The sequence below is a fragment of the Lissotriton vulgaris genome, chromosome 8 (assembly GCF_964263255.1).
Source record: "Lissotriton vulgaris chromosome 8, aLisVul1.2, whole genome shotgun sequence".
NCBI lineage: Eukaryota > Metazoa > Chordata > Amphibia > Caudata > Salamandridae > Lissotriton > Lissotriton vulgaris.
In genome coordinates this window covers 237,050,355-237,122,443 of record NC_141696.1, presented here as the reverse complement: position 1 = coordinate 237,122,443, position 72,089 = coordinate 237,050,355, and positions in this window count along the sequence as shown.

Genomic DNA, 72,089 nt, shown 5'->3' with positions numbered 1-72,089 from the left:
AATCAAAATCCTGATTTGGTGGTTGTTTCATGCAGGACGATGCACATACATAGATGAGCCAAGGCCAGAATTAATTTCTCCTCTGATCACACTCTACAGTTGTCAGGGGCCGATTTACTACTTCTGGCGCATCTCTGCTAATCAGAAGAGGTGTGCCAGAAGAGTTGCGACGCATCTGCCCACCCGTGCGCCACCCCTGAAGCACAGCATTTACAATGCGGCACACCGTGGCGCTTGGGTGGGCAGATGAGTGATGCATCCCCGGTGGAATAGCGGCGCTTTGCTGGAGTGGCGTGGCAAGTGCGACCCCACTCCAGCAAGGCTCGGAGGTGCACGATCGCTGACATGCTGCATCAATCCTTACACCTGCTTCAAGCAGGCTCAGAGAACTGATGCAGCATGGCCCTAAAAGTGACTGAGTGAAATCTTGTAGATTTCACTCAGCCACTTTTAGGAGGCGTTCCAGCACCGGATGTGTCTCGTTGTAATTACCCCGCAGCATGGTGCTTTGTCAGCTCCGCTGCTGCGTCACAAAAGTGACCCAATGGTGGTGTAAAAGTGGCGCAAGTGCCTTGGAAATCTGCCCCTCTGTCGTTATGGACTTAATGGGGGTTGGGAGCACACTGCCTCACAGTCCCAGCACAGTTCGCCCCTTTGCATCCTGGTAAATGCAGTACACAGTACAAACTTACTTCAAAATCATCTGTGGTTGCTGCAAATGCTGCCAAGTTCCTCCCAGGTCACAGTACCACTCACAGGCACATAGCAAACCCAGATGATTTTTCTTTCCTCTCTAAAACAGCTGCTCTCTACTGATGAAGCGCTCAAAACAGAAACATGTGTCTAGAGATATACAGCAATGTCTGCACCAACTTTGGTGAATGATTCCAGATTAATTTGAAGTAAGTTTGAACTGTGTACTGCATTTACCAGGATGCAAATGGGCGAACTGTACTGGGACTGTGAGGCAGTGTGCTCCCAACCCCCATTCTGTTTATGAACTTACATTACATGTATGTTCACTGTCATATACAGAATTGAGTTTGACTTGGACATCTCATGTGTATTATTGTGCTTTACGCAACGTTATTGGCGAAACCTCAACCTTGGCATTCTTGTGATCTGTGTGTCCTGTCACTGCTACATGTGCATGTTCAAAAACCAGTCCACCAAATGGGAACATGAAGAGTCCAGATTTAATAGATTCTTGTCATTGGTATGGATTTTCATCTATTTAACGTCTGGACAAGTGTCATCTGCTTTGGAGCATTGCATGGGACAAGGCGAATGTGGGTCACACATCCACATTGGGTCTGGACTACTTCTATAGCTACATTGTGAGTTCAGCCTTTGGCCCTCCCCACACATCAACGGACAATCCAGTGCTTTGTTGACTTAAACTGTAGTGCAGTGCACTGGTGAACAGTGGTGGGTGGTTGTGACAGCTACCTGTACATGTGAAATGTCATACAGGCTACTAAGGGTGAGACGTCTGTCAGTGGACACACCTTGCTAATTTAGGAACACTTAAGAGTGGTGCAAGGATCTCAAAGTCTGTCTTGACTCCATGGCACATGATGATCTGTCTCAATTGGAACCCAACTCTACAGGTGCAATGGAAATCACAACATCCAATAATCTATGGCCTGCCATGTGTACACTGGACAGTCTCTGTACAATTGCTCATCCAATGCACACATCAGTCATGATTTACATGGTTCAATGTTAGTGGTGCAGGCAGAGCAGAATTCAATATGAATGCATGAGTGTGGCTCATTTACCCAGTTGTCATAAAGAGACTACAACTCCCAAAATGCACTCTGCCCTGTACAGTCCATATGCCATAGTGTGCTACTTCAATCTTGGTGACTGCTGCTTGGACACGGAATTGGTGAATGGAGGCATGGGACACACAATGGTACAGCACTGTTTCACTCACATCATACTCCCAGACACATATTGCATATGATGCACTTACTAGGTCTCTGCTGCTCATGGTCCTCCAGCTGAGCATGGAGGGTTGGCCAGGCTGCTTGCAGGACCCTCCTGTACAGTGGGGAGAGGTGAGGACGATGCACATGGTGCTGGGAAGACAGGCCAGCTAGCTCCGTAGCATTGTGACGGGCCCAGCGCTTTAGGTCCTCCGAGCGCTTGCATCACGCCCTAGCACTCCTGGTGTACACTCCCACTGTACTGCAGCGCTCTGCAATGTTGGCCCATAGCCTGCCCCGGGCTGCAGTGCTCAGCTGGTGCTCAGGGTCCCCATATAGCTGAGGAAATTTCTCCAGCACTCCCTCCACCAAGATGTTCAATTCCCTTTCTGAGAAAGGGGGTGCTCTCTCCTCATAATCCTCAGCCATTATGGGGAAATAAGTATTATGAGAGCAGCAGGATGCCTGAGGATCTGTTCAGTGATATAGGATGACTCAGAATGAACACAATATGGCTGCCAACTACTTCCTGTGATGTATTTCCTGTCTCCCACTTCCAATATTACACTGTCTGTATGAAATTATGTGTTCCAGTTTATTTTCTAAATTTGCGGCCCGAAATCGTAGTTTCCGGTTCCGGGTCGCAAATTATGCGTACGCGCATTATGACACGACACCGAAAGTTACGAGCTTGCGCCGTAACTTCCAAAAATGACCCAGAACACATTATATCATACAGGAGAGGTCATACAGACAGGAAATACATACATACAGAGGTCATACAGACAGGAAATACATCACAGGAAGTAATTGGCAGCCATTTTGAATTCATCATGGTCCATCCACAATCAATAATCAAATCCACTGCCATCCTGTTGTTCTGTTGTAGTAAAAAGTGAAATGACAGTGCAGGTGTGAATCATGAATATGTTTCTAAAGGGGGAACAGATCATTTAATGACATTTCTCCACAGGCAGGGGGGGCTGACACAACATCAGAGCCCAGTTTCATTTTCTCATACTTTGCATTACGGGACATGTAGTTCACATTGAGTGCTCAGTATCAGAGTTGTGTGATGTGTTAGGTAACATTAGTGTGGAGCAGTGTGGATATGTCACAGACACATGGGGGTAGATTTACGAGCCCTGTATACCACTTTTGCGCAACAGTTGTGTCAATTTTGTGACGCAGCGGCAGCGCAAGGCCAACGCCATGCTGTGGCTTATTTTCAATGTGAAGCATCTGTGAAATGTGTCATGTAAGGCCTTGCGCCACAGTTGAGCGTTCCTGCGCAGGGGGGTATCCAGCACAGGAACGCCTCCTAAAAGTGGCAGAGTGAAATCTAAAACATTTCACTCAGTCACTTTAATGGCCACGCTGCGTCAGAACCCTGCACCTGCTTGTTGGAGGCGTAAGGATTGATGCAGCATGTTAGGCATAGGCATAGGGTCACCGCTTGCTTTGCTGGAGCTGCATTGTGCTTGCAACGCAACTCCAGCAGTGCTTCACCTTCACGCTTCTGTTTATACTTGCTCCATGGCGCGCCACATTGTAAATGCAGCACATCCATGATGACACTGGGGGTGTCTGCTGTGAGGCACAATAACTGTGGCATCCCTGCTGATATGCTGGGATGCACCAGTTATTGTAGGTCTGGGACATGGGGCCTGATTCTCCCATGACATCATCACTCACATTCAAGGCCCATCGTTTGTGGTGGAGTCAAATCTGTGGAGGTCACAGGCCTAAGTATGCAACCTTTTGTGAATTGGTGACCCATCCTTATGTGGTCCAGGTATGTCTTTCAGGACATGTATTGTTTGTCAACAGCGTGAATAGTTGGTTTTAGGGATGTCCACTACACTGATCGCTGACATGGGCACATGACCTGAGGCACACTACACCTTTTGACTACTGTCAGCGGCTGTGATTTGCATGCAGTTCATGTGGCTTGCAAAGTCGTCTCAGGGTGGGATTTATTGACACTGTCATGTCTATCCAAGTGTCATCATTGACAACAGACAGCAAACCACATTTTGTCCGTGACACTACATGTTGCACATGTGAAAAACTTGGCAACGAGTTGATCACGGACTTGCACGCCCTGCCGTCGGTCATGTGCATTGACCCGGTTTCCCAGATTCAGAGCTAGTCGAGGTTCCAGAGGCATATGTAAGCCATGCGTTAGAGCAATGTTGTGCACAACACAACAGGCTAAAATAATCTTGCACACGACCTCGGGCGAGTACTGCAGCACACCCTCTGTACGGTGGAGACATCTGAATCGCGACTTCAAGAACCCAAAAGTGTGCTCTATGATGGCTCGAGTCCGTATGTGTGCCCTATTGTACCTACGCTGAGGTACAGTGTTTGCACACCTGTAAGTGGGGAGGAGATGTGGGGAGAGTGCATAGCCAGCATCACCTGAGGAGGGAAGAAAGGGCAGTTGTTAACATTTACCCTTTTTAACTTGCACAGAACATGATCTATACGTTCGTACATGCAATGTCTGTTGGGCCCTGATTCTCATTGTACAATGGTTAATATTGGGGGGCATTCAGATATTTCAATGGCACATATCACTCATTTTCAGTGCTTGGTTCTTACCCAGTAGCCACATGTTGCCAAATTCTCCTGCAGCCATGCGCCGGGAAAGAGGTGACATGCGGAATATGAAGCTGTCATGCGTACTGCCTGGGAACACTGCATGCACGTCGATGAACCTCCCACTGGCATCACAGACAGCTTGCACATTGATGAAATGCCATCTGTGTCTGTTGCAGAAGATGTGTGCAATGTGGCGGGGTGGCTGAGGGCCACATGGGTGCAGTCAATTGCACCCAGCACACGTGGGAATTGTGCAAGGAGATAACAATCTCTTGCTGCGGTTTGTCTCATGGCCAGTGTATGTGGCATTTGTATGTAGTTGGGGGCTCTAGCAGTGATGCATCTCAGTACCTGATGCAGGCACCGCGACTGGTTCGCCTGGGAAATGCCCACAAGGTCACTGGTGACCCTTTGGAATGAGCCAGTGGCAAAGAAGTGTAGGGCAGACAGGATCTTGAAATATGCTGGTATTGCATGTGAGCAGCAGGTCACAGAATCAAGTTCCTGCTCACACTCACAGACCATATCCAAGATGACTTCTGGTGGGAAACGGTACCTGGCTCTTACATCTTGGCTGGTCATTCCAAATAGGTTGATCCTCTGCCTGAAAATCCTTTCAGCTCTCCTCCTCCTCAAGTAGTTTTGCCGCATAGCAAGGGGCAGTGCTACAAGCACATTCAGTGACATCCTGATAAGGTTTGTTTGTGTCTGCTCTGCATTTATCTATGTTAGTGGGCTGGGATTGGCTGCAGTGTATCAGCTGATCCCTGGTGGGGGATGGTAGGCACTTGAACAGGTGTTTACCCTTGTATAACATGACCAACTGCCAAAATCCGTATCTTCCGGCCAGTAATCAGAATTTCCGGCCCGTAATCGTAAATTGCGGCACTATTTCGTAAATTGCGGGCCGTATTCGCAAATTCCGCCGGAGTGCCGTAAATTCCGGCCCGGAGGCGGAAAATACGGCCCGGCAGCGGACGTAAAGTTAGTAGTCTTAAATTCATTCTGTGAATACCGAAAGTAGTAAGTTCATTCTGTGAATCCCGAACGTAGTAATCGACACACCACCTCCACTCCGGTAAGGAACCGACGCATCACCTCCCCTGCGCAGCAGTAGGGAACTAACTCATCACCTCCCCCGAAGCAAGGAACCAATGCATCACCTTACCAGCGTGTAAGGAACTGACGCATCACCTTCCCTGCAACCCTTTTTGTTGTTTGTGTGCGCGACGCATCCAAGATACGTTGTGTGAAAAGTGTTGCATTTGCCATTTGCTTTGAACAAAACTATTTCTACCATTTGAAAGTTATATTTTTAATACTGTACTGTGAGTTTTTGCCGTTTTAGTCTTGTTTTGGTTTAGATAAAGATTACTTATTTTTCTAAACTGGTGTGGTGTCCATTTGTAGTGTTTTCACTGTATTACTATATGTGTTCACAAATGCTTAACACTGCCTCTGAGATAAGCCTGTCTTCTCGTGCCAAGCTACCAAGGGGGTGAGCAGGGGGTATTTTAGAAGTGTATCCCCCTTACCCTGACTAGGAAGAAGGGTCCTTACTTGGACAACGGTGCAAACCATTGCCAAACAGAGACCCCCATTGACAACAGCGGGGGTACTTTAACCTGTATATTACAGTTGAGATTTAATGTCTCTTGTCACTTTGAATAATAAAATGACAGACACAGCTGCACTAGTGTAATAAGTGGTTACTCTTGAGTTGAGACATCATAATGCTGCAAAAGGCAGGTCAAAGAAGACAGTTAAATTTGCAAGTTAAACAATAAAAACAAGAACTGACTTCTTCTTTTGATGTGTTTTTTTCTAAATAAACAGTGGAAGTCAGAAAGAAGTTATGTATGGCAACATGTTTATGTTTTTTGGATGCTCTAGGTCTTTCCTGGAAACATTTCTGTGCATCTTTCTGCACATTCTGAACAACAACATTTTATTTGTTCTGACTTATACTTCTAGCTGCTTATATCTTTTTTGCAACAAATTGTTAACTGTGTATAGTGTGTCCAATTTTGCCCTTCAGATTGTTCTTTTATTCTTTATGTCTGTAAACACCGTTGGGCATATTTGCTAAAAGTTCGTGCAAAGCAGGGGTGCCTGTAAAGTTGAACATCTATTCAACTGCTGGATAGCTACTAACATGTGGGACTCTTCAACTCTCTCTACACTTGTGACAAGCCTAGCGCTAATGCAGGCACATTTGTATCACAAGCTAAGTGTGCCTGTGATCAGAATCTAATGTTTTTTAGGACATATAGTCCTAGTTAACTTCCATTGGACAAAGTGAAGTAAAGCATCTTATTATCATAACTGTGAAAACGGGTCCAGGTGCAGGGGGCCAAAGGGGCAGAAACCACCCTTGGCATGTTTTTCTTTCTGGGTGCACCCCTACACCTGAATGGCTTGCCCCTGTGGTACAGAGGCTTTGCCCTTGAGTTTATATTTTTATCCTTTGTATCTGCACCTTCAATATGTCAGAACTGGCAGTCATTCTCCAAAGAAGTTGGAGGCCGGATTCACCCTCTCACTCCTGAGGTATTAGAAGAAAATAAGATAGTAAATTGTGCAGAAGGACTTTCAGACCATCTGTACCATTTTTGCAAGCTGCCTGTTCTCTTATTTGTTTTCAAGTGCAGCCGCGCATGTGAAAGCACCACAGCTCACTTATGCTCACGCGTTTCAGCAGGGACTTGAATCGGATGCCTTTAATTTTAAGCAGAATGGAGCCAGTCTGCAAATCACCCAGGTCGCAGGCAAAATTGCTTGTATGGTGCATGAAGAACTTTTCCTGAGATACATTTTTAGCTGCCGTGAGTTTTTCCGGTGTTGGCGAAAGGCAAAGGGCGCCGCGCCATGCTTCGCCTACTACCCCACTCAGCACCCGAGTTTTCAAATGCGCGGGCCCGACTAATGACATCATAATGACAACATTTTTTATCTTTCCATTCAATTTGGAACCAGGTGCCTGATGGCGACGTGTCCTCATATCATGGTTTGATTTAACATTTTGCTGCCTTTAGGCATATCACTTCACCCCCCCTGAGAACCTATCACCCTACTGAGAGAAAAATCCGCTTAGGCTCCCCCTTGAAGTCAAGCACAGGTGTGCTGTGTCTCTATGCCCCATCGCAGAACGGAAACTCAGTGTGGCACTCATAACCCATGAAAACATTTCACTGTGAAGATTGATGCATTTGGTGATCATGGGTGCTAATCCCCTAGTGACCCCTTTATTCAGGGCTAAAGTCCTAAAAAAAAGAAGTGGGGCGACTTAACAAGTTAGGCAGAATGGGTGTGACATAACCACGCATGGCATCACTGCGTGTGACATCACAGGAAGTGACATCACGGCACGCGGCCACGCATGTGGCATCACAGGAAGCAGTATCACAACTTATGACCTCACAGAAAGTGACATTACATATTAAGACCTCACATATGTTTACCAGGTCTATCATGAGTACATTTGAACGAATTACAATATTTAACACATTCGATTTTGCATTGGGGTTGTGCCAAAATATTGACACAACCAGGGAGAAAAATCTGTCCCTCACTTAAACTTATTTTTTAAACCCTGCCACAAAGAAACTCACCTTCTGCAGAGGTCTTTGTGTACAAGGTAAATCTCAGATTAAAATAATTGTAAGAAAACTCTGGAGGATAATGTTTTTGGTGAAGAGATCTGCGTTTTCCCTAGTCCTAGTTTTGAATCAAAGTAGCAGAGAGGGGTAATATGTCTCCCGCAAAGCACATTAAGTAGCACACAGATAGATTTTATTTCATGTAAATGGGCAAGTGGGTTACTGCTTTTAAGATAAGGATTCTTTTGTTACTTGCAGTTCTCACTCATCCTCCTGGACCTCTCAGCAGCCTTCGACACCGTATGCCACCGCACCCTGATACAGCGCCTCAGCAACACCGGAATCCGAGGAGCGGCCCTGGAGTGGATCATCTCGTTCCTCCGTGGAAGAACCCAGAGAGTCCGCCTCCCCCGTTCCGATCCACGGCCACCGAAGTCATCTGCGGCGTTCCGCAAGGTTCCTCACTCAGCCCCACCCTCTTCAACGTCTACATGAGCCCTCTCGCAGCCATCGCACGCCAAAACAACCTCAACAACATCTCTTACGCCGAGGACACCCAGCTGATCCTCTCCCTCACCAACGACCTCGCCACCGCCAAAGCCAACCTCCAGGAAGGAATGATAGACATCGCGGAATGGATGAAGATCAGCCGTCTGAAACTAAACTCAGACAAGACGGAAGTCCTCATCCTCGGACCTTCTCCCTCCACCTGGGAAGACTCCTGGTGGCCCCCTACCCTGGGCACCGCACCCAAGCCAACGGACCACGCACGCAACCTCAACAGACCACGCACGCAACCTGGGCTTCATCCTGTACTCCTCCCTCACGACGGCCAAGAAAGTCAACGCCGTCTCGTCATCCTGCTTCAACACCCTGCGCATGCTCCGAAAGATCTACCGTTGGATCCCCACCGAAACCAGGAAGATGGTCACCCAGGCCCTTGTCACCAGCCGTCTGGACTACGGGAACACCCTATACGCTGGAACCACAGCCAAACTCCAGAAAAGACTCCAGCGCATTCAGAACGCCTCAGCATGACTCATCCTGGACATCCCTCGCCACAGCCACATCTCTGCCCACCTGAAAAACCTTCACTGGCTCCCCGTCAGCAGGAGGATCATGTTCAGACTCCTCACCCACGCACACAAGGCTCTCCACGACACAGGCCCGAAGTACCTCAACAGCCGCCTCACATTCTACACACCCACCCGCTAGCTCCGATCCGCCAGCCTCACCCTCGCCTCCGTCCCACAAATCCGCAAATCCGCCGTCGGAGGAAGATCCTTCTCCTACCTGGCAGCCAAGACATGGAACTCCCTCCCCAATTACCTACGGCTGACCCTGGACCATCTCTCCTTCAGGAAACAACTCAAGACCTGGCTGTTCGAGCAGTAGCGACCCCCCCAGCACCTTGAGACCCTAACGGGTGAGTAGCGTGCTATACAAATTCTGATGATTGATTGATTCATTCATTCATAAATTGTAATCCCTCTAATATAGCACACTGGAGTATGAAGGACATGTGGCTCCTACACCTTGTAACCCTCACTGCCCTGTGTAACACATCCTTTATATTGATGTACATACATATGATCTATGATCAATGTATAATCTGCACATGTGGTGTAAAGTGCTCTGACACCCTGCATTGGGATGACTAGTGGCCCTACTCTTCCCAATGCAGGGTGTCGGAGGGCTTCATATCACAAGTATACAAATGACAATTCAAATACCACTATTTTGTTTTATTTCTTTTACAGCACCTACTGCAGTGCCAAAGCGCTATACACGAAATAAAACAAAAGAGTTGTATTTAAATTGTTACTTGTGTAAATACTGGGGCGACCAACACATTTCTGCTATTCCTAGAGTGCATGCATGGATATCTCTTATATAGAGGGACTGAACAAAGTCAGAAGCATTTCTCTTTTAAATACCTGTGAAGTGATAAGATGTGAGGCTTTGCTTCCCCTCCATTGCAGCTAGGTGTGAGGCTCTCCAAAGTTCCCACTCAGGACACTCCAGCAAAAAGAGGCCTAATGGCCTCTTAATTTCGACCTTTATTATGGGCCCAGCTTGCTTCAGATAAGCCCCTCCCCGCACGTTGCTGCTCTGAACAAAAGCAGACAACGTGCAGGCTCTCCGCGTGTCAGAAAATGACACTGTGATGAGTTCAGCATATTTCTGTGAATTCCAGAGGAATGCGGCACTCTGCAGAAAGCGGGCAGCTTTGCAGCAGGGTAGATGGCGTCTTACCTATGAAAATAGTGGGTAGACAATGTCTACCCGTGAGACGATGTCTACCTGTGACTCGAGCCCTGCCTTTATTGTGGCTCTTGGGAAACCTGGCGATTCTCAGGGGCATAGCTTCCATTGGTGCAGCAAGTACAGTGGGCTAGAGGCCCGAGGGGACCATTGAAACCTGATTATTGCTGTATTTTATAGTTCAAATAGAGGCCAGGGGGCCCAGTTCCTTCCTTGCACTAGGACCCATGGCACCCAGGCTGCGTCACTAATGGTTCTGCATCTGCTCCTGCCTACATCAGCTGAAGTATTTTCTTATAGGTACACAAATATGCGTAGTTCTACAAATACTTATTGCGTATGTCTGGGGGTGTCCAGGCAAAAGCAAAATGGTAGAAAAGTGAAGGTAAAATTAAATGACCCACTGGTTTTATCACCAAAGATGTCCTCTGTGCGGAAGCAGACGGCATACGCACCATCCCATAATGAAAAGAACTCTAGATAGGGTGTCTGTCACAGTGCATGAGGCAAGACTTGAGCAGGCATGGCGTTTTTTTCTTACTATTCTGATATTGTAACATTTCATGCAGGAGCCGCCCATGCATTGAACGCTCTGCCTCATCAAATGTCGCCTCCTCACCTCACACTAGACATTTCTGTGTTCTACAAGTGGTTCTAAATCTTGAGTATGCAAGTGCTGGCTGGCAAGCTGCCACACTGACGTTACATTCCCCACTGTAATCTGCACTAAAAGTCAATACTTAGGGCCTCATTTATGCGGCTGTGCGTCTCTTTTACGCCACTGGTGCGTAACTTTTTGTGACACACCAGCAGGGTAAAAAATGTGCCTTGTTGCACCATATTTACAAAGTGGCGCATCTAGGTAGATGCGTCACTTTGTAAACCCCTGCGCTACATTATACCTACGCCAGGTATAATGTATGCAGGGGGGGGGTTCTGACGCAAGAAGGGGTCATAGAAGTGACGCAGTGAAATCTATAAGATTTTACCGCGCCACTTCTAGGACACAGATGCGTCAATTTCTTACGCCTGCCACACAGCAGGTGTAAGACTGACGCAGGCCCTTTCACATGGGACTTGCCCCATGTGAAAAGACACATTGCTGGAGTTGCGTCACTTTTTTGACACACTCCAGAAATGCGTCACTTTTGCGCCATACAGATACATCAGAAATACTGACGTATCTGTAACTCCTTGCGCCATGATGCGTCATACTGTAAATATGACGCATCATTGGTGTCGCAAAGAGGGTGCCGTGAAAAGTGACGCATCGCTTTTTTCACGCAGCGATGCGTCATTTTTCATAAATGAGGTCCTTTGAATCCCTGCAAGTCCAACTCAGTCATCCATCCACCAAGGTTGATTAAGTACCTTTATAGTAAGTAGGAGTAACATTTGTTATTTACAGCACGTTCAAACTTCTGAAGTGTCGTATAAAGTGCTATGTAAAAATAAGTGCAAATGACAAGAGTTTGCTAATAGTGCTGTAAAATCCCAAATTGAAAACCAGATAGTGAAATGGTCATGCCGACCAAGGAGGGAAGCTGGAGTCAGCAGGACGTCTGGGACCAAAGATTGTCACAGAGATGGAAATCTGCAGAAGCATTAAACAAATAGCTGTACAAGGTGCAAACCCCTATGTGCTGTGAAAGCTCACACTGCTGGTGCTACAAGAAGGCGATCCGCTGACTGATGGGCTGGGGAAGTCAGATGGACTGGCCTGGGAGGCAAATCCAGAGGCCTCATTTATGAAAAGTGACGCATCACTGCGTGAAAACAGCGATGCGTCACTTTTCACTGCGCACTCCTTGCGACATTCCTGATGCGTCATATTTAATGTATGACGCATCAAGTCGCAAGGAGTTACAGATACGTCAGTATTTCTGACGTATCTGTAAGCGCAAAAGTGACGCATTGCTGGAATGTGTCACAAAAGTGACGCAACTCCAGCAATGCGTCCTTTCACATGGGGAAAGCCCCATGTGAAAGGGCTTGCGTCAGTCTTACGCCTGCTGTGAGGCAGGCGCAAGATTTTGACGCAACAGTGTCCTAAAAGTGACGCAGTGAAATCTCATCACTATTACGAGGCTTTTTGCGGGGGAACGCCCCCTCTGCATACATTATACCTGACGCAGGTATAATGTGGCGCAGGGGTTTAAAAAGTGACGCATCTACCTAGATGCGTCACTTTTTAAATATGGCGCAACAAGGCGCATTTATTACACCGCTGGTGCGTCACAAAAAGTGACGCACCGGCGGCGCAAAACTGGCGCAAGGCCTCATAAATAAGGGCCCAGGGCTCTAGCATTTGTCACTTTCAGATTACGCACTTTGACTTAAGGAAAAGGCACATCTTTATGAGGGCACTGAACACCATCCGACTGTGGGAGACAGTAATGCTGGAGACAGAGCTGAGTGTCACCGTTGTAGTCTCTTTTTCTGAACTGCAAATCCCACCTCGGGCCCATTGCCTTTTTACCCCATATATTTTATCGATACAGCCCTGACAACAAACAGGATCATTTCTCAAGGCTTGATATATGGGGGTTAGTTGTATTCAACTTGCAGTGCTATTTTCATCAACCTTGGAAGGTTGAAAGGCTAAGACTGCTGGAATTAAAATCTGTGACATGCAGGGGCAGATTTACTGTTCTTTCAAGTTGTATTTTTTTGGTGCGAAGCCCTCTCTACAAATGTTAGTAGATAAGGCTTTGTGTCAAAACCCATGGATGGCAGCCTTGGAACACCTGGATACCACTTATTGGACACCACCTTGATACAAAGTAACACAAAGCAGCACATAGCTACTTACAGCCTGATTCATCATACTCCCGTTTTGCGAGGCCCTAATAGCGATTCATAGCGAATCGCTATTAAGGACTCGCAAAACGGGATTCATTTAGGATTAGCAAAATGTTTTGCGATTCCTAATGATTCCTTATTTGTGATTAGCAAATTGCTAATCGCAAATAAGGAAAAACTCCCTATTCATTCCTATGGGCCAAAAGGCCCATAGGAGTGAATGGGGAGTATTCCTTATTTGCGATTAGCAATTTGCTAATCGCAAATAAGATTGCGATTTGAAGGGTGCCAGGGGTGTCCAAAGGACACCCTGCAGCACCCCTCAAATGACATTTGACACAGGTGTTACACACACACATGTCCAAAGGACATGTGTGTGTGTAACATGCAACTCAGAAAAATGCATTTACGCGCAATTTACCGCGAGGTTTGACCTCGCGGTAAATTGCGGCCAGGAATTGCGAATTCGCAATTTGAAAATGTATGATGAATTGCATTTAAGGAATCTCAAATAGAGATTCCTTAAATGTAATTCCCCGCACATTTGCGAAATCGCAATTAGCGATTTTTGCATTTGGGATGATGAATCCCAAATGCAAAAATCGCACTCGCAAAGGGCCGGATTCTCAGAATCCGTCCCTTTGCGAGCCGATTTTGCCTTCATGAATAAGGCTGTTACAGCCTGATTCATGTACGGGCCGTTTTGCGTGTCCCTAATAGCGAATAATAGCGACTCGCTATTGAGAAAACGCAAAACGGCATTCATGTATTTTTCTGGGAAAAAATAGCGACTCGCACGCGGGCGCAAAAGCCGTTAGCGACCTACAAAAAACGCAGAAAAATCGCAATTTCCGCCCACCAGCGATCGGGATTGCGACACGCAATCCCGATCGCACGGGATAGCGACTCGCAATCCCGTGCGATCGGGATTGCGTGTCGCATTATCGCGGGATCCGGAAATACGGGATTACGCATTCCGAGCACCGTGATGACATCACAACCAGGAAGCTGCCAAATCCCACCTGCAAACACCACAGTGACGCAAACATCCGACTCGACACGACGGAAAGCAGCCGCCAAACCGCCGATAGCGACTCCCGACCCGGCAGAAATTGCGCCCGCCATGGCTGAAGAACCACTGCCCGGCCCCAGCAACAGCGCTAGCCGAAAGCGCAAGCTGAAATTCTCCGAGTCGGAGTTGGAGAATCTCATTGAAGGGGTGGTGGCCCACCACGCCCAGCTGTTCGGTGCAAACTCAAGGAGGGTCCCCGAACAAGAGAAGAGGAGGATCTGGGTCGGGATTGCCTCCAGCGTGAACGCAGTTGGCGTTGCGGCAAGGTCGGTGGAAGAGATAAAGAAGCGCTGGTACGACCTCCGAGGGCGTGCCAAGGAGAAGGTGGCGGCGCGTCTCGGAGAGTCATCAGGCACCGGAGGTGGTGGACCGACTGTCCCACCCAACACCCCCCTGGAGGACAGGATTGAGGACACCCTTGAGACGGAGGCCTGTGTTGGTGTGACCACCCTGGACTCCTCCCGCCCAACCCACAACACCCAAGGTAAGTGGCATGCGACTGCGACCCTGTCCCTTATGACCGTCCCTGCCCAAATAGGCTCACTCATTGGCCCTTAATCATGCCTATGTTGTGCATTGTGGGAGATGTAGGGGCAGATTTATGTTAACTGGCGCATCCCGAGGGATGCGCCAGTTAACATGCGCCACAGTGCGCCACAGCTACGCCACCCATGGTGCGCCGCATTTATGATGCGGCGCACCATGGGGCAAAAACGGCACAGATGCGTGACGCATCTGTGCCGGAAATGTGGCGCATTGCTGGAGTTGCGTCGCAAGCGCGACGCAGCTCCAGCAATGCTCTGGGGGGGCCTATTCTTTCAATGCTGCCTCAAGCCTTACGCCTGCTTCAAGCAGGTGCAGGGTTTTGACGCAGCATTGCCCTGAAAGTGACTGAGTGAAATCTTATAGATTTCACTCAGCCACTTTCAGGAGACGTTCCTGCGCAGGAACGCCCCCCCTGCGCAGGAACGCCTCCTCATGGCGCAGTGCTGTACAACGTGACGCATCTCCTAGATGCGTCACGTTGTAAATAGGGCGCAGGGATGCGCCACGTTTCCGTGCCGTTGCGTCACGCAACGGCGGCGTAAACGTGGCGCAAGCCCTTCATAAATCTGCCCCGTAGTATGTCCACAATGTAGTTGTACCACTATGCGGCCTGAAAGGTTCCTAAGCGCACATATCCACAGCCATCCAGGGAATGTCACCCAGCATGCATGTAACATCTGCACGTCTGACAGTCACATGCACCTAATGAGTATCCACTTACCCTCACAGGTGCAGACGATAGCAGTGACAGTGAGAGGCTGGTGATCGTCGAGGAGGCCCAGGAGGAGGTATCCCTACCCGCCACCCTGCCACCATCCCCTGCCGCTGCGGCAACACCAGCAGCCAGGCCCACCACCTTACCTGCAGCAAAATCTGCAGGACCACCGCCAGCCAAGGTCAGGCCCCCCACCAATGTGCCTCCAGTGCCTGCCGCACCTGCGACGCCAGCTGCCACAACACCTGCAGCTCGTCCTCCAAGATCTGGCCCAGCCACATCCGCAGCACAGCGGCAAAAGAGCAGGAGGGGCAAAGGGCATCTCCATGCCTGCATGTCCGTGGAGAGGCGAATGCTCCGTCTCCACCAGAGGCAGTCGCAGCAGCAAGGAGCCATCCAGCTCCAGCTGCAGAAGATCGGCCGCAATGTGGCAGGAGTGGGCCAGCGGGTGGACCGCATGACGGCGGCCATTGAGCGCATGGCGGTGGCTATGGAGGCCAACACTGCTGCGCTGGGGAAGCAGCGCAGTGCTGCACGCAGGCGCCACCACCATCTGGTGAGCCAGATGGCAACCTATAGTCGCTCCAATTATGTGGCAGCCAATGCCACCACACAGCTCTCCCGACGCTCAATGACCCAGCAGCACCAGCTGGTCCAGTGCTGCGAAGAGATCACCCGAGTGCTGGAGCACCTGACCACCGCCGTGGTCCCACTGCTCCAACCTGTGGTACCGGCTGTCGTTGGGGGAGACGATGGGAGTGAGGCTGCCTCCAGCGTGAGCAGCAACTCTGCCACGCAGGCCCCCCCACCTAGGCGCAGCACCAGGGCTACGCCTGGTCCATCTGCCCAGGATGAGGATGAGGAGCCACAAAGGCGGCTGGGAAATGTGCGCAGGAAGCAGCATTGACATTGTGTCAGGGACACAGGCACAGGCTGAGGATAAGCCTGCCAAGCAAAATAACATGCAGTATGCTGGAATACTGTACTTTTTTTTGTAAATAGTTATTTCCATGTCCCTTTTCTGTTGTGAATCAAAGAAATACATTTATTTTGAAGCATACATTTGCCTTGTGTTATCATTATATTTAGCATGCAATTGTGATATGTGGGGTGGGGGAAGGGGGTGGGCTAGAAATAGTTATCTGTGATTTGGTTGCGACGTCTGTGGCCTTCAGCTGGGTTCTCCCCGCGTGCATGGTGCGCATTTGCTGGTGGCCGGTCGTCCCCCTCAGATTCACTGCCTGAGATGTCAACTGGTATCCGCCGCTTGGTAGCAATGTTATGAAGCATTGCACAGACAGCCACAATGCGGCAGCACGCTGCAGGACTGTAATACATGGCCCCACCTGTCTTGTGCAGTATACGGAACCTGCTCTTGAGCAGGCCAAATGTCCTTTCAATACAGTTCCTTGTCCGGATGTGCGCAACATTGTAGCGCCGTTGCTGAGGTGTGGCAGGGTTGAGGTAAGGGGTCAGGAGGTATTCCCGTAGGGCGTAGCCACTGTCACCTGAATGAGAGGAGCAGATGTTGATTGCCTGTGCAGCGCAGTTACTTCATAGCAATGTGACATTGTCGGCAAAGTGTACTTACCAAGTAGGTGTCCTTCCCCAAACTCCCCCCCAATCAGTCGTGTGTGGAGTCCGCTGTGCCTGAAGATGAAGGAGTCATGGGTACTCCCTGGGTACTGGGCCACAATGTCAGTGATGATGCTCTTGGCATTGCAGACCATCTGTATGTTGAGGGAGTGGTAGCACTTTCTGTTGCGGTACATATACTCCGTGCCAGCTGGTGGGCAGATGGCGACGTGGGTACAGTCTATGCAGCCGAGGACATGGGGTAAATGGGCAACATTATAAAATTGTAGTTTAGTCAGGTCCAATTCCTGTTGGCTCGTGGGAAATGTGATGTACCGGTGGAGCTGGCTGAGCATGGCGTCAACAAAAGTGTGGAGGCAGCGTGACATGGTGGGCTGGGATATCCCCCCAGCAGCGGCTACTATGCCCTGGAAACTGCCGGAGGCCAGGAGGTGCAGGCTGCACAATACCTGCACATGTGTGGGCACAGAATTGTTTCGCCTTGTTGGGTGCTGCATGATGGGGTCGAGTTCTTGTATCAGCCAGGTGATCATTTCCCCATTCAGCCTGTATTTAGCATAAATCTGTTCTCTGGTTTGGCCCAGCAAGGTGACCCGCAGCCGGTAAATCCTTGCCTGCCTCATGCGTCTCCTCCGTGCTGCTCGCTGTAGCCTTCGCCGCCTCACCACCATGTACATCCCTGGCATTGTGGAAAGCCTAATGCTGCTGCTGAATGTCCTTATGTGTGATTGGTCAGGCCTGGCCCTGTTGGTGATAGGTCAACGGTTTTTTGAAAAAAAATTTCAATGCCTTTCATGGTTACCACCTGCTTTGAGTTGTCCTTATTTTGCGCCGTGCAAATAGCGATGTTTGGGTTTTTCGCACATTGCGATTGTTCTTGAATGCCGATAGCGATTTTCTATTGCGAATTCGCTATTATTTTCGCAGATTCCGTGGTGTGTCGCAATTTCCGAATCGCTAATGCTCAGCAGCAGGGATTCTGCGATTATATTAGCGACTTCGCAAATATGTGTTAGCGAATTCGCTATTTTGTTGTTGAATGCCGATTACGGAAATTGCGCCCGCATTTGCGTTTTCGCAGCGATTGCGGGCGCAATTTCACTTCATGAATCAGGCTGTTAGTTACTTATAGGCCACTTTCCAGCACAACCCCAAAGCAACACTTTGCACCGGTTTACTTCACTTTCACCTGCTTTGGAAGAGGAGAATTAACAGCTAATGGTGAACATGATGCCCCTGAGCTCCAAGCTGAAAATCGTTCAGGTACTGTTTTGTAATTGATTACAATAAGGTAACATGCGCCCCTCAATTAACAGTTTTCAAGCTGTTACAAATGAATCTCTATTTGAAGCAGAGCAACATTTGAATTACTTCACTAAGAACGGAAATGGTTAACTTTGCTAAAATATGTGTGGTAGTTTGCTGCCATCTAGAGCAGCCTTGTGGTACTGTTTAATTTAAAGTCTCCAACAGAAGGATCATGAAATAATAGTGTTGAATTTGAAGGTTCGAATTTCCTGAGATGAGGTAGGGGTTCTCAGGATTTATTAAATAGAAGGCTAACTAAATAATTTAGGGTACACAAGAACGCACTCAAAGCAGAGTAGGTTATGCTTGCGCGCTGGTTATCATTACCGAAATAAAGGCGGAGATCAGGCGGCGTATGTCACTGCTAGCCATCGGTACCAGCTCTAGTTCTGTTATGGTGTGGAGGAGGGAGCACGTGGAGCATTCTCGTCACCCTGAAGGCAAGGTACCGTCGGGTGAACTACGTGAAAGAACTACTAATTATTATTAGATCTATTTACCAAAAATACCACCGCTCTGTGCGTCTCCCGAAAATATCTATCTATCTTTGGATATGAAAAGCGCATGGGTACGACGACAACGGGGTTTCTCAGTGCAAAGTAAGGAGCTGGATGGCAGACAGCACAGTTAGAACAACCAGGGGCTTATTTACAAGCCCCTTGCACCACTTTTGCATCACTTTTCCCATGTTAAAAGATACGCAAAAGTGGCGCAAGGCGCCTTATTTATGAAGGCCTTGCGCCACCGGTGCGTCCCTTTTAAAATGGGAAAAAGTGACGCACCGGTGGCGCAAGGCCTTCATAAATAAGGCCCCCTGTCTTTAGCAGCTTACGAAATTCCAAAAAGGAAGTGCCCCATATAGGTTTAAAGGCAAAGTGTTCCATAAAGTGGGGCCAAGCATTGAGAAAGACCTACCACCAAGCAAGCCTGGCTCTATCGCATGAGGTATCATGGCAAGATGTGAACTGCTGCAGCGGAAGACACGGTTATGTGCATAAAGATGCACCAATGAGCTCAAATGGCTGGGGCCATAACTGCTGCAAGCGTCATGCCTATAGCACAGTGGTTTGAACTGAATACGCTTGGCAAGAGGCAGCCAGTGTAAACCGTGTAGGTGATGGGAGACCAAAGCTGATTTGGGAGCATGGCAGAGTAGATGAGCGGCTGCATTTTGCATGATTTGAAGCCTGTTCGCTAACGTTTTATTGACCCCTAAGCATATAATATTACCACAATTCATACTATGTAGATAATCAAGAACTGTATGATGATTCTTTGAGGGGAGACAGAATGGAGAAAAATAATTTTCCTAATGCATTTGAGATGACCAAAGCAGCACGCCGCAGTCTTATTGTTGTAATGATCCACAGTCAGTCTGGCATCCAGTCGAAGCCTAGATTCCTAACCCCCAAACCGGGAATGGGCCGCTGCCCTAGGTCTGCTGGATATCACTGAGGACCCCATTATTGAGGTTGATTGCCCACCACCAGCACTTCTGTTTTGTTTTTCATCCAATTTGAAGTAGGTGTTTCTCTTCAGCCAGCTTCCTCAGTAAGGCATAGGCAGAGAATGGGTTCCGTCGATCCATCATTCGTGTGCAGAGACACAATGATTTGTGTATCATCAATATAACAAAAGAGGGCTTGGCAATGCAACACTACAATTTCGGCCAGGGACCCAACGTAGATATTGAACAGAGTTGGGCACAGGGAGGAGCCCTGTGGCACCCCGCATGTCAACTGTAGCACCTAGGATGCATGGGACTTGGAGAACATCTGGAAACAGTAATCTTTTAAAAAGGAACTGAACCAGGCTAAAGTGGAGTCCTGAATCCCAATGTCAGCAAGCCTCTGAAGTAAAACTAATGACACTGTCAAAAGCAGCGCTTAAATCAAAGAGAATCGGAGAAACTTTGTATCCACTGTCCAGCTACCATTTCAAATGCTGTCTACAGGTTTTTTTTCATTTATAACATTACAATTGGCAAGGTACTGTTGGCTGCTGATTCTGTTTCAAGAAAAACACATGAATGCGGCCCTTTTGCGCCACCGTAACGTCAATTTTTGTGACATTCTGCAGCGAAGGAGCTTGATTCATACTTACGAGGCAGCGCTAAGCCACTTTTTTGGGCTTAATGCTGCCTCGTAAATAGTGTTCCCTTTTAGCGCAGTTTTCTGTGTTAAAAGGCCATGCAACGGGTGTTGCTGGTGGCGTTTCCTGCAACATTGATGGCTTTTTGAAACTGCCCCAGATTTATGGGAAATCATAAATCTGAGGCAGCACCACAAACGTACGTCTCCCAGGGGAGGCGTAAGGGAGACACAACTTTTCTCCCTCGTTTTTCCTTTTTCTTTCTGTGATGCATGCTGCATTCTGCATCACACATAGAAAGAGACAAAAGCCTCTTGTGATTGTTTTTGTGCTGGAAGATTTCCCTTCCTGTGCAAAAATAATCACCCTCGCAACACAGGCACCCATGCACCATGGTGCACAGGTGCCTGCGTTGGCACACGGCAGCCCATTGTGCACTGGCACAGAGAAAAAGGGCAGGAATGCAAATATCTGATAGATACAGCGCATTCCTCCCCTTTTCTTTTGCTGCAGGGCAGTGCAGCAGGAAGGCATGCAGTGCTGCCCTAAGGCAAAACCTTATAAATGAGGCCCATGCTTCTATATTACTCTGATAGCTAGTTCTAAACTATTGTACTGTCTTCATTACTTATTGACAAGTACACAGAAGTATCATTAGACTGTTGCAGCAGCAAATTGTGCACGTTCATGTCAGATGTGTACAATCTGACATAAACACTGAATGCAAGCGAGACAAGCAGGTGAGCCCTCCCGTGCCTGTTGGTACCCATCCCGGGCTCTTTGAGACATGGTGGGCCAGAGAATAGAGCTCAGGGCTGGGAGTTTCCATCACAGGGCCAGCTGTAGTCTGACCTGGGGGCTTTCAGAGCTTCTTAACCCAGCCATGTAAGGCAGACCTCCCCGGACTTGCAGGACCTTATCCTGGGCTCTAAGTGAAACAGCAGGACGGAGAACAAAGCCCAGGGCAGGGTGATTTTACCTGAGGTCAGTCAAAGCTCCAACTTAATAAGAGTTTCTTAACCTGGCTCAACAGGGAAGACGTCCCAGGGTCTGTGGGAACTCCCATCACAGGCACTTTGAGTCACCTAGAGTGGAGAACAGAGTGCAGGGCCAGGAGTTTCCACCCAAGAGCTAGCTGGAGCTCTTACCTTGGGCACAGTGAGAGCTTTAACCCCAGCCAAGCTGGGGAAACTTCCTTGGGCCTGCAGGATCCTGTCCCTGGTACTTTGAGACACAGCAGGCCGGAGAACAGTTTTCAGGGCCAGGGGCTTCCACCCCAGAGCCAGCCATAGCTCTGACCCGGGATACATCAGAGCTACTGAACTCTTCTTATCCCAGTTGAGCTGAGGAGACCTCCTCAGTCATACAAGACATTGCCTTGGGAACTTTGAGACAGGGTCAGATGGAGAACGGAGCCTAAGGCCGGAAACTTTCACCCCTGGGCCAGCCAGAGTGCTATAAGGGGTAGTGAGACCACGTGACAAAAAGAGTCAATTGCGGCGAGGGTAACAAAAAGTTAAATAGATCAGCCCAAATCGAGTACCAGAGGAACTAACTATACCGGACACTCGGGAACATGAGATATGCCGTTGTAACAAGAGAAACAAGCAGCCGAGAATTGGGGAAACGAACAAGCTGGTATCCGAAGCGTACAATACCAAAACAGTGGGGGACGCTTCTAAAGTGAACCACGAGAGGAAACACAGCGGAGAAACAATCTCTTTTAACAACCGTATGAGGCCGATCGCAAGACCCTAAAATCGTATGGGTAAGGGCCAGAAAATACATATGAAGATGCGCACAGATGGGCAACTATAGAGGAACCCTCACAGCTCTATAACACGATTACAAATAGGATCAATTGAGAATCCAAATTAAAAAGATACCGTCCACTCCACAAATAGCTAAGGAATTACAGAAATACAAATTGATATTAAACTCAGAGACAGAGAAAATATATTGTCTTGATAAAGATGGTGTGAACCAATCGAAACCATCGAAACGCGACAACACTGTTGCAAAAGCACAATTTAAGGACTGTCACGAATAAGCATAATATTGATGTATCATTTTAGCGATTGTGTGTCCTAGAGTCCAATTGAATGTGCAATCGTTATTGACAAGGTTTAGGTCTTACGTTTGTCTGTCTCTTTTTTTGCTGGTCAAAAAAATCCTCAACTGTTAAAGTGGTATTTAGTGTACATTATATTGTATGTGTTTTTTATGAAATGTGAACGACTTTTAATGAGTATGATATGTTAGTTTTAAGTATAATTTTATATTTTGTATAATTGAATGTGAACTTGAAACCTTTTTTTAATAATACAAGAAAATTCATTTGAATTATGGTATTGTATTTTAGACTAAATTAGTTGTTGTTTGTAAACAGTGTATTTCAAAAAATTGGGCCAAGGGAATCCTTCCTTATTCCCAGCCAGAGTGCTGACAAGAGCCTGGCAGATCTTTCTAACCCGGCCATGCAGAGGAGCCCTCTGGGTGCCTGTGCGACCCCGTCCCGGCCACGTTCCCATACAGCAGACCAGAAAATGGAGCCCGGGACAGAGGTCTTCAGCAGTAAACCCTCTGGCTTTACCCTGATATCCTTTTCAGCATTGGCTACTATAATATGGAAAGACATGCCAGCAGACATCAGAGGCACTTAAATTAAATACATTTCAGAAAAGAGGTAACGGTATGTCTTTTCGGAAACTTCTTAGCATATAAGTCATAGTTGTTTGGCTTTAACTCCTAGAACAGATATACGTTTTATACATATTATGACAACACATATTTGAGACACCTTCCCAACGACAAAAGACCAGACAGGTGACTTGTATGCTAAAAAAAAGTTATTAACATAAAGCTCATGTCCATCTTTTGCAGTCAGCAGAGAGATATATGTACAAATATTTCTCCACCATGTGAACATTGGACCTGTGATGTGAAATCCTGAGCAAATCAAATCTGAGACAACTGAAACTATCCAGATTTTTGGATATTTTGAGCTTTGTTAAACCGTCAAATATTTTATTGGTTCAAGTTTGAAGCTATTTGACTCGTAAATCTGCCTTTCCACATTTCCACTTTGTAATACTTCCTCTCCCTGTCCAAGAATTTGTGGAGTGTTCCAGTTCGATGGCCGGCTTCTAAAAGCTCTAACTAGTAAAACTAAAAGACTTTCCCACCGTCCAGGGGAGTGATACGACGGAGCTCTCCCCAAAACTACTCCTGTTTTTGCTCCTGTCTTCCAGTCAAACTTCTATGGCATCAGTGGATTTCAGGAAGGGTAATATTCCATAATTGTTTTGTCCTGCAAGGTCTAAAATTGTTCAAACATGTATTTTTGAGTCGAGGTTACTATGGTTCGATCCTATTTGTGGAAAGGCATAAGTCTCTATTCGATTGAGCAGTCGGAGAAGGCCTGTTTATGCCTTACCTCTCCCTCTTCTCTTTGGAGATGCACTTTTCTATCAGTTTTTGGCCTTTCTCTTTGGCCTGGGGAACATTTGATCTGACACCTTGTTCGTGTAGTCTCACTGTGCAGATTCTCCGCTTTTTTGGCTTTAAAAGCTAAGAAAGCGGAGATAAAATTATCTCCCTATTACCTAGCTGTCGCTTACACCAGTTAGCGACAGCTAGTAGGAGATAGCGACCATCTTGGGACCCACTTTACATGTCAGTGATATTTATCACTAATGACATGCAAAGTGGGCCTGCCAAGATGTTAGCGACTGAAAACAGTCGCTAACATCGCTATCTCCTATTACCAACTTTTGGAGATATTCGCGCTAAGCGCAAATATCTCCAAAAGCTAACACCTGCCCTGAGCAGTTCTTAGCCATGTTATCCAATGGGAGGTGGATAACATGGCTAAGAGCATTAGCTCGGTAATGCATGAATATCGCTGACTTTTCAGCGATATTCATGCATTGCGGCGATTTTTATCGCATTTGCGATAAACCTTGGTAATACCAAGGTTTATTTGCGGTAAAAATCGCCGCAGCTCAGCGGCAAATTTTTGTCTCTAACCTAGCAATAGCGATAATTATCGCTATTGCTTGGTAATATGCCCCTGTATCCTACATCATAAATCAGCTGCCATCAACTGTGCAGACGCTTCATAAAAACGTGAGAGGGAGGAGCTATTCCTCCAATGCCTGTGAGGATTACAAGTGACCACCTCCAATCCATCAGAGCCATGGGGGTTTCTAAAGGAAAAAGACATTTATAAAAGAAGCACAACCAAGACTTACCACCCAGACAGGTATTGATTGGCTCCTCTAACACCCCCCTTGCAGTTGGGTGGCCTCCCTTTGCCCCCTGGTTAAATACCAAACACATGCTAAACTTCAATGACTCAACCCAGATCTCCTAAATCAAAGAACCCAGGGGAGAAACGTAGCACTGCTTGCCAATGAGCTACGGGGTCAGTTGTCACATTGTAGCTTCCCCGAGTACTACAGGGTTATCCTGAGGCACAAGCAAAATAAACACTTTCTGAATGTGTCATAAATGAAGATCAGTAGCCCTCCAGCATCAATTTTCACCATAAGGACGATAAAAGAGTGTGATATGCCAAGAAAATGCCAATCCCCACAGCTGGCTGTAATGTATTCTACCGGGTAAATTTATTGGACTTAAATGCAGGCACACTGTTCTAAAAGAAACATCAAACAATTATAGAAAATTGTATAGAGGTTAATATTCTGCATACATATTGGAAGATTTACCCAGCCACTGTCCTGTTTGAATGACATTTTGACTGGCAAATCCTCGTGCAAATCCAACTGCAGAGAGCCCGTATCCAGACATAGATAGCAATGTTGTTGTGGCCATCCCTATTTTGAGTGGGTGGCACATCTGTTAGATCTCTTTTGAACCAAGGAGTAATGTGTGTCACACCCACTTCAGCGATAAGGGATTCAGGTGTACCCCTACCTTGATGATTGGCTAATTGTGTTTTCTTCTTTTCTAAAAGCAGTGGATCATGTTTGTTCCTGGAAGGAATTAGTTGGGAGAAATGAGTACTCATCATAAGTAATAAGCACAATCCTTTTCAGGGTGAACCACAAACACCACTAAATAAACCTAAGGGGTGGAAGAATAGACGTGCAGAAGGACTTTGGCATACCATTTCTGCTTATCTCGCCTGAGGCTTGAGCCGGGCGGTCATTCTGCTCTCCTGCTAATTTTAAAACATTTCTGATTGTTGTTTTCACTTCCCCTCTGTGTCCTCTCCCCCCTGCACCAGCGCGCGGATTTAGCGCGACGCTGTGGTGTCTCTGCCGATTTCGGGCAGAGTCACAATTTTAATAATCACTGAATTTTTTTAAATCGATTGGTGCACTCCTCCTGCATAGCGCTACCCCCCACAGTCGATACAGCCGAGTTTAGGGTTGTTGAGGTGCTGGAAAGGGTGGAACTATTGCGGCGGCCATCTTGAGTAGGGTGATCCTTACTTAGGGAGAGAGGCAGCGCTATAAAAAGAGACGGCCATGACTCCGCGCAGCGGACGCGATCAGCGGGCGCGCCGGACTCGCGCCGGAGTCAAGCCAGAGTCCTGCCCGTCTGCGCCCGTCCGCGCACGGGCCGGGCATAGGGCAAAGGATTCTGCTGGAACCAATAATAGATACTACAGCAGGCAACAACTATTAGCATTAAAACCAGTCGCTGATTGTGAGCGCCACAACTTAAACCCTTCAGATTGGACAGGTCCGGTGAGCTGCCATAAATGTCATAACGCTTTTTCATGGTCTCAGGTATCCACCCTCACAACACTTACCGCTCCCACCCATACTATAAAGGCGGGTTTAATTAATGCCAGGTCCTTACCGAAACATGCTCTGCACATACATGACCTCCTTACAGATGATAACCTAGATTGTCTCTTTATTACTGAGACTTGGCTTAAACCCTGGTGCACTCCTGACCTGGTACATGCCCCACCTTCAGGGTATAGTATCCAGAGGGTGGACAGAGGTAACGAGCAACGGGGGGGGGGGGGGGGGGTGGCCATTATACACAGAGATATCATTGGGTGTGTAATGACAGAACTCCATGATATAAAGGATGCGGAAGGGATGGGTTTCAGTCTTAAAATCCACGACAACTTCTCTTTTTCTGGGGCCCTCATCTACCGCCCTCCCGGCACTAGTACTGACTTTTTGGGAAGCCTGGGAGAAGCGTTAAGTCCATTGATACTCAGATACTCAAACTTTACCCTGCTGGGGGATGTGAACATTCATCTGGAGTCCATAACTGAGGCATCCCCTGCCTCCTTTAGGGAAACCATGGAAGTGCTGGGCCTTAAAATATGTGATACCCCAGCCACCCATGAGGCGGGACACACGATCGATTGTATTGCCACCAACTCAGATACCTTATCAATAGGTCTGCTGAAACCCCAAACATGGACTGACCACGTACTGATATCTTTCTCAATCATACCAGAATCAAATGCCAACAATAAGCATATTGGTAAAAATAATCAGCCCACACAAGAGGACTGGAAAGCCACCATGAAGCACCCCGAATTAATATCTATAGCCACAGAGTGCAAACCTAAGTCAATAGGACCCCCAAATTTAAACACCTTTAGGGAATGGATGACGGAACTAAAAAACATGACTGGACAGGGTAGACGCAAGCGTAAACCCGGAAATAAAAAGAGATCCGCCCCCTGGTTTGATCTAGAGCTCAAAAATAAACAGGGTGAACTTAGACGGGCCGAACGTAGCTGGCGGAAAAACTACCTAAGCACAGAACGCTGTAAATATAAAAAGACCAAGAAAGCATACCACGCACTAATCAAACAAGCCAAAACAAAGTACTATACATCAGCTATAGCAACAGCTAATAGTAAACAGAAAACAATCTTTAATATCGTTAAAGACTTCAGTAAACCTAAATGTCTCTTGCAGGACATCCCTCCTTCACAATCACTTTGTGATTCCATCGCAGACTTCTTTGAGGGAAAGGTTAAGGGTCTGACGAAGGACTTTGAGGTTCCCACCCTCGAACACATTCATGAGGACGAAAATATTAGGCAGGAAGTCCCTCAGCTTACGGCTTTCCGTACAATCAGCCTGGAGGAGTCAAAACGGGCTATCCTAGCTACTAAGTCAGGATCGCCGTTCGACCCATGCCCTATAGGACTCCTTCATCTTATTGCTGATATTGTTAACTCGGACATAAACACTATCGTCAACAACTCTCTGTCCACTGCTTACGTCCCCCCTGAGTGGAAATTGGCAGCTGTAAAACCCCTACAAAAAAAACAACTCCCCGACCCCACCACACTATCTAATCTACGTCCGATTTCACTACTCCCAGCATTGTGCAAAATCACTGAGTCCACAGTGAACAAACAGCTGACACACTTCTTGGAAGAGAATGAGGCATGGCACCCTAATCAAGCTGGCTTTAGGACTCAGCATTCCACCGAATCGGCTCTCCTGTTCACCACTGAAACCATCCGCTCAGCTTTAGACCAAGGCAAGAAGGCCGTCCTGATATTATTAGATCTGTCGGCGGCCTTCGACACGGTCTCACATGCTATCTTAATAGACCGGCTAATAACATCTGGCATCAAAGGTATTGCCTTAGAGTGGATAAGAAACTTTCTTAGTGACAGGCGACAAGTGGTGACCTTGGGGGATTATCATTCCAGTGAGAAGCCACTGACAACGGGAGTACCTCAAGGTTCTAGTCTGAGCCCGACATTGTTTAATGTCTATACTGCAACCCTGATACAGCTGATATCGTCCTACGGCATAGATGTAATAGCATATGCCGACGATACTCAACTGATCCTGGTCATGGACAAAGAAAACCAGGTCTGGGAAGAAAAACTTAAGTGTTGCCTGACGGCGACCTTTGAGTGGATGCGGAAAAACCACTTAAAATGTAACACAGGCAAGACTGAGATCATGCCCATAGGCCCAAATAACGAATTCATCCCCAGACTGTGGTGGCCCGAGAATGCTGAAATACCACCTCACACTACTTCCTCGGCTCGTAACCTTGGGGTACAGTTTGACGCCGACTTATCTTTCAAACATCAGGCGGCAAAAGTGGCAGGCACCTGCTTCGGGGTAATAAAAATGCTCAGAAAGTTCTTTGACCTACTGCCCCTCGAAGCTAGGAAAACTGTCACGATTGCATTAGTCACATCCCGCATTGACTACTGCAACAGCCTGTATGCTGGTACCAATAAGGTGGTTACCCATAAACTCCAGATGGTACAGCATGCGGCGGCAAGGCTTGTTCTGAAATGGCCAAGAAAATCTTCAGCAACTAAAGCCCTCAATGTACTACATTGGCTGCCTATAACCAAAAGGGTCCTCCACAAAGTATTGACAATCACCTTTCGCGCGGTGCATAATTCAGGCCCAATGTACCTGAGAAAAAAATGTGTCAAATACTGTCCAAACCGCACACTACGGTCTTCAAATGCTAATCTCTTGACCATTCCAGGTTTCAGACTCAAGACCCGTGGGGGTAAATCCTTAGCGGTATTGGGTGCCAAGGCATGGAATGCGCTCCCCACCCCATTAAGAGCCCTGGACAAGGAATCTGATTTCCGTAAACAACTGAAAACCTGGATTTACAACCTTCCAGACTCAATGGCCAGAGCACTAGTATGACTCCGGTCTCAGTCTTCTTAAGCAGTAAGGCAACTTTTTTCACCTGGTTGACCCTTTAATGGCGCCGAGATGCTCCCTGGAGCGATTGCTAGCGCGGTATAAATGGACCTTACATTTACATTTACATTTACATTTAGCCTAAAATTCCCACCCTCAGTGTTTCTATTCACTGATTTGCAGGAGATTTGTGCAAACCTGACTGGATCTATTCACCACTGAAACCAATGCTCTACTGCCCCACTTTTGCAGTCTGGTTCCATCCAAGACAGCATATGTGATAGACATTCTGTACCATGGCCATCAGGGCTCATATGGTTTAGCCCAATTTCAGTTGATCCCCAAAGTTTTGGGGAAGATCCTGCAGGATCATGCAGAGTTGCCTCTTGTAGTTCTGGAATATTCCAGGAGACAATGGTTTCCACTCCTACTACAGATGGAAGTGTATCCTTATTTGCAATTTCCCATTTTGCTGCCTCCATTGAGTCTGATATAGCCCAGGGATATTCTATAGAAGTAGCAGAACTCCATTGACGTAATTTTGAATCTTGGTGCAGAAACAGAGGGCATTCCCCCAATCCATGTGAACTAGTCACAGCTCTACATTATTTATGAGAGATGGCTTCATGTTGGGATTAGCGGTCACTCCTGTTAGAGTTCAGTGGTCTGGTTTTAGTAGTGCTGACATCTCTATATTCACCCCTCTAGCTTCTCATCTGCTGAGATTTTTTTTCATTGACCAGTTACTCACTGTCCTATTGCATCCTGGGTTCTACCACTAGTTATACATACCTTAATAAGCCCTCCTTCTGAGCCCTTAGAGATCTTGGAGTGAAATGCTCTCTGCCAATGTCTTCTTCTTCAGGTCATCTGGTCCGGATGAAGGATAGGGGAGAACAGAGCCTCATTTTTGTCCCATCCCTTCTTGATATTTTATGAGGACCAGGTAATTCTAAGACTGAGTCTTCTTTTTCTTACCAAGAAAGAATCGAAATATCATTGTGAATATCTATTTTTATCCCAATCCCTTCTCCGTAAGAGAAGAAAAAGCCTCACACGCTGGACCATAATAGGTCTATCTACAAATATATCTAGATTGGACAGCTCCCTCACAAAAGGCAGATTCCGTTTGTCACCTTTGGCCTTTCAGGTAGAGGGCTTTGCCCTACTACATCTAACCTGCATCGATGGATATAGATGGCAATCTTGAGCTATTATGAGGTCTCAGATGTAGAATTGCCAGGTGGTTTCCAAAGTAGACTTACTAGGGGAATGGCATCATCGTGGGCAGCCTTTAAGGGGAACTTCACTTAAAGATATTTGCTGCACTACCATTTGGGCATCCCCTAATACTAATACTTTTAAGTAACCTTGCCATCTGCAGTTGGGTGGGAGGGCATGTGCAGTTTTCTGTACTCATGTGTTATCTTCTGTTCATGAGCTATAATTTTCTGTTTTTAAAACCTGTTGTTTCTCCTTTTGTGCATTCTGGGATATGGGGGCCATATTCGAGGAACGTATTTTTCGGGCTCAGTAATCAAGATCTGTGAGGCATAAGGAGTCCTCGCAGTGTAGGCGCTGTGACAAGGAAGACCTGGACTCGCAGTAATGAAGATTATGGGCAACAGGGTCATTACTTTATAGAAGATGCCCTCTTTGGACCCCCAAATGGCATTTGCACTTCTTGACCAATATCTAATTTGTCTTTTCTATGAAAGCTCTTTGAAAAGGTGGTGGTAGAATAGTTACATTTTAAACTGGTTTAACCATATACCTGACTTATCTCAAGAAGGAGATTGATGTCAAAGATTGACAAAATCTGGCCCTGTATCAGTTCAGGATTCCGCCAAATGTGAAGCTGTTGACAGCAGTTTCGGTGTCTAACTCTGTTTGATGTTTTAATGATGTTGAATCCTGCTCTCCCCTCCAGCCACTTCCTGAATGTGCGAGAACTGAATCCAGTATTCCCTATCCAGAGGAAAATATGGTGCATGTTATTCCTCATTCTGGCACAAATAAGCCGCAGGGACAGCAGCAGAAATCTGAAATTCTGACCCTCTAGTAACCCAGCATCTAAATCCAGGAAACTTGTAATGAGGGCCATTAATTAAGGGACTGTCGGCAATCCCAAACCATCAATTTGGATGCGACCGAACACTGGTCGGTCACATTCCTATAGCCTTTTAGCCCACGGTAGAGGGCTATACCTGCTATTAAAGGCCCTCTCCAGCGTTAAAGGCCCGAGCCGAAGGGGAGGGCCTTTAACAAGGGAGAGGGACTTTAACAGCGGTATAGCCCATCTATGAAGGGCTATAAGGCTATTAGAACATTCTGTCACTAGAGGACAGAATGTTCTAACAAAAAAACAAAGCCTTTTGGGAGCATGAGGGGATTGAAATCCCCTCAGGTTCCCTGAAGCCTTTGTTCACAGCCAGAGCTGTGAACAAAGAAACATTGGAATGTTGGAGCTCCGGGCCTATACCAGCCATTATAAGACCAGCACTCCATTGTTTTCAATGGAGCTCCCAACATTCCAATGTTCTAATATTCTTTACAATGGGACCATGCATTCCAACCGGAATGCATGCTCTTATTGTAAAGTGCTGAGGTGCAATTCATCCCTGCACCCAGTGACCAATCCACGTGGATGGGGCTGGCAGAGAGTGTGAATTTCAGGGGTAAGATTGAAGGAACTCAACACAAAGTAAAACGTTACCCTGGCTTTAACATCTGTGCATTGGTATCTCATGGTAAAAAACTCACCATATCAGGATCTGTGAACAGTCAAAAATATGTTCATTATTTGTCAATCCAGGCCTGTCCTTTATGAAGTCTCGAGCTTTCAAACGCCTTGTCAGTGTGACCAAACTTTTACAAAACAGCCCAGTCATATGTACCTATTTGCAAAGTTATCTGAAAGAAAAACAGATTTACAAATACCGTGCCTTTTAGAGATGTCGTACACAACAAGGGGTTGCCATGTGCACACCTTTCTTGTACAGTGTTCTGTTCTCATTTTTAAACCATGTTTGTCCTTAAGCGTGCAGCCTCGGTCACGTGGCCTGCCTGGTTGCCTCGTGTAAAACATTACAACAAAACAGAAGAAGCATTCCACTTTATCCGGACGCACAGCAAACTACGTGAAGAATTTCCACAATGTATTCCGCAATTTATCAAAATTCCTTAATCTTTATTCCGTTGATTTTAAACAGTTTGTCCATGTTTTTCTCTATATTTCTTCACTTTCAACTCCTGCCACATGTGAGGCGGTATCTGTATACTGAAACTTCTTTTGAATCGGATATGCCCATCCAGGCCTTTTTCCGAGCCATGCTGTATACAAGAATCATCAATAATAGTGGATATCATACACCCAATGCATTTCAGGCTATAGGTAGCCTTTCTTCAGGGGTTCACTAAAACAATAAAATATTCACTTTAGTATATTTGAACACAATAATACAATGCAAGTTAGTATGTAATACCTGTATTTCAAAACTAAATGCCTCTATGTGACGTTAGTACTTCAAACTGACGTTTTCCCTCTAAGCGCGCTGTGTTGCACAAAAGCACATCGTGTACTAAAGCACCTTCCCCATGATATTCGTGCTCCCTTTCTCCCACTTTTCGTAGTTCTCTCCTAACCCAACTCTAAATGCTGTCTAGTAATGCAATACCTTCCCTATAAAGAAGTCCTCCGTACCTTAATCAAACTGCCTCATTTACTTCCTCCTAGTCGTCTCTGCTTCTCGCACGCGCCATTACTGAATCCTTTCATACTAAGCCTCCCTTCCTCTAAGTTCGAATGAGTGTTTTCCAAGTGGCGGATGGGATATGTAGGCTAGTAGATGATTTAGGTAGATCGTTGAGGAATTGGGCGAGAGCAGATGGGAGGAGTCAGCCACGTACTATTTATTTGTTTTAGTGAACCCCTGAAGAAAGGCTACCTATAGCCTGAAATGCATTGGGTCTATGATATCAGCGCAGGGGGAAATGCAGGACTGTACCATATGGTTGTAAATATGGTACAGTCCTACGTTTCACAAGTGGCGGAGCCCGGCATTAAGACAAGGAGGTTAACGCCGCGCTCCTCCACTTTGTAGTAAATATGCCCCGTATTTTTTTACTCTCAGCTATAAACCTTTGAGGACCAACAATCTTTTTACAGACAACATCAGGAGCCTATCCCAGTTTCACATGCTGCCATCAATCTATCATCAATATATCACACAATCTATACGACACCTTAATATTGATAGTAACAGCATAACAGCAGCATACTACATATTTTGACCACAAACCACCTTTTTAAATGTTGCTTTGCCATATTAAGAGCACAAAGGCTAATTGCAACTTAAATTATGTGATCTAATCACAAGTCATCCTTATTCAACTGTTACCCATTTGAGTTAAATAGCACCTATATGTCTGGTGTTGAATTACTCAAGTCAATATACCAAAGTGTATCTCCACAAGTGCGAATTTTGCAACACAAGCGAGTTTTCTGCATTATGTCTAATTAGAAATGTTTGCACTTGGGCTCCTGCCCGCGTTTTTCCAAAGCCACTGACAAGTTTAATTGAAAATCACCAATAAATATGTTTCAGTTTTGTGCCATTTGTTAAGCACTTTATTTTACTAAGTAGTTCCCAAAGCCAGATTTTCAGCTATGCCGGGAACGTCTGTCCAATAAAAATAACAATGCCCTTCATTTGGACACTATTTAAACACTTGTGTTGACCAATTTGACCTGATAAGGTAAATGTTTAGCACACACTTCCAAAAAATAACAGCGATGAGATTTGTAGCCCTTTTTTTGAAAAATGCAATTTGTTTTGCCAATTTTACATTTTCCACTTTATTACATACCTTTCACAACGGAAGAAACGCACAATCGTCTGTCGACAAAATCAAGGCAATTTTCAAGTGGATTGAAGAAGATAAAACAATTCCACTACAACCCTAGACAATCGCACTTCAACTAACATAATCACGCGTTGCTCAGTTACTACTGTTAAAGGCCACATCCAGTGTTAAGGAATGCACAGATCTCTTTGCCCTGTCCAGTATCTCTATCAATCGCCAACAAGAGGCGTTCTAGAATGTTTGTTTGATAACCTCAGCTGGAATTTGAGAGCTGGGGGTTGGGCGGCACTGTTTTTGGGGGCAGCAGAGGTGAGCAAGTCGTGTCTGTCGAATACCACCAACCCAACCCCAAGAACAAGTCATCCGTCTGTCTATTGATCCTCGCCCCCACAGGAAAAAGTCTGCCGCCACCCCGCTCTTACCTGCACCGGGTGGCAAACTTAGGCCTAGCTATGCCACTGCCTAATGCCATGCCTCAGAAGATCTATACCTATAAACACAAACTGAAGAACCGGGTTTTAGAACCCAGCGGCGCCAGGGGAAACGCCCAATGTCTTCGGATTCACCTGTCTTGGCTAACAGAGACACAGGATACTTCTTGGTGACGTCACAGATCAAATTTATTGGCTGCAACCAGGAACAGAGGTCTACGAAACACAACACGGGTGGTTCGCTAGAGACTGCACAAATTCATAGAGCGAGACATCGTCTTTTATGCTAAAAATCACATTCCTGGCTAGCATCAGCTACATACAAACTGGCCAATCATGTAATGACATTTCAAAACATATCGCATGACGACAAGCCCACTTTCAGTTGTCCAGCCCACCAGAGATGACAAGTCAAAATCCAACATTCCTGCTCGGACAGGCCGGACGAAACCCATAATAAAAGGACCATAAAAGAAGGAACAGAAACAGATGAGAAGCAAGATAGAAGGGTGTGTGCATGTACCATAAACTCAGAAATGTCCTGCTCTTTGATCTCTATCTTGACCAGCTGCCGAACAAGGAACTGGCCTAACAAGTTAGCCTCGGGCAATGAAGTCAGCTTGCTCAGGTCACACAGAAGTCAGCTGAAGGTGTACGTGTCCCAAGGACTCGTTCTGCCGTAGTCATCAGCCTATGTGAGGGCAACCACAAAATGGCTGCCACATACAAAATGGAACCCAAGGGTTCAGAACGTAATCCCTAAATACGTAGCGAATCCATCGCTCGAACATGACTAAAACACTCATACATGCCGCACTCGTCATTTGCGGTCCGCTGATACCAAAATCGTCACGATACGACGACCTTTATGAAACGGGTTCAGAATCCACGGAACCTCAAAACAGAGGCTGCAAGTACCAGAAATAGTGTCCCATTCGCAAATGTTCACAAGAATATATGACGATATCCCGCACTCTTTCATCCCGCATACCATCACTCCGCATTTTTATCTACGAAAGTACCATTACTCCGCAAGCCATAATTCCTCAAACTTTTACAACGCATATGACTTTATTACACATGCCATTACAACGCAAATGCATGTGTGGTGAAGTCATATACTTTGTAAAAGTACTTTATTATAAAATATATATATATACATATATATATTATATATATATATATATATATATATATATATATATATATATATATATATATATATATATATATATATATATATATATATTACCTACTGGCTATCGCCAGTAGGTATATATAGTTAGAATTTTTTCCCTATGGGACTTTTGAAAATTCTATGTCTAATAACTTTGGCGTTTGTGGACGGAATCGGCTGAAATTTTCAGGAAAATGGCACATTTTGTTTCTGAGCAGCCCCTGAAAATTTGGTGGGGTTTCGTCAAGGGGGGGCTGAGAAAAAAGGGGGGTCCCAAAACGCGTTTTTTGCATTGAGTTTTCCATAGGGCGGTTGGACTCACTTTTAGCTCGAACGGCTGAATGGATTTGCACGAAACTTGGCAAAATTGTAGGGACTGTTAGCCCGATGTGCCTTTGCTAGGTCTCAATATATGTGCTCCAGTAGTTTTTGAGAAATTAACGTTCAAACCAAGATATATATCTGTAACAGCGCTCTGGGCAGCGATCCGGTCCGCTTACTTTTCGCTTATCGGAACTTTGCGCGCAGAAAGCTGATTGGCTCTCCGGTGTCTGTCAACATTCTAAACAGTCCGGAGCGGACGCCATCTTGTCTCTCGGTAGGATCGAGAGAGAAGAAGAGGTGGAAAACGAAGGGGGAATTTAATGAAAGGGGGCAAGGTATCCCCCTCTTGACCCCCTAGGAATGTTGTTGGGGTTATTAAAGGGTCCCGTGGGGAAAATAAAAAAAAAATGATTTTTCACGGTAGAAGCGCGGCCGCGAACTGGTAGCGAAACGGGAATTCGCCATTTTGTGCTTCGTAAATTAAATTACTAGTTATAAGTGGGTGCGGGAGACGTATCCTAATCCCCTATGTTTCCTGAGGGTGGGTGAGGAGGCTGATATATGTTGATACATCTCTTCCAGCGGCTGTGCGTGAGCTTTTTTTTTTTTTTTGCTGCGTGACAGTCCGGAGCGGCCGCCATCTTGTCTCTCGGTAGGATCGAGAGAGAAGAAAAGGTGAAAAACTAAGGGGGAATTTAATGAAAGGGGGCAAGGTATCCCCCTCTTGACCCCCTAGGAATGTTGTTGGGGTTATTAAAGGGTCCCGTGGGGAAAAAAAAAAAAAATGATTTTTCACGGTAGAAGCGCTTCACGGGCCGCGAACTGGGCCGCAAACTGGTAGCGAAACGGGAATTCGCCATTTTGTGCTTCGTTAATTAAAGTACTAGGTATAAGGGGGTGCGGGAGACATATCCTAATCCCCTATGTTTCCTGAGGGTGGCTGAGGAGGCTGATATATGTTGATACATCTCTTCCAGCGGCTGCGCCATCTTGCCTTTTTTCGAATGCCACAATTTTGTCGTGCACGGCAGCCATTTTAGATGCCAGGCTGGTTCCAGGCTATCACCTAACCCTGCGGATGTAGTTTATGGCCCCAGCTGTAGAGAATTCAGACATGCCAATCCTCCTGATTCAGGCGTGTGAGTACTGATTTCAGTGCTAGTCTCCCGCCTCCCGATTTCTGCAAGCAAAAACCCGGGGGCATATTACGAACAACTAGCGATAATTTTTGTCTCTAACTTGTTTAGAGACAAAAATTATCGCCGCACATCGGCGATTTTTATCGCAGATAAACCTTGCTATTATCGCAGAAAAGTCAGCGATATTCATGTATTATCGACCTAATGCTCTTAGCCATGTTATCCACCTCCCATTGGATAACATGGCTAAGAACTGCTCAGGGCAGGTGTTAGATTTTGGAGATATTCGCGCTTAGCGCGAATATCTCCAAAAGTTGGTAATAGAAGGTAGCGATGTTAGGGACTGTTTCCAGTCGCTAACATCTTGGCACGCCACTTTGCATGTCATTAGTGATAAGTATCACTGACATGCAAAGCGGGGCCCAAGATGGTCGCTATCTCCTTTTAGCTGTCACTAACTGGTGTTAGCGACAGCTTGATAATAGGGAAATAATTTTATCTCCGCTTTCATTGTTTTTAAAGCCAAAAAAGCAGAGATAAACCCCCTTGATAATATGCCCCACGATTCCTTGGGGGTTTCAGCTGACAGGGCTTGGTATTGTGTTACATGGTAATTTTTCCAGGAAACGTCAGAGGGTCGATGCAGGGGTTCTAGAAGAGGTGATAAACCATTTAAGCCTCATGAACAAGCGCATGGTCTTTTAAAGATTTGTGAAGTACTCGGGGCGGCGGTGTGTGTGTGCCCTCTTTCAGGAGCGGGCGGGGGGGCACTGCCAGCAACTTGCCAGGTCAGGTAGTGTTCAACACGTGCATCACCCTTTCTCTGCCTGCTATTGCGCTCCATGCTTCGGAAAGGTAAGAAAAAGAACGTGCATTTGAGTTTGAAATGTCCGATCCTGCAGCAGCACACTTCCAAAGCCCACACATGACAATAACCCGATTCAAGGCCCCATTCACCCGTTTTTAAAAAAATAGATAACACTCCAACAAAGTAAGGTTATAAAACTTTATTAACTACAAACTTTAACAAACGGAACAAAAACTAAAAACATTTAAACATTTCTCAACACAAAAAGCAACAATGGTTAGAAGCTGTCTTTTGTGCGAATAGTCCCAAGGCAGCACAACGTGCAGAGTTCTGGACGGCACCCAGGTGATGTCGCCTGGGTGCCGCACTGGTTTAGGGATCCTACAATGCTGCTCCGAAAATTGGCGTGGGGCGTCCCGGGTGGGGCGGGGGGAGGCCTCGTCAGTAGCGGTCTGTTGTGCGAATAGTCCCAAGGCAGCACAACGTGCAGAGTTCTGGACGGCACCCAGGTGATGTCGCCTGGGTGCCGCACTGGTTTAGGGATCCTACAATGCAGCACAGAAAAACAGCGTGGGGCGTCCCGGGTGGTGCGGGGGGAGGCCTCGTCAGTAGCGGTCTGTGTCCAGTGTCACATGGCTGACACAACATGTACGACAGGCACCCAGGTGATGTCCAGTAAACTGCCGCACTGGTTTTGGTATCCTACAATGCTGCTCCGAAAATTGGCGTGCGGCGGCCCGGGGGGGGGGCGTGGGGGAGCCGGCGTGAACGGGCCTCCCCAGGTGGCGGCCATCTAGCTGAGTTGCGCTCGCTCTTGCGGCCACAGCGTCTCGCTCACCATGTTGTTGAGTTGCTCCCACTCTTGCAGTGCAGCGATAGGCGGCTGCCACATGGCTCTTAAAATGGCGGACAGCTCCTCGGTTTTAGGCCTGGTCCACTGAAATGGTCCTGGGACACTTTGGAACTCGGACGCTTGCCTGCTAGGGCTTGGGTTCCATTCTCGAAAAGCGTCCCCTCAGCCGTGAAGATTGTATAAAAGTCTTGGGGGCCCCCGACTCCCGCAGGCTTCCGGTGGGGAGCGGCTGCCATGATTGCTCGCGGAATGACCACGACGGAGCCACGAGATGGTGGTGCTCTCATGCTGACGCCAGCTTCAGTCTGAATGATCCAGAAACAAGGTGGGGCTTTCATCGTTTGGGAAAAAAAAATGTTCTAAACCAATGAAAAGTGTTATTTTTAGGTCATATGACCAAGCCTTCCATCTTTAGGAAACCAAAAGTAAAATGAACCAATGAAAAGTTTTAAAAACAAGTCACATGACCTGTTATGCGACATAGGGCTACAAAAAGCGTAGAAAATCCGTTGGCACGTGAGGCGGCGTCAGTAGCGGACCGATGTGCGAATAGGCCGAAGGCAGCACAACGCGCCGAGATCTGGATGGCACCGAGGTGGTGTCCAGCAAATTGCCGCACTGGTGTGGCCATCCTACAATGCTGCGCCGAAAGACGGCGTGTCCAGCTGAGTTGCGGTCACTGTTGCGGTACAGTGACTCGAACGCGCCGAGATCCGGATGGCACCGAGGTGGTGTCCAGCAAATTGCCGCACTGGTGTGGCCATCCTACAATGCTGCGCCGAAAGACGGCGTGTCCAGCTGAGTTGCGGTCACTCTTGCGGTACAGTGACTCGAACGCGCCGAGATCCGGATGGCGCCGAGGTGGTGTCCAGCAAATTGCCGTACTGGTGTGGCCATCCTACAATGCTGCGCCGAAAGACGGCGTGTTCAGCTGAGTTCCGGTCACTCTTCCGGCACAGTGACTCGAACGCGCTGAGATCCGGATGGCACCGAGGTGGTGTCCAGCAAGTGGCTGCACTGGTGTGGCCATCCTACAATGCTGCGCCGAAAGTCGGCGTGGGGTGCCCCGTTGGCTTATGAGGTGATGTCAGTAGTGGACTGATGTGTGAATAGGTCGGAACCAGCACAAGGCGCCAAGATCCGAATGGCAAGTCCTGGATGTTGAGTGCCTCAGTTGAGATTTCTGAGCAGTGCTTGTAGGACTGTCTGAAGCTTATTTGCACCTGTTGCAGCTTCACTAGGTCCGGCGAAACTTTTTGCCTTTTCCTTTCTGCTTCTTTTCCTACAATGCGTTTCATCTGAAGACACGACCAGGTCCCTGAATGTGTGCAGGGGGACGCTATTGATTGAATGAACGCGCCGAGATCTGGATGGCACCGAGGTGGTGTCCAGCAAATTGCCGCACTGGTGTGGCCATCCTACAATGTTGCGCCGAAAGTCGGCGTGGGGTGCCCCGTTGGTTTATGAGGTGATGTCAGTAGTGGACCGATGTGTGAATAGGTCGGAACCAGCACAAGGCGCCCTGCACTGTTGAGCCTTTTTCAATGTCTGTTTTTTGTTGTTTCCCCTCCATCAAAAACAAAACAAAAATACAAGGCGCCAAGATCCGAATGGCAAGTCCTGGATGTTGAGTGCCTCAGTTGAGAGTTCTGAGCAGTGCTTGTAAGACTGTCTGAAGCTTATTTGCACCTGCTGCAGCTTCACTAGGTCCGGCGGAACTTTTTTCCTTTTCCTTTCTGCTTCTTTTCCTACAATGCGTTTCATCTGAAGACACGACCAGGTCCCTGAATGTGTGCAGGGGGACGCTATTGATTGAATGAAAATGGCGGCTTGACACAAAGCTGACTCAAGCGTTACTGTTGGTGCTATACAGACAAAAATTGGTTTTCAGTTTGTACATTCTTCAGGTTTTTTTTTTCCATCCAAGTCTGATTGAGAGTTTGTAGAAAAATGGCTTCAGATTTTCCACATACTACTCTTCAACATTCTTCCTAAATGTAACAATGTGAAACTCACTAGGAGAACGGCTGTTTCTGTTTCCTTTCAAAATGCTGCCACCAATATTTTCTGAATGGAAGACACCATCTTGTAGCATAAAGGGCCGAAAGGGGTTCTGGTCTGGCCGATGGTTGGTGGAGACATTTTGACTATATCTTGGACCTGCCCGGCCTCGCCCAAAATGGCGCCGGTATAAATGGGACTCGTAACTCTTTGCCCGCAAATGTATATCTAGAAAATGTTATTGTAAGTGGCCCTGTCGTATTTTAATTACAAAATGTACGTCCACCGATTCCGCAACTGTTAGACACCTTTGTTCTTGTCACCTAATGGCCCGCTCGTTACGTTCTTCTACAGTGTAAATGTCTCCTCATCATATACGATTTCAGTTTGCTCCGTGGCCGGCCCACGTGGTTATAGGCCCGTATTTGTATACTGACATTTTCACAATAAAGGTTTTTAAAACAAAACACGGTAGTAGTATTTTCATTTGTAAAGTTTTTACTTTTAGTGACTGTTTTCGAATCAGTAAAAGGCAAGTGAAATAAAGCAGTCCAATTACATGACGGATAAAAGGTATAATATGTAGGAAGGCTCTTGTCTGAACTCAGGAAGTATTTTTCCTTTGTTAGGAAACCCCTCACTCACCACCTGGTGGTGACTTGCTTCATCATCGGGGCCCACCCAAGTGGCCTAGCGTCACTTGGGTGTGCTTCAACACCTGCAACTGCAGTGGAGCTGGTAGTGAAGTGTGGGGTGCAAAAAAAGAAATGTGAGTGTTAAAAATGTCCTGGTATTCTTTAGTATAGAGTTTTAATAAAAAAGATACTGGACAAAATTAAAAAAATCAGATTGAGATAGAAGTGGGGGAGTTACGGTCCACTTATCTCTAGTTTATGTGTTGGTCGACATGTTTCTACCTTTTGGGGAAAATCCCCGGTATTCCTCAGGACCAAAAACCAAGGAAGTGGGTGGTATGTGCCCCCTAAAAGACACACCCAGTCCTAAATCCTCGGACAACCAGAAGAAAAATCAACTTCTGGGATGCACACCTTAAGTGGAGGGTGCTTTAAAACCTGTTGGGAATGAAAAGAAATGAATAAAATAATTACTATCCTGTTACGTAGTGTAGTGCTAGAGTGCAGGATACGTGCAATTATTCTGGCTTCCCACAGTGGTGTTTTGCACAGTGCCTTCATCGGAGCTGAGCGTGTCTACATGTGTTTGTGCAAACGTGCTCTTAGCTGTTGAGATAGAATGTCTATGGAGTAAGGTCTGGTATTGGCCTTAGTGCGTGCTATCTAGGAAAAAGACATGCTGGCATCAAACTCAGGGGTGCACTATGTAGGAGTGCTCATATTGTGTACCGCCGTGAATTGAGTAATGTGCCAGCTAGGTAACATTAAATTACTTCTGTATGACCTGATCACAGTATGTGGTCAATTAAAAACAAAGAGACAAACTCGACTGACAATACACACACAACATGGAATGATACAAAACTTAAGGAATGGCAGGTAGGAACAGGGCTTACAATGCTAAAGCTCAACTCGAGCTGCATCAGGCAGGAGGGGGGCGCTACGCCGGTACCAACATAGTCTAACAAAAAAGAGAAGATATGTTGGAAGTGAGGAGGAGGTTCCTTGTTAGGTGCTGGCGTAGGCCTCCGTTGTTGGTCCTGTGTGGAAGAAAAGAATAACTTACAGTTTTCTGGGCGTGATCAGGAAGTTCACCTACTACCCCGTGCTCGCTGCTCGGTAGGAATGAGTCAGCGTGGGTGTGGTGTTTAAATGCGTGAAGTTGCTTCCGGTCTAGGCAGCGAAGGTACGGGTGCCTTGGACGGACAGCGGTAGGCAAGGTTACGGGCAGAAGCCGCGCATGCGTGGTAGCGCGGAAGCCGCGCATGCGTGGATGCGCGAGGTTAGGATGCTGGTGGTGGGCGGAGCGGTTGGCATGGCAACGGCCAAAAGGTGCGCCTGCGCACTTGGGATGTAAACAAGGATGGCCGGGGAGTAGCGGTGTGTGCCCCCCGGCGCCGTGTTATGGGAGAATCAGAGAGATCGAGGGGTACAAAATAGCTCTAAGTCTGGGCAAATGAGTATGAAAGTGCCCTGGAGTGGCGGGGTATGTCGCCCAGAGTATCAGATACAGACAGGAGTGGTTGCTACAGTCTGTGGGGGATATAAGCCTATGGCCTATTAGGTGGTGAAAGACGCACAAGGGGGGTATGCCATAAGTGTTATATTAGGAAAACACTAAAAAAGTGTTATATTAGGAAAACACTCGAAAGGAATGGGGAACAGGACAAGGTATATCCTGAGTCGCTTGCTGGAGATCTTGTCAATGGACTGAAGGGGTATCTTCTGTCAGTGGGGCATACTCCGCCCGAGTAGGGAGGAAGAGTGACCGACAGCCATTGGTGTAAGAGTAACTGTGGGAGATGATGATCCGACAGAAAAGAGGGGTTCATCTCAGCACAGAGTTCCAAGGGATATTGTCATTAAGCCCATGGATATGAGTGGAAAGTCTATATATCCATCTTTGTTCCTTTTCAAATAAGCGGGCCTGGATGTTGGGGCCAGCTTGCAGCTGTTCGATGACCGTCCACTTCATGTCGTTTGTAGTGTGGTGAGCCGTTAGAAAATGGTCTGTGAGTTTTGTTATGTTCTTTTTACATCTTATTGTACTTCTGTGTTCACAGATTCGTTGTTTGATCTTTCGCGTCGTCATGCCGATGTACGGTTTGCCACAGGTGCAGGTGATAAGGTAAATAACATTGGAGCTATTGCAGTTAGTGTGGGATCTCTGCTCCCATGTCTTTCCTGGTTCCAAACTGATGGTCTTAGTGTTTTCAGTGAGATGGCATACGCTACAGTCCCCACAACGTGAATGTCCAGTGACTGGTGGTAAACCCCAAATCTGAGTCAATGTTGGTTCGTTGGTGTTATGACTATTTTTGGGTCTAGTGTTCACCAAGGTATTTTTTAGACTGTTCGCCTTTTTGTACGAGAAGAGTGGTTTTTCCCAGTGGAATGATCCGGAGTTGATGATTGACCAATGTTTTTTAATACTTTTACTCACTTCATTTGAAATGATATTGTAGGTCGTGACACATGTCAAAGGTATGTTCTCAGTATCTTTTACAACTTCCTCAAGAAGAGCTTGCCGTGGTTGGTTCCTTGCCCGTTGTCGGCATTTTTTAGTGATCTTAGTCGGGTATCCACGCTGAGACAGTTTGGTGGTCAGGTCATCTGCTTGTTCTTTGAAATCCTGGAGATTGGTACAATTCCTCCGTAGTCTAAGGTATTGGCCATAAGGGAGGTTTTCCCGTAGGGGCCGCGGATGGAAACTTTCAAACCTAAGTAGGTTATTCTTGGCCGTAGGTTTGAAGTGAGTTTTAGTGGTCAAGGTGTCCTGTTTTTTTTGGATTTCAATGTCTAAAAAGATCATTTTCTCTTTATCTATGCTGTGGGTGAAGTGTAGATGTGCATCACGTGCATTGATCCAGGTGATAAAGGTTGTTAGTGTCTCCTGGGGGCCCTTCCAGATTGCCAACACGTCGTCAATGTAACGGCGCCAGAAGACCAGGTTTCCAAGGTAAGGGTTGTTGGGTGAGAGTATGTGTTGGGTTTCAAAATCAAACACATAAAGTCCGGCTATGCTGGGAGCAAAAACACTGCCCATTGATGTGCCCCCTATTTGGAGGTACAGGGAACCCTCAAATTCAAAGAAGTTCCTTTTGAGAGCCAGGGTGGCACAGTCGATGATGAAATTGACTGGTGTTCTGTGTTCCCATGTGGATTTTTCCAGAGTTTCCTTCAGTACTCTTATAGTGGCGTCTTGGGGAATGTTAGTATAGAGACTCTCTATGTCCAGACTGATCAATATCATGTCTTCCTCCATTTTTATGGTTTCTAAGATGGTGAGGAGGTTTTTAGTATCTTTCAAATAGGTTGCAGTCCCTTGCACTATAGGTTTCAAAAAGTGGTCGCAGAATCTCGACAATGGTTCGAGGAGTGAGCCTATTCCGGATACTATGGGTCTCCCAGGGGGAGGATTTTTGTTCTTGTGCATTTTAGGGACTATGTAGAAATATGGTATTTTCTCTTCCGTCTTAGTCAGATAGTCCGCTTCCTGTTTGGATATGTCGCCTCTGTATTCTGCTTCTTCCACCAAGTTAGTAATTTCCCTTTTTAAATCATCTGTGGGATCCTGGGTGAGGGGGAGGTAGTTGTTCCTGTCCTCTAATAATCGTCTGCATTCTTGTTGGTAATCGTTGGCATTCATGATCACTAACCCTCCGCCTTTATCGGCTGGTTTGATGACGATTGTCTCATCCCTTTTGAGGTCTGATAGAGCTCTTCTCTCTGCTCCACTGATGTTCTGGTAGCGTTTGGGGATTCTAGTGGACTCTATGTCTTTAAACACTGCTTGCTCAAATGTGTTTATCTCCACAGGAATAGTGTGTGGAGGTGGAACAAAAGTTGACTTGATTTTTAGGCCTGTTTCATTAGATATTTCCTCCGTGTTGTCTTTGTTGGTTTTCTCAAAGAACGCTTTGAGTTTTAGTTTTCTGAAGAATCCTGCTAGTTCGCAGTGTAATTTAAATCTATCAAGATTTGCAGTTGGAACAAATCCTAGTCCTTTGTTGAGGACCTTCTTTTCGATGTCTGTAAGGACATGTGATGATAGGTTGGTCACTAGGTCCTCATGTTGCTGGGGCCCGCTTTGTTGGATGCGGTTTTGTTCCTGGTGTTGCTGCTCACACTGTCCTCTTCCTCCCAGTGGACGGTGTTGCCCCTTCTGTTGCGTCCTCTCCCGCGCCTGCCTCTGCTCTGAAAAGGAGGGCGGTATTGGTTTTGTTGGAATGGATATTGCTGGAAGGGGGGTTGCCATCCGTACATTGGAAATTGTTGTGGTTGTTGGTATGGATTGAATGGGGGTTGATTATATTGTGGCCACTGGTAATTCCCTTGGTAGCCACCTCTCTTTCTCTGTCGTGGGGTGCTATTGTTTGAGCCACCACTGCTGTTGGAACTGTGGGAAGCATTACTGGATGCATCAGAGTCTTGGTCCTGTGCACTAGTTCCTTTGTAGTCTTTATCAGAGTATGGGTAGGCCTTGACAAAAGAGAATTTTTTTAGATCTTTCTGGAATTTTGAGACCTTCTGTTGGGTTAGGTTTTCTTTATATTCGTTGATCTCCTTATTTATTTCATCCAGTCTCTTTTTGTACCCTGTGATGGTTGCTTTTATTTGGCCTTCTACATTTTGGATTTCTATTTGGATTTTTTCTGAGAGTCTTATGGCTGTTTTTAAAATCAACATGATCCAATCATGCGTACAGTGCCAAGCAATTAGTGCCCAATCCCTTCTAAATTCCTCATCCTCCAAGATCTAAAAAAATTCTCTTTTGTCAAGGCCTACCCATACTCTGATAAAGACTACAAAGGAACTAGTGCACAGGACCAAGACTCTGATGCATCCAGTAATGCTTCCCACAGTTCCAACAGCAGTGGTGGCTCAAACAATAGCACCCCACGACAGAGAAAGAGAGGTGGCTACCAAGGGAATTACCAGTGGCCACAATATAATCAACCCCCATTCAATCCATACCAACAACCACAACAATTTCCAATGTACGGATGGCAACCCCCCTTCCAGCAATATCCATTCCAACAAAACCAATACCGCCCTCCTTTTCAGAGCAGAGGCAGGCGCGGGAGAGGACGCAACAGAAGGGGCAACACCGTCCACTGGGAGGAAGAGGACAGTGTGAGCAGCAACACCAGGAACAAAACCGCATCCAACAAAGCGGGCCCCAGCAACATGAGGACCTAGTGACCAACCTATCATCACATGTCCTTACAGACATCGAAAAGAAGGTCCTCAACAAAGGACTAGGATTTGTTCCAACTGCAAATCTTGATAGATTTAAATTACACTGCGAACTAGCAGGATTCTTCAGAAAACTAAAACTCAAAGCGTTCTTTGAGAAAACCAACAAAGACAACACGGAGGAAATATCTAATGAAACAGGCCTAAAAATCAAGTCAACTTTTGTTCCACCTCCACACACTATTCCTGTGGAGATAAACACATTTGAGCAAGCAGTGTTTAAAGACATAGAGTCCACTAGAATCCCCAAACGCTACCAGAACATCAGTGGAGCAGAGAGAAGAGCTCTATCAGACCTCAAAAGGGATGAGACAATCGTCATCAAACCAGCCGATAAAGGCGGAGGGTTAGTGATCATGAATGCCAACGATTACCAACAAGAATGCAGACGATTATTAGAGGACAGGAACAACTACCTCCCCCTCACCCAGGATCCCACAGATGATTTAAAAAGGGAAATTACTAACTTGGTGGAAGAAGCAGAATACAGAGGCGACATATCCAAACAGGAAGCGGACTATCTGACTAAGACGGAAGAGAAAATACCATATTTCTACATAGTCCCTAAAATGCACAAGAACAAAAATCCTCCCCCTGGGAGACCCATAGTATCCGGAATAGGCTCACTCCTCGAACCATTGTCGAGATTCTGCGACCACTTTTTGAAACCTATAGTGCAAGGGACTGCAACCTATTTGAAAGATACTAAAAACCTCCTCACCATCTTAGAAACCATAAAAATGGAGGAAGACATGATATTGATCAGTCTGGACATAGAGAGTCTCTATACTAACATTCCCCAAGACGCCACTATAAGAGTACTGAAGGAAACTCTGGAAAAATCCACATGGGAACACAGAACACCAGTCAATTTCATCATCGACTGTGCCACCCTGGCTCTCAAAAGGAACTTCTTTGAATTTGAGGGTTCCCTGTACCTCCAAATAGGGGGCACATCAATGGGCAGTGTTTTTGCTCCCAGCATAGCCGGACTTTATGTGTTTGATTTTGAAACCCAACACATACTCTCACCCAACAACCCTTACCTTGGAAACCTGGTCTTCTGGCGCCGTTACATTGACGACGTGTTGGCAATCTGGAAGGGCCCCCAGGAGACACTAACAACCTTTATCACCTGGATCAATGCACGTGATGCACATCTACACTTCACCCACAGCATAGATAAAGAGAAAATGATCTTTTTAGACATTGAAATCCAAAAAAAACAGGACACCTTGACCACTAAAACTCACTTCAAACCTACGGCCAAGAATAACCTACTTAGGTTTGAAAGTTTCCATCCGCGGCCCCTACGGGAAAACCTCCCTTATGGCCAATACCTTAGACTACGGAGGAATTGTACCAATCTCCAGGATTTCAAAGAACAAGCAGATGACCTGACCACCAAACTGTCTCAGCGTGGATACCCGACTAAGATCACTAAAAAATGCCGACAACGGGCAAGGAACCAACCACGGCAAGCTCTTCTTGAGGAAGTTGTAAAAGATACTGAGAACATACCTTTGACATGTGTCACGACCTACAATATCATTTCAAATGAAGTGAGTAAAAGTATTAAAAAACATTGGTCAATCATCAACTCCGGATCATTCCACTGGGAAAAACCACTCTTCTCGTACAAAAAGGCGAACAGTCTAAAAAATACCTTGGTGAACACTAGACCCAAAAATAGTCATAACACCAACGAACCAACATTGACTCAGATTTGGGGTTTACCACCAGTCACTGGACATTCACGTTGTGGGGACTGTAGCGTATGCCATCTCACTGAAAACACTAAGACCATCAGTTTGGAACCAGGAAAGACATGGGAGCAGAGATCCCACACTAACTGCAATAGCTCCAATGTTATTTACCTTATCACCTGCACCTGTGGCAAACCGTACATCGGCATGACGACGCGAAAGATCAAACAACGAATCTGTGAACACAGAAGTACAATAAGATGTAAAAAGAACATAACAAAACTCACAGACCATTTTCTAACGGCTCACCACACTACAAACGACATGAAGTGGACGGTCATCGAACAGCTGCAAGCTGGCCCCAACATCCAGGCCCGCTTATTTGAAAAGGAACAAAGATGGATATATAGACTTTCCACTCATATCCATGGGCTTAATGACAATATCCCTTGGAACTCTGTGCTGAGATGAACCCCTCTTTTCTGTCGGATCATCATCTCCCACAGTTACTCTTACACCAATGGCTGTCGGTCACTCTTCCTCCCTACTCGGGCGGAGTATGCCCCACTGACAGAAGATACCCCTTCAGTCCATTGACAAGATCTCCAGCAAGCGACTCAGGATATACCTTGTCCTGTTCCCCATTCCTTTCGAGTGTTTTCCTAATATAACACTTTTTTAGTGTTTTCCTAATATAACACTTATGGCATACCCCCCTTGTGCGTCTTTCACCACCTAATAGGCCATAGGCTTATATCCCCCACAGACTGTAGCAACCACTCCTGTCTGTATCTGATACTCTGGGCGACATACCCCGCCACTCCAGGGCACTTTCATACTCATTTGCCCAGACTTAGAGCTATTTTGTACCCCTCGATCTCTCTGATTCTCCCATAACACGGCGCCGGGGGGCACACACCGCTACTCCCCGGCCATCCTTGTTTACATCCCAAGTGCGCAGGCGCACCTTTTGGCCGTTGCCATGCCAACCGCTCCGCCCACCACCAGCATCCTAACCTCGCGCATCCACGCATGCGCGGCTTCCGCGCTACCACGCATGCGCGGCTTCTGCCCGTAACCTTGCCTACCGCTGTCCGTCCAAGGCACCCGTACCTTCGCTGCCTGGACCGGAAGCAACTTCACGCATTTAAACACCACACCCACGCTGACTCATTCCTACCGAGCAGCGAGCACGGGGTAGTAGGTGAACTTCCTGATCACGCCCAGAAAACTGTAAGTTATTCTTTTCTTCCACACAGGACCAACAACGGAGGCCTACGCCAGCACCTAACAAGGAACCTCCTCCTCACTTCCAACATATCTTCTCTTTTTTGTTAGACTATGTTGGTACCGGCGTAGCGCCCCCCTCCTGCCTGATGCAGCTCGAGTTGAGCTTTAGCATTGTAAGCCCTGTTCCTACCTGCCATTCCTTAAGTTTTGTATCATTCCATGTTGTGTGTGTATTGTCAGTCGAGTTTGTCTCTTTGTTTTTAATTGACCACATACTGTGATCAGGTCATACAGAAGTAATTTAATGTTACCTAGCTGGCACATTACTCAATTCACGGCGGTACACAATATGAGCACTCCTACATAGTGCACCCCTGAGTTTGATGCCAGCATGTCTTTTTCCTAGATAGCACGCACTAAGGCCAATACCAGACCTTACTCCATAGACATTCTATCTCAACAGCTAAGAGCACGTTTGCACAAACACATGTAGACACGCTCAGCTCCGATGAAGGCACTGTGCAAAACACCACTGTGGGAAGCCAGAATAATTGCACGTATCCTGCACTCTAGCACTACACTACGTAACAGGATAGTAATTATTTTATTCATTTCTTTTCATTCCCAACAGGTTTTAAAGCACCCTCCACTTAAGGTGTGCATCCCAGAAGTTGATTTTTCTTCTGGTTGTCCGAGGATTTAGGACTGGGTGTGTCTTTTAGGGGGCACATACCACCCACTTCCTTGGTTTTTGGTCCTGAGGAATACCGGGGATTTTCCCCAAAAGGTAGAAACATGTCGACCAACACATAAACTAGAGATAAGTGGACCGTAACTCCCCCACTTCTATCTCAATCTGATTTTTTTAATTTTGTCCAGTATCTTTTTTATTAAAACTCTATACTAAAGAATACCAGGACATTTTTAACACTCACATTTCTTTTTTTGCACCCCACACTTCACTACCAGCTCCACTGCAGTTGCAGGTGTTGAAGCACACCCAAGTGACGCTAGGCCACTTGGGTGGGCCCCGATGATGAAGCAAGTCACCACCAGGTGGTGAGTGAGGGGTTTCCTAACAAAGGAAAAATACTTCCTGAGTTCAGACAAGAGCCTTCACATACCCTCATCGGGTAGTACTCCTCCTTTTTGTTCTTTTGATCCTTGACCAGGGAATCAGGAGTATTTCCCGTCCGACGTTCACGGACACAACTCCTTACTCTCCTATTTGTTCTCCAAATAATATGTAGGAACGCAGTAAAGATAAATGGTGAAGGGCAGTTGTGTTTTTCATGTCTGCAACATAAAGTGATCGATAAGAATCTGATAATCAGGCGTATCGGCGACTAAGACAGCAGGCGGAATCTCTTTTACTCAACGGCTCCTTCATGGAAGGAAGAAACGCCCTCTTTCTCGAAAAAGGAATATATTTTACTTGCAAGACAGTTGTAAATTTTCCGGGAAAGTACATTAGCCTGGAATATTATAACATATGTTTGAAAAAAAAATATTGTTCGAAAATAATAAAAAGCGTAATTTTTAGGTCATATGATCAAGCTTTTCATCATTAAATTAACAAAAGTAAAATGAACCAATGAAAAGTTTTATTAACAAGTCACATGACCTGTTATGCTTACGTTACGCGCTGCGCGCCGCGCCTCGGATCACTTCCGGGTGCGCTAACGCGGCGTGTCATAAAACGCATTACGCGACAACGTAGGTCAAGAATATAGTCTAAATGTCTCCACCAACCAGCGTTCAGAACACAACCCCTTTCAGCAGTCCAAAAAGTTCTGTTAAATGACAACAGAGGGGACAGGCAACAAGAACCATCAGTCAAAGAGGGGAGGGCAAGTTCTTCTCTTCCGGGTCATGTTGGGGCGCTACCGGAACTGATCGAATTGGTAGTCTACAGTGTTTCTGGATGTTTCAGACTAAAGCTGGCGTCAGCATGAGACCACTACCATCTCGTAGCTCCGTCGTGGCCATTCCACGAGCAATCATGGCAGCCGCTCCCCACCAGAAGCCTGCGGGAGTCGGAGGCCCCCAAGACTTTTGTAGAATCTTCACGGCTGAGGGGACGCTTTTCGAGAATGGGGCCCAAGCCCTAGCAGACAAGCGTCCGAGTTCCAAGGTGTCCCAGGGCCATTTTAGTGGACCAGGCCCAAAACCGAAGAGCCGGCCGCCATTTTGAGAGTCCTGTGGCAGCCGCCTATCGCTGCACCGCAAGAGCGGGCGCATCTCAACTACATGGTGAGCGAGACGCTGTCGTCGCAAGAGCGGGCGGAAAACAGCTGAATGGCGGAAGAGGCACAGTGTAGCAAAAGCGGGCGGAATGGCAACTAAAACGATAAAGGGGCGCCCCACTACAGCTTGTCTTCAGGTCAAACGGATTGTGGGACAAGGTCCAGAATTGAAGAGTCATCAAAAGGCAAAAAGTTCCGCCGGACCCCGGGAGCCGGCCGCCTATGTCGGGGGCGATCTCAGGCTACACCAGTGCTATAAGACTTGGGGAGGGTGTCGGAGCCAAGCGTCTTCTCCGAGTCCATGGCCATCACACCGCCCCTCAGGGGCCTCCGTCAAGCTGTTTAGGAAGGTAACATATCACATTGTTTTCTAATGCAGTCAGGTCCACAAACGACACTCACTTACTTTGAGAATAGTGAAGCTGCAGTAGGTGGAAATAAGCTTCAGACAGTGTTACAAGCACTGCTCAGAACTCTTAACTATGGCACCCAACATCCAGAACTTATGCTATTTGAGAATGGTAGTGACATCGAAGCATCTCAGGGATCAAAACCATTAACGTACTTTCACGTATGAAAATCTTACTTGGGGAGGGGGCAGGAGCGAAGCGCCCCCTCCCAGTCAGCGCCACCACACCGTATGTTGAAAATCTGAAGCCATCGTTCTACAAAGTCAACCAAACTTGGATTGAAAAATCTAGAAAAATGTACAAACTGAAAACCAGTTTTGGTCTGCATAGCATCAGTAACAACGTTTGAGTCAGCTTTGTGTCAAGCCGCCATTTTGATTCAACAAAGCACAGGCATTGAAAAAGGCTGAAATTCAGAACTCTAAACTATGGCACCCAACATCCAGGAGCTTGCTATCCGGATCTTGGAGCCTTGTGCTGTTTTCGATCTATTCACACATCGGTCCACTACTGACATCATCTTATAGACCAACGTTATGTAAATAGTTTTTTAATAAAATGTTTTACCCTGTTTCTTTGCTGGTGTGTTGTCTATATTTTTAATATTTGCATAGGGTTTGTCGTTATTTTGTGCGGGATGGGTGATGGAGCCGAGCTGTCTTGCAGCCCTCATGGTGTGGAGCTCAGTTCATCTCACTATTTTCGTATTTCTCAAGAAGGGTTGTTCCTAATATTTCTATTTTAGCGAGGTCAAAAAGAGATCCAATTAGTGGCCTACTGATTTTGTTCGATTACTTTTATTTTTTTACACGATTTTTCACTATCTGCAAAGACTAAACAGAGTATTGCGACTTTGTGCTTGTTTGTAAATAGAGAATGATCCAAAGAGAACCAATTCTAAAACAGTAAATGCTTGGAGAACAATCAATCAAATGGAGAGACAAGGAGGCACGACGGATTACAACGGGGGTAAAGGCCTGCGTTAACTACCCTTCAGTATCTGCAAAGAGAGAGTACTACTAAGGCAAAAGAGGGGAGGGGGGGGGCAGCGTTCAAAGCACATCAGCGTGCATAAATACGAAAATGTTTTTATCTATCACGTACTTGACATTTTAAAGCTTTTCATATTTGCTATTAAAAAACCAATGAAATTCACAGAAAAAACCATAGGTTATAGTGGATATATAGTTAGGAATTTGCATTTACAAAACCTTGAAAATTCAATGAAAAAACCATAGGTTATAGGCCATATATAGTTAGGAATTAGCATTTACAAAACCTTATTTTACTCGCATAAAACCATTGAAATTCCATATATAGTTAGCTAACTATAAGCGCTAACTATATATCGCGCACCCGCAATCCACTGCTGATGATGTCACATATTACATCATTCATGACATGGTCAGTGACATCACTGATGACATCACTGATGACATCTCAAATGACATCACTGATGACAACTCAAATGATATCAATGATGACATCTCAAATGACATCACTGATGACATCACTGATGACAACTCAAATGACATCACTGATGACATCTCATTTGTCATCACTGATCACATCACTCATGTGATAATACAATGAACCTCTTCAGACTCTAATATAACCTTACATACACTCAGTATAAACAGACACTCACAGACTGTCACTCATCCATGGAGTTACTCACACACCTAGTCAGTCATGCAAAGAATCAATCACACCTCCATTTCCTCAACTATACAGTTATACACATCTTACTTATTCAAACATATAATAACACATATTTACTCTCTTATATAATCCCTGATACAAGCTCACAGTGATCGATACAGCCACTCACACATTCACTGGCTCTTATGTTCAGTTATTTATATATCTCAACTCTCACATGTATTGTGTTTTACATACGTACTTACTTGCACATGTAGCAATGAGAAATCCATCCACTCACCAACACACCCATGCACAGTCAACCGCCCATATAGCTGTTTCCACATGCACTCTTGAACTCATACTCCTAGTGAATCAACTGCTTACACATCTATGCACAGAGTCACGCACCTCCCAGCCACCCACACACACACTCAGCCTCCCATTCAAATACTTGGGCAACCAATCAATAACCCATATGGCCACTCTTATAGCTACTGATCAACACATGCAGCAGCTTACACAACAACAAACATACTGATGCACGAATTAAGACAGTTTAGTCACTAACCCATGTACTCAGTGAGACACATTTAATCACTCACTCATACAGTCAGTCATGCACCTACTAAATTCTTCATCCAGACACTTATACATCCACTCATTCTTCAATATGTGAAACATATTTAAACTTTACAGACACATACAATCACTGGATGTTGTGATCAGTGATGTCATCAGTGATGTCATTTGAGATGTCATCAGTGATGTCATCAGTGATGTCACTGACCATGTCATGAATGATGTAATATGTGACATCATCAGCAGTGGATTGCGGGTGCGCGATATATAGTTAGCGCTTATAGTTAGCTAACTATATATGGAATTTCAATGGTTTTATGCGAGTAAAATAAGGTTTTGTAAATGCTAATTCCTAACTATATATGGCCTATAACCTATGGTTTTTTCATTGAATATATATATATATATATATATCAACCAAAAACAGTTATCCACGCTCTCAGAAAAGCACCAATCCACGCCAGCAAGTAAATCCAAGGGTGTTTAATCACACCTACGACATGTTTCGGCTTGTAACAAGCCTTGTTCACGTAAGTGAGTGTGTGTGCACATCTAGTTAATAAAGTTACAGGCGACAGTCAATGTCCGGTAAGCATAAACAAAGGACTACCGTGTCAACATGAAAACGCCAGACATCTTAGAATGGTGGAGATGTCAGTTAAATGCATATAAAAGTGCAGCCAACCAAGAAAATAAACAGGTAACATAAATATTTGACCACATGGTCGGATTAGAGTCTTTCCAAATTCAAAGGATAATGCAAACCACACACCCCATAAAGAAGACTTATGAAACACAGAACAAAAATTCTCTATGGTATACAAAACACTGTAATACTTGTATCTTGTAATTACCACTGGGTAGCAGAGACACAATGTCAAATAGCGAAAGAGTGTCTGGAAAAGAGACTAAATGTCAGGCCAGCTGTACAAATATATAGTGCCAAGGCCAAAACAAGGGGGGGGGGAATAATTGTCCCAACTTGGTGTAATCCAGTTAACAGGTAAAATACCTTACAATGCCAAGCTTGGAGACAGGCTCTGGTTGGCCGGACCTGATGGGATCCTGTCGAGTCCCATGTCTGAAACTGATGCCCTTATGAACGTGCCCAGTGCATAAAGTGACGAAAAAGATGAGGACTGGAGTGGATCGTGCAGAAGAGTGAGGTGACGTGGCCCTGATCCCCATCTGTGCTCCTGTCAAACAAAACATACAAGGAATAAATATACATTACAGTTGTTGAAAAGCATATCATAATATGTACACACTATGAAAAAACTGATTACAGCATGGCAAAAACATGGGGAGATACTGGACGCAGCAGAGAAGGTATCTCCACAGAAAGGTTACATCAAATTCGTTGATCCCCACCCTGCAGGGAAGTAGACAGTAGACTAATAAAAGGAAATGGCAGTGAACCAGGGTATTAGTTCTCTTTAATATGGACTGACAGTTCTTCATCCTGGTTCAGCCCTCCTGGCACCTTAGATTGGAAATTGATGATATATTTGGACTCAATCTGTCTGAGTTTTAACACTCTATTTCCGCCCCTGGGGTTTCTCTCAATCTGCTCCAAAATGAAATAACTCAATAGTGCAGGGTTAGAGAAATGTACGTCACGGAAGTGTCTCGCCACAGGGTACTTTTCATCGTTGTGTACAATGGCACAATAATGTTCCAACACGCGCTTTTTAGCATAAGCGGTCGTACTGCCAATGTACCAAAGCATGCATGGACACACTATGACATAGACAACGAACATGGTACTGCATGTAAGGAATTGAGTGATCTCCCTTTCTACACCATTATATTTAATTTTCTAAACATGTGTGCTGTTTTTGCAAGCCTTGCAATGGCCACATGGAAAGAATCCCTTCAGACCCAGTCCCTGATTGTTGGGATAGATGGTAATATCACTGCGTACACAAAGGTCTCTGATGTTCTTCCCTTTTCTGTACGTAATGCTGGGTCTGTTGGGAATGGTCTCACCTATGACACTGTCACTCTTGAGGATATCCCAATTCTTTCCTAGTATCTTATGTACCTGACGTGACTCAGTGTTGTAGGTGAGAATGAGACGTGTGGTGTTCTCATTGTTGTCTTCATCATCAGATGGTTTGTTCTCCATTGTAGTGTCCCTAGGAATGGTAGCCGCTCTAGCTTTGGCTCTATTAAGTACCCATGTCAGATATCCTCTGTTCTTAAAACGTGCAAGCATGACTGTGCTTTCACGTTGATAAGACTCTTCTGTGTTACAGTTTCTCCATGCCCTTAACAGCTCTCCAAATGGAATACTCCACTTTAAGGTTTCAGGGTGACTGATAAGGGCATGGAGAATACTGTTGCCGGCAGTGGCCTTTCTGTGAAGCGATGTCAAGATACGCCCGTCTTGGGTGTGAATGTGAATGTGAAAGTGAATAGGCTTTTATAGAGCGCACTTACACTCCAGGGAGCATCTTGGCGCTAGACATCACTGTCCCGAAAAAGAAGAAGGGGGGATGCTGCTTAAGGTAGATCATATTCATAGATCCTGGTCTATGGATAAAGTGTAAGGTTAGATTAACGCCAAGCAGAGTGAGTCTTCGGTTTTGAAGATCCATGTTTTGAGCGTTTTGCGAAACAGTTTTTCGGAATGGATCAAGCGCATTTGTGGTGGGAGCTTGTTCCAGGCTTTGGCTCCAAGTACTCCGATGGATTTTCCACCTTTTGTGGTTAGTCTGAATTTGGGAACTGCGAGTAGGTTTAGGTTGGATGATCTGAGTGACCGTGAGGGAGTGTATCTTCCAAACCTTTGGGACAGGTATGTCGGTCCCGACTGGTGGTAGGCTCTGAACGTGATGAGCAGGATTTTAAATAGCACTCTTTTGTGGATGGGTAACCAGTGCAGGGTTTTGAGTGCTTTTGAGGCAGATGATTTCCTGGGTAGTCTTAGCACCAGGCGGGCGGCGGCGTTTTGAACCATCTGCAGCTTGTGCAGGACGGCTCTGTTTGAGCCTGCATAGATGCTATTGCAGTAGTCTAAGCGGGATGTGATGAGGGCTACTGCCACAGTCTTTCTAGCTGTTAGGGGAAGGAGGTCGAAGAACCTTCTAAGACCTTTGATGATATTGAAGCAGGACCCTGCCACTGTACCTGCTTGTTGCTTAAAGGATAAGGCTTCATCAAACCTTATCCCAAGATTGCGGGCCGACGTGATGGTGTTTGGTGGGATTTCGGCGTCTTGGGGCCACCAATTGGTGGGGGAAAAAAGGTTGTTTTGGCCAAAAGGGAGGATTTCAGTTTTACCTGAATTACATTTGAGACGGTGCGTTCGCATCCATTCAAAGGTTGCCGTCAGACAGTTTCTTAGATTTTCCTTTGCTTTAGAAGAGTTGTTATCCAGTACTAGGATGAGCTGGGTGTCGTCAGCGTAAGATATCGTGCTGATGTTAAAGGATGTGATGAGTTCAATCAGGGGGGTCATATAAAGGTTGAACAAAACCGGGCTTAGGCTTGAGCCTTGTGGTACCCCTGTTTTTATGTTTTTTTCATCCGAGCAGTGGTTTCCTAGCATGGTGACTTGCCTCCTATGGCTCAGGAAGTTTTTAAGCCATTCGAGGGCGGTTCCTGCTAGCCCTGACTCTGTCAGGCGGCCTATCAACACGGGGTGTGAGACCGTGTCAAAGGCCGCCGACAGGTCGAGCAGGATCAGGACGGCCTTTTTCCCTTGGTCCAGTACCATCTTGAGGGTCTCTACAGTATGTAGGAGGGCTGACTCCGTGGAGTGTTTGGCCCTGAAACCAGCCTGGTTAGGATGAAATAGGTGGTTTTCCTCTAGATGTTTAGTCAACTGTTTATTTACTGCAGCTTCGGTCAGTTTGAACAGTAGTGGGAGCAACGAGATGGGGCGAAGGTTGGAGAGCGTAGTGGGGTCAGGTAGGGGTTTTTTCTGCAGAGGTTTGACTGCAGCGAGCTTCCATTCAGCCGGAATGGATGCAGTGGCCAAAGAGGAGTTTATGATGTAATTTATGGCTGGATTTACCGTGTCCACCAGATTCTGTTCAATTCTGACATCCAGATACTCTGCCATTGCCTGACTGATGTTGTATGTCAGTACAATGTTCTTGTCATTGGTATTGAGGAGGTCAATAAAAACTCTGGCATCATTCTCCGATCCTTTCCAGACTACAAAAAGGTCATCTATGTAACGCCACCAGGTGGTGACGTGACATAGATGTTCTGAAAATGCTGGATCCGTAAGGATGCTTTGCTCCCAGTACCCCATAAAGAGGTTCGCAAAACTGGGAGCAAAGCATGAACCCATCGCAGTCCCGACTTCCTGTTTATAAAGAGTACCATTAAACAGGAAGAAATTATTCAGGAGACAGTGTTCTACCATCTCAAGCAACATGGTGCTATGATCTCTGAAACGGAGGGGACGCGCATCCAAAAAATGTTTAAATGCTGCCAAGCCCTGTTGATGGTCAATGATGGTATATAGGGCTTGAACATCCATGGTGATGAGCTGGTAGTCATCTTCCCATTTAAAATCTTGCAGCTTCTTAAGAAAATCCTTGGTATCCTTTATGTAGCTGGGCAGATCATGAACCCAATCGCGCAGATAATGATCCACGTACTTGGATACATGTTCTGAGACACTCCCCCTTGAAGACACATTAGGTCTTCCCAGTGGATTGTCCCTGCTCTTATGCACTTTGGGCAAAAGGTATAGGACAGGCAGGATGGGATGATCGTTTTTTAGATATCTATATTCCTCCCATTCTAGAATGCCCTTGTCTTTCCAGTTGTTAAGTTTTTCCCAAAGTGTGGTGATGCTATTTTTATATAGTTCATAAGTGGTGGGGCAGTAGAACTTAGGGTCACTCAACTGGCGATTGGCTTCTGCTATATATTGTTCTCTGTCGAGGACGACGATGTTACCGCCTTTGTCCGCAGGGCGGATTACAATGCTGTCGTCCTCTATGAGGGATTTAAAGGAATTTCTCTGGGCCGAGGATAAGTTGTTATTGCTGTAACATTTTCTAGTTTTGTGTCTGTATCTGCACAGCTCTTTGCTGACACACTCATGGAAGGTGTCTAAGGCATCATGGGGTATAACTGGAATAAAGGTGGATCTGGGCTTAAAACCTGATGCGGCACTGCTGTCAGTTATAAATGCTGCATCATGTAGGAGCTGAGTGTCACCCACAACCTCGCCTTTTCCCTCCAACGGCGAGTCATTCTCACAACCTGTCTCGCTTTCCTGTTCTAGCTGAATTATATTGATAAGGGCATCCACTTCACTTATCGTAAAAACATTATCAGCTGAATTGCTGGGGCGATTTCTGGGTTTAAAACCTCCCCCCAATCTTTTCAGTTTGTGCCACTTTTTTAGTTTGAGCTTCCGGATGAATTTAAAAAGGTCAATCCTAGCCTCAATGTAGTTAAAGGACATGGCGGGACAGAAAGAGAGTCCTAGGCTTAGTGTGGTTTTCTCAATGTCATTCATTGTCCTGGCTGATAGATTGATAATAGTTTCATTTACCAATACTGGATCCATTATTGTCCTCTTTTGGAGCGCGTTTTCATGGTTCCCATGTTGCCCCTTGCGTTGCCTCTTTTGTCACCTCTGTATGAGCCTCTTTCCCCGGTTCCTGCATTTCCTCGGCCTCTCGCTTGACCTCGCCCTCGTTGAGCGTTGGGAGATGGTGCCGGAGTCTCCTTGTTCGTCCATCTGCTCCGGCGCAGATGACAATACTCGTCTAAAAAATTAGTTTTGCGAGTTGTTGCTCTAGTTGGATTGACCTCTTCAGTGGATATATTGGACACATCAGATTCGGTCGTAATAGCAGTTCATCTTCTTCGTTCTCAGTTTGTGCTGATGTTTTTGTGTCATTATAAAGATGATCATACTTTCGGCTAAAAGTTAATATTCTGCCGCTTTCATAGTCATTACAGTCCCTGTCCAGTTTTCTCTCTTTTCTTGCCTTAATGTCTTCCTCATAATGTTTCAAACGATCTTTCATTGCCAGCACCAGATTGGATACAGCGCCATCCTCTGATTGTTTTCTAATGCCCACCATCAGTTCCTCAATTTCTTTGAGTAAGGCATCCCTATCTATCAAAGCATATTTTACTAGTATATCCAGCATTCTTCTTGAGCTGAGGGCTGAGTTTTCTGACCACTCGGCTAACATTGCTGGATTTAGTGTATCATATGTGGGAGTAGTGAAAATCCTTAAACCCCTGGGAACCACGTTGGGACAATTATTCTCCCCCCCCTTGTTTTGGCCTTGGCACTATATATTTGTGCAGCTGGCCTGACATTTAGTCTCTTTTCCAGACACTCTTTCGCTATTTGACATTGTGTCTCTGCTACCCAGTGGTAATTACAAGATACAAGTATTACAGTGTTTTGTATACCATAGAGAATTTTTGTTCTGTGTTTCATAAGTCTTCTTTATGGGGCGTGTGGTTTGCATTATCCTTTGAATTTGGACAGTCTCTAATCCGACCATGTGGTCGAATATTTATGCTACCTGTTTATTTTCTTGGTTGGCTGCACTTTTATATGCATTTAACTGACATCTCCACCATTCTAAGATGTCTGCCGTTTTCATGTTGATACGGTAGTCCTTTGTTTATGCTTACCGGACAATGACTGTCGCCTGTAACTTTATTAACTAGATGTGCACACACACTCACTTACGTGAACAAGGCTTGTTACAAGCCGAAACATGTCGTAGGTGTGATTAAACACCCTTGGATTTACTTGCTGGCGTGGAGTGGTGCTTTTCTGAGAGCGTGGATAACTGTTTTTGGTTGCTGAATGAAATACCGGCGTGCTCGACCGGAGTACTCACCACCTCCCACGGGGCCATCTGCAGCCTTTCGGAGCAAACATTGGGAAAATATATATATATATATATATATCAAACTCAAATCCACACTTCAAATTCCTTGTGTCACAAGGTAAGTATGAAAAGCACGAACTCCAACTTGCATCAAGTAAGTTTATTTGGCAAACTTCAAAGGCAACAAAGTAATAGCTCGACGCGTTTTGGGGAAACCTCCCTTGGTCACGAGTCAAGGTGTGTGCATTCAATTGGCTTAAATAAACAAGACATGGGATCAAAACACAATAACATAAACAAAAACAACAGACTGTCATTCGCGCTTGCATTGCGCTAAGTAGTCGGAATGTGTCTCTACAATTTTGTTCTGCATCCAAATTTAACCAAAATATTTAAGTCGGGAGGTAACAACAGCCACTTAAATTCCAACTGAATTTATAAAGTTGATGTTTAACCCCTTCCACGCTCATGACGAGCTGGGCTTGTCATGGCGTAGCCTCCTCGCAGGCTGATGACGAGCCCAGCTCCTCATGTAAAGTGCGTTTTTGAATATCTCAGCGCAGGAGCAGAATTCTGCCAGCGCGGATGCGGTTAAGCTTAAGCACTATGTATCCGTAGTAATGGTGTTAGTAAATTTGTTCAACATTTTCTTTTTGACATAATCGGTTTGTGCCCCAGTGGGCAGGAAACGCTTATACAGTAAAGAGTCATAGATTCTCATTGTGCTGCCCTAGTGGGCTAAAGTGCTTCTAGTTCGTGTAGAATTTTCGAAGAAAACACCTATTACTAAAATAATGTAACAATAAATAATAAACATCAAAAACTTTTTTAGGTGGTGAGCAGCACTCAATCCTGCCCAAGTGGGCATGAATTTCCAAAGTTATTTTCACTCTCCTGAATATTCAATATGGCAATACTGCAGTATTGTGTCAAGAACACATTCCCTGAAATAAAACCAAAATAATACTTGTAAATCACACAAATTCCAAATAAAATCACATAAAAAACACACAAACATGATATTCATACAGAGTTAAAAGGGACTGCATATGGTCACATCTATTTTTATCAAAATTAGGATACTCAAAATGGGAACAACTGCGAGGCTCCAAAAGGAGAGAAGACAAGTCAGATTTAATTATATTTTCTAAAGTGTACATCCTGGGCTGTTCAACCTAAATGCACTTCCAATTCCTCATCGTTGTTGTGTCCTAACTGGGTCATTGTCCTGTATTGTATTATAATTTTAGACTCTAATCTTCGCAAACACTGTAGTCTATTGACACCTCTTTCATTGTGTTTGATGGTATCAAGGACACAAAAACTTAAGAAGTCGGAATTCTGATCATGATGACTTTGGAAGGGTCTAGCGATTGGGTAGGTTTTATCAACATTTTTAATCGCTCTCAGGTGTTCAAGAATACGTAGTTTAGCTTTTTTAATTGTGCTGCCAATGTATGTCTTCTTACATGGGCAGAACAATGCATAAACTGCATATTCAGTGTTTTAATCGCTAGACGCTTCCAAAGTCATCATGATCAGAATTCCGACTTGTTAAGTTTTTGTGTCTTTGATACCATCAAACACAATGAAAGAGGTGGCAATAGACTACAGTGTTTGCGAAGATTAGAGTCTAAAACTATAATACAATACAGGACAATGACCCCGTTAGGACACCACAACGATGAGGAATTGGAAGTGCATTTAGGTTGAACAGCCCAGGATGTACACTTTAGAAAATAATGAAATCTGACTTGTCTTGCCTTTTGGAGCCTCGCAGTTGTTCCCATTTTGAGAATCCTAATTTTGATAAAAATAGATGTGCCCCTATGCAGTCCCTTTTAACTCTGTATGAATATCATGTTTGTGTGTTTTTTATGTGATGTTATATGGAATTTGTGTGATTTACAAGTATTATTTTGGTTTTATTTCAGGGAATGTGTTCTTGACACAATACTGCAGTATTGCCATATTGAATATTCAGGAGAGTGAAAATAACTTTGGAAATTCATGCCCACTTGGGCAGGATTGGGTGCTGCTCACCACCTAAAAAAGTTTTTGATGTTTATTATTTATTGTTACATTATTTTAGTAATAGGTGTTTTCTTCGAAAATTCTACACAAACTAGAAGCGCTTTAGCCCACTGGGGCAGCACAATGAGAATCTTTGACTCTTTACTGTATAAGCGTTTCCTGCCCACTGGGGCACAAACCGATTATGTAAAAAAGCAAATGTTGAACAACTTTATTAGCACCATTACTACGGATACATTGTGCTTAAGCTTAAACATCAACTTTATAAATTCAGTTGGAATTTAAGTGGCTGTTGTTACCTCCCGACTTAAATATTTTGGTTAAATTTGTATGCAGAACAAAATTGTAGAGACACATTCCGATTGCTTAGCGCAATGCAAGCGCGAATGGCAGTCTGTTGTTTTTGTTTATGTTATTGTGTTTTGATCACATGTCTTGTTTATTTAAGCCAATTGAATGCACACACCTTGACTCGTGGCCAAGGGAGGTTTCCCGAAACGCGTCGAGTTATTACTTTGTTGCCTTTGAAGTTTGCCAAATAAACTTACTTGATGTAAGTTGGAGTTCGTGCTTTTCATACTTACCTTGTGACACAAGGAATTTGAAGTGTGGATTTGAGTTTGATTTAAGGATTCGCCATTCAGCACGAATCGCTGTCGTTCAGTGGAGGAGTCATGGCGCCGTTCAGCGTTTACCGAACCTTGTGATTTATATATATATATATATATTTTTTTTTTTTAATAAAATGAAACATTATTTCTTTTAGATTATATTATATGTATATCTATATTAATATTACACATATATATATATATATATATATATTTTTTTTTTCTTCATATATATTAATTTTTTTAAATTAGTACTTACCCTTTACACCCTAAACACGAATCCCACCCTAGTCCCTTTAAATACCCCAGCACCCTTAAACACTAACCCACCCTGACCCTAAAAATACCCCGGTACCCCAAAACCCAAACCTAGCCCTGTTCCCTGTTAATACCCCTGTACCCCCAAACCTAGCCCTGTTCCCTAAAAATACCCCTGTACCCCAAAACCCAAACCTACCCCTGAACCCTAAAAATACCCCTGTACCCCAAAACCCAAACCTAGCCCTTAACCCTAAAAATACCCCTGTACCCCAAAACCCAAACCTAACCCTAAACCCTAAATTACCCCTGTGCCCCAAAACCCAAACCATGCCTGAACCCTTAAAATACCCCTGTACCCCACAACCCAAACCTAGCCCTGAACCCTAAAATACCCTTGTACCCCAAAACCCAAACCTATCCATAAACCCTAAAAATACCCCTGAATCCCATAACCCACCCTGAACCCTAACAAAAACCCTACACCCGAAAACCTAAACGTACACCCTTAACCCTAAAAATACCCAAGCACCCCCAAAATCAACCCTATAATCTAAAAATATCATACACTAAAAATACACTGTGCACCACATAAACCAAACCCACCCTTAAAATACCCCTGAACCCCTAAAACATATACCCCAACACCCCCAAACTAAAACCATATACTTACCTTAAACTTAAATATTAAAAACATATACTTTTACCATTCATGCTTTTACAGCGAATTTGGTTGTAAAAGCATGCGTGGTAAAAGCATATAAAATGTAATGGAATGCATTTTAAAAGTATTGCGGAGTAATGGTGCTTGCGTTGTGATGGTATAAGGAGTGAAGGTATGCAGAGTGAAATTTGCGGAGTGAAGGTGCTTTACCGTTCACAAAGGTAAATTACTACTAGTAAACTTACTAGCAGTAAATTTAGTACTGGTAAAGTTAATACTAGTAAAATTACTAGTAGTAACTTACCTTTGTGAATACCGAAGAGTAGTAAAGTTAGACTTTTGGTCTAATTAGACACGCTGCCTAGCTTCAGCTGCCGCCCAACTACAAAAATGACTTGAGTGGCAGGTAATAGTCATTTTAAATGTATATTTTATTTAATATTTAACTGTTGTTGTGGTCATTTCTAAATTAGCCAGACACCACCACGTTGGTGTTGATAGTTAAGAGCCGGTGCCCAGCACCAGAAACCACTGACTCAAATTAAGCACGTCTGGGGACTGAAGATTGTCAAGTTGGCATGGCTTCAGTGGTTTGAACAAAACATAACAGATTATTACTATAAATTGGTAATTGCTTCATGATAGGAGAGAATGTGGCTTATAAGCTAGAGCGGCTGAGTTTGAAGCTGGGGAACCAGGTCCGAGTCAGGCAGGAGGCTCAAACGTCCTGTGATTCTGGGCAAATCACCTAATCTCCCAGTGCCCAAAATGAATGGACCCGATTCACAAAAGTAATCTGAGACAAAATCCTAACTTTCTGACTTTCAGTATTCACGAAAGGCATTTAGGAGTAGTAAAGTTAGGGGGCCTCATTTATGAAAAGTGACGCATCGCTGCGTGAAAACAGCGATGCGTCACTTTTCACTGCGCACTCCTTGCGACACCAATGATGCGTCATATTTAATGTATGACGCATCATGTCGCAAGGACTTACAGATACGCCAGTATTTCTGGCGCATCTTTAAGCGCAAAAGTGACGCATTGCTGGAGTGTGTCACAAAAGTGACGCAACTCCAGCAATGCGTCCTTTCACATGGGGAAAGCCCCATGTGAAAGGGCTTGCATCAGTCTTACGCCTGCTGTGAGGCAGGCGCAAGATTTTGACGCAACAGCATCATAAAAGTGATGCAGTGAAATCTCATAGATTTCACTGCGTCACTATTACGAGGCTTTTTGCGGGGGAACGCCCCCTCTGCATACATTATACCTGACGCAGGTATAATGTGGCGCAGGGGTTTAAAAAGTGACGCATCTACCTAGATGCGTCACTTTTTAAATATGGCGCAACAAGGCGCATTTTGTACACCGCTGGTGCGTCACAAAAAGTGATGCACCGGCGGCGCAAAACTGACGCAAGGCCTCATAAATAAGGGCCAGGATTCCTAACTTTACTACACCTAAACTGAGACAAAATCCTAACTTTACAACTTTCCGTATTCACAAAAGGCATTTAGGAGTAGTAAAGTTAGGATTCCCAACTCTATCAAATGTGTCATGTCCATTCAGTAGGCGAATGGTGAGTGTGTGGTAAGTAGCTGGTGGTGCATTTGAAGCATAGTGAGGTAGCACACTCATTAACAGACAGAACATTTTCCATTGAAATTGCCACTAAATATGCATGGACATGCAGTTTTGGTAGTAAAACTGTTTTGTGCAAAAACGACATTTGGAAATTGGATTTCATTAAATATTTATCATTTGGGCATCACACATCACCATGTAAAGTGTCTTGATCCTACTAAAATCTTTGCTTCCATCACACTTCAGAATTACAAAAAAGTGCTTAATTTGTGCTTTTCTAATTGCTGGTATAATTTGAAATATAAATGTGTTAGAAAAAACCTGTAATTTTACAGTCTTTCAATACGTTTTCCCTACCGGAACAGGTTCAGTTATGGAAAATTGTCTCTCTTTGCAGTGAAAAATAAAAGTACACCCCATTTTCTAAATTGGCAGGGAGTTCTCAGAAGACTTAGAATTACATGTGATCTTTGTCTTTAAACATACAGCAAATGTGACAAGATAAACACAAAGGGCCCGATTCACAAAGGCAATCTGAGACAAAAGTCTAACTTTAGGACTTTTGGTATTCACAGAGGTCATTTAGGAGTTGTACCTTTACGTCCACAGTCGGGCGGGAATATCAAGCTTGGGCCGTACTCTCTGCACCCGGGCCGTATTCTCCGGCTCAGGCCAGATTAAGAGTAATCAATGGGCCGGAATGCAATTTGTACAAAAAGGAGCATTAGGAACATGTGATAAATGGTAGAGGTGGTGAAAATCAGTTTGGGCAGGAAAAAGGGTGTGGCTGGACACTACATCATATCCCATAAAAGTTTGCTCCTTTGCATCATGGTACATGCGGTACACAATTTATCTCTCCCCCCTACCTCCCAGTGTTGACGGTAGTATCAACACTACAGTCAACACTAAGACACTACAGTCAACCTTAAGGGGAACTCAACGTTGCCTAGAATCCCATTCAGTAATACTCGGTCTCAGTGTAAACAATATTGCATTGTAATGCAGGGTTCCCAGGATAGTTCAGCACTCCACCTTCTGTAGCTGTGTTTGCAAGTGGAAAACGACCATTAGGTGTGTTTAAAAAGGAGACAGACAACTATAAATGAAGATTGCAAATTTCACATAGCAAAAAATGTAATGGCTGGGATGACTGAATTAACCATGGCCACTGGCAGTACTCTAGAGTTTTTTCTCACTGTGTAACCAATTGTCAAAACATATTGTGCACCCAAGCTCAGCTTTGTGAGGGTAAATTTCCAATATTGATTCCCATAATCCTAACCATCATCTGAACTTGTAGGTTTTATTTGTGAATGTAGAAATTTTGCCAGTAAGGTGCAATCACAAATTTAGGGTTCGGGATGAGTTTGTGTTCGTTTATTTGTGAATCTTCCAGCAAATATAGGTGAACATATACGTTTATGGGTATTCATATACCTCTTCCTCATAGTTTACCACACTCAAGGCTAAAGCAAATTTGCTGCAGTCAACGGCAGCATTACCCATGGCAGTGGCAATGAAAAACCTTCATATTTAATGCTGTTGTAGGAAAAAGCAGTTTCTCCTTGGGATTTTGTTTTATTCAAACATAAAAAAAATCACACCTCTATCTGCATCGCATTTCCAGCTAGTAAAAATGAGCAGGGGAGAATGTTAAGCAAAAGACTCAAAGAAATGTATGACTCTTGTAGTTTTCTTATGCATTCCTGATTTGTTGACGCTTGCATGTCCCATAGAAACCATCTATGTATGGGAGTAATCCTTCAGGAGCAAACGTTGGACTTTTTCACAGTAGCATTTATAAAAACGTTAGTCTTGGACATGCCAATAATTGGCATTTTAGGTCACACTGCAAGATCATGCCTTCTCTGATGTTCTTTTGACATCAGTGTGTAGCTTGAGTCATCTTGACATATCAAACTTGCAGGATCAATTTCTGGAAATAATCTCTGTCAATCTGATTTAGTAACTGAGAAGCATAAAATATGTGATGGAAGGATTGCTTAATTTAACTAAAACACTGACATTGTTCTGTAGCACTCCATTCCCTCATTTTTAGCTCAAATTTTCATACAGACAGGGACCAACTTGCCCTATCCTGGACATTTGGCAGCCGATGGGAGGGGGGTCATACAGATATCTTCCTCTCACTCATAACTAAACTATTTCTAAAATGTACCACTTCATATGTTTTCTTGCCCCACTTTTGACCCCCTGTCAGCCTGTCCTGATCTGGCTGCCATTGTGTCATTGCAAGAACATAGACTTTGATAGACATTGCCAATGATCATGTGTCCGTCGGTCCTCTTCCTATTATTCATGACAATGACTCATATCTCCCTTTTATTTTAGCAGTTCTGTCAGTTTCAACCTGCCCTCTCCCTCTTCTACATATGTGACTCTTCTTGGTCACTCTGTCTCGGGGGGAGGGGGATTGTGCTGTTATATTTCCATGGTAATAATGGACAAGGTCCCCATGTCCTGTAGAACAAAGGTTTAAAAACTTCACAACTTCATGTACTACAATTTCAAGCCTCTGATGCTACATAGATCTTCATATTTCCTGCTAGTGGAAGTTACAGGGGAAGAGTTCTAGCAGAGGGGGTGGAAAAGTATGCGACTGCAGAGTTGTGGCTATTGTGTGTCCCCATTGACACTCAAGGTAAGGACAGCCCTGAGTGACAGCATGAACATATAATTGTATGTGGTCTGCAAACAATACAATTATCACAGCTTCATGCATAAACCTCCCAATTGGCTCGGACAGAGACCACTGAGCAGAATCAGTCAATCAATCAATCAATCTGCATTTGTAAAGTGCATCACTGTCACCCCTAGGGGTTTCTGGGTGGTGTGTCTCCATCGAAGAGCCTCTCTTTCTAAACTTTGCCAGCGAGGGGGCTATACAGAGCTAGAGGGGATGGTGGTTCCAGGTCTTGGCAGCGATGTAGGAGAAGGAGCTGCCATTGCTGCGCCTGCGACAGATGCGGGGGGTGCAAGCAAGAGTAAAGAGGAGCGCAGGTGTCTAGTGTGTTGGTGGAAGTTCATTCAATTGTAGACGTAGGCTGTCCTAAGTCGTAGACGGCTTTTTAGGCATGGATGGGAATCTTGACCTGGCATCTCTTCTGGACGGGGAGCCACAGGAGGTCTCTCAGGTGGGGTTGATGTGGGTTCATTTGGGAAGGTCCAGGATGAGTCTGGCTGCTGCTTTCTGTATGATCTGGAGTCTTTTGAGGAGCTGGGTGGTGATGCCGGCATAGTGGGCATTGTCATAGCAGAGGTGGCTGCTGACAAGGATAAGGTTGTCTGTTAGCTATCAGCCTTCGACAGTATTAACCCCTTCCACGCTGATGACGAGCTGGGCTCGTCATGGCGTAGCCTCCTCACACGCTGATGACGAGCCCAGCTCGTCACGAAACATGCGCTTTTGAAAATCTCAGCGTAGGAGCGGAATTCCACTAGCGCGCATGTGGTTAGGTGTCATTCTTAATGAATGATACACATCATTTGTGTGTTATACTGAGAAACCTGACCATAAAAGAAAAGAAAAGCCAACATGTTGAATCAGTAGAGCTCGCAATCCAATTTTGGACATAGCCACCACTCCTCGTACTAACTGTAATGCACATGAGCCATTGGGAAGGAACATATGTCCTCGTGATATTGGCTGTATAGTTACATGCTTTCATAATTCCTTAAGGATGTGCAATATTGCTGTTGCATTATACTCTGAATAGGATAAATCAGAAAAGAGACACGCAAAGCTATTTACACACCTAATGGGAAATTAAGAGACCAGATTGCACAATTTAGGGGTTACAAACGTAGTTATTGATTCAGAAGATGCCAATTTGCTCTCATAATTGTATTTACTCGCTCATAAAATTACACCAGTACAGCATAATTTGAAATGTAAATAAATATCCTTTGAGATGTGGCTTTTGAGTGTTTGGTAGGGCGGACACCTGCAAAAGTTGGTGAGTACCCACTGATCCGCAGATATATGAGTATTCACAATCTCTCTTCAGGAACATTTTAATCCTGAAAATGGGTACAGATTTACTCCTTACAGAAAAGAATAAAGGATGTGGACATCACCAAAATTGGCGTCGGTGTAGAGAAAGAGATATTGTTAGAGAAAAAAGAAATTCCACATCCGGGCTCAAACAATACATTTCTGATGGATGTTATGTATTCATGCAGAGATATAGATTTGCTACATTTCTGAGGTATGATTGTTTAAGTCTGTTATTACCCATAGGGAGTTTTGACAGTCACAGCTTCCCAGGAGCATTCTGGAATTATTTGTGAACTTCCCAAGTGTTGTAAATGTTCCCCTAAATTAGAAGCAATCCTGTGGGAGAGCCTTTTTCCCTTCAATATAAATCAGGTACCATGAGAAACTCACCTTTGGGACCTTATATGTATTTAGCTATGAAGCACATTAGCCTGGGTGCTGAAACAGCTACTGTTCTTTAACATGGAGGGAAAGTAAGCACCAAACTGCATGACATGCCAGGTATGGAAACACATTGAGAGAAATATTGCCTTTCATCGGAAAATGGTATAGTCCATAGCTCTGTTTTTACTATACGAACAGGGCCTTCTGTGGTCATATAATTGAAAATTCAAGATTTGAAAAAAATATTATTGCCTACGGGTGCTCGTAGAAGACAATTTCTATGGACTGGATTCTAGAGAATACTAAAGTGATTCTAGCATTTTACTGACATCTGCTGGTCGTTTTCTATCAAGAAAGTTAAATAGAGGCAGGTGCCAGAAATATTTTAAAAAAGAAAGTCGCTCAGCAGAAAGAAATTCTGGTATTTTAATGACCGCTGCTGGTTATTTTCTATCAATACAGTTAAATGGAGGCACTTGAACAGAAAAAAGTGGAAGCCGAAAAGTCCTTGGGCTGATCTCCAGAGCGCACAAAGTACATACACATTTAAGTATAGAATAAGTATATACTAAATTATATGCAAGAGGTCTCTAATGCTCGACCTAAAAAAGCACTCTTCTTCCTACATGCTCCAACATCACAGCCTGTGTCTGTTTTTTTCCCTCTGCATCTATTGCTATCCTTGCCCCTCAAGTCCTCATTATCAGTTGCACGAAGTAGATTTACCACGTTTTCAGTGATAAATCTGCTCAAGACAATTGCATATTTACCGGGTATAATTATTTTGCGCCAATTAAAACTGGATGTGGTGAAATCACACTCGGTAATACCAAATGCAGACAGAAATAGAAAATGCTATAACCACTAGCCACGGAAACTGCCTCAGGTGGGGATTTAGAAACGAAAAATACTTCTAGATCTGAGCTAGTGGCAAATGAGACAAAATTATATCGACGGATATCCAAAGTGACTAATAAAAAATATAGGGGCATATTACCAACAACTAGCGATAATTATCGCTAGGTTGGCTTAGCGGCAATATTTTTATCGCCGAGCTGCGGCGATTTTTATCGCTTAGGAGCCTTGATATTATCAAGGTTTATCTCCTAAGCGATAAAAATCGGCCGAAATGCATGAATATCGCTGAAAAGTCTGCGATATTCATGCATTACCGAGCAAATGCTCTTAGCCATGTTATCCACCTCCCATTGGATAACATGG